This window comes from Lissotriton vulgaris, chromosome 5, assembly GCF_964263255.1.
Source record: "Lissotriton vulgaris chromosome 5, aLisVul1.2, whole genome shotgun sequence".
In the NCBI taxonomy this organism is placed as follows: domain Eukaryota; kingdom Metazoa; phylum Chordata; class Amphibia; order Caudata; family Salamandridae; genus Lissotriton; species Lissotriton vulgaris.
This window is the reverse complement of record NC_141693.1, coordinates 1,374,151,405-1,374,223,493: the sequence shown is the minus strand read 5'-3', so window position 1 is coordinate 1,374,223,493 and position 72,089 is coordinate 1,374,151,405.

Genomic DNA, 72,089 nt, shown 5'->3' with positions numbered 1-72,089 from the left:
GGGGGGAGAGGAGGGATGGGGGCGCTCATGCATTGATGCTCTGGCACAGATATCGCAGCGGTGTGTGGGTTTTCTTCTACATCAGAGAGATTAAAAAGTCAGAGAGTTCCATGGTATGGCATCGTTAAGGCCTTGGGTATGTGTGGATAAGCGATATATCCAGCGCTGTTCCTTCTGTAAGAGGAGTTTTTCATTGACAGTGGTGTCAAATTGTTCTATGACAGTCCAGGAGAAGTCATTGGTGGTGTGGTTATGGGTTAGGAAGTGGTCTGTGAGTTTACTAATGTTTTTACCACAACTTATGGTACTCCTGTGCTCTGTCATTCTTGTCCGGACTTTCCGGGTGGTCATACCAATGTATCTTAGACCACATCGGCAGGTTATTAGGTACACCAAGTTAGCAGAGTTGCAGTTCATGAATTGTTGTTGTGTCCAGGTTTTACCTGGTTCTAGGTTCAGTGTTTTTGAAGGGGATGTCAGGTGGCACACGCTGCAATTGTTGCAAGGTTGGTGGCCGGTGATCTTCGGCAGGCCCCATGCGTTAGGAATGGTGTTGTCAGAATTGCGTGGGATTGGCCGGGGCCTGGTGTTTACTAGTTGGTCTTTGAGGTTGGTTGCTCTTTTGTAAGCAAAACATGGTTTTTCACATTTTCTTGTTCCAGAGTTGATGATTTTCCAATTTCTTTGAATGATGTTGGCTACCTGGTTGGACGCCGTGTTGTAAGTAGTCACACAGGTCAGGGTAGGTTCTTCCTGCGGTCTTTCAAAAGTTTCCAAGAGTGCCTCTCTGTTCTGGTTCCTTGCTCTTTTGCAAGTGTTATTTATTATTCTCGATGGGTAGCCACGGTCCTTGAGTTTGTGGATCCGTTTGTTCGATTGCAGTTTGTAGTCCTGAATATTTCTGCAGTTACGTCTAATGTGTAAGAATTGCCCGTAAGGCAGATTTTCCCTCAGATGTCGGGGGTGAAAACTGTCAAATCTTAGCAGGGAGTTCCTTGCTGTGGGCTTGTAGAAAGTGGCAGTAGTGATACTTTCATTGTCTGGTTTGATATTCAGGTCAAGAAAAGTTAGTTCGGTGGAACTGCTAGTGCTTGTAAATCGTAAGTAGGAGTCTTGGTGGTTGATCCAGAGCATGAAGTTGTCCAGCTGTTCTTGATTTCCTTCCCATATGAGGAGGATATCGTCAATATATCGACGCCAGATTTTTATGTTGGTGGAGTATGGATTGGTGGGTTGTTGTATGTAGGTATGTTCTAAGTGGGTCCACATACAGGCCTGCCACGCTGGGGGCAAAAACGCTGCCCATGGATGTACCATTGGTCTGCAGATAGTAGATTCTTTCGTATTCGAAATAGTTCTCCTTGAGTGCCAAGGTAGCGCAGTCCAATATGAAACTGCGGGGGGTGTTGTATTCCCAAGGGCTTGCCATAAGGACATCGTGTAGTACCTTTAATGTCGCGTCCTGTGGTTAGCTGGTGTAAAGGCTCTCTATGTCTAGTCCTACTAGTAATTCAGAAGTTGGGTTGAAGTTGATGTCTTTGATTACACTCAAGAGATGTTTGGTATCCTTGATGTTGGAAGGTATTTTTTGGACCAAAGGATTGAGAAAGAAGTCACAGAAACGTGATAGGGGTTCTAATAGTGACTTTATTCAAGACACGATGGGTCTGCCAGGGGGAGGGGTGATACCCTTGTGTATCTTTGGGACTGTATAGAAGTACGGAGTCTTCGCATTCTTAGGACATAGGTAGTCCTCCTCTTGTTTGGAGATCTTTTCCGTGTCTTTGGCATTTTTAACCAGAAGACTAATGGTGTTTTGTAGTTGCTCAGTGGGGTCCCTGTTGAGGCGTTTGTAGTTCCTGGTATCACTTAAGAGTCTTTTGCACTCTTGGTCATAATCCGTTTTGTTCATGAGGACTATGCCGCCCCCTTTGTCCGCGGGTTTGATGATGAGGGATGGATCGTTTTGTAGACGTTGAATGGTAGTCCTATCTTTATTAGATAGGTTGTTGAATGTCTCCTTGTGTTGTAGTTGTTCTACTTCTGTATATACTGCCTGTTCAAATGTTAGAATTTCAACCGGGATACTTCCCGGTGGAGGAATGAAAGTGGATTTAGGTCTGAGGCCTGTTTCGTTCGGGGTGTCCTCACTGTCATTGTTGGTGTTATCTTTTTTCTCAAAGAAGGCTTTTAGTTTGAGTTTCCTGAAGAACTCAGCGAGTTCTACATGTAATCTGAAGGTGTCCAGTCTGGTGGTGGGGACGAACGAGAAGCCTTTATTGAGTACTTCTGTTTCCTCAGTAGTTAATTGTGTGTCGGACAAGTTGAATACAAGTGGGCATGGGGGTCTTACTTGCTTGTTCCCGGCTGTTACCTTCTTTTCTTCCTAGTGTTGGAGCTCACTGGTTCCTCTTCCGGTGCCCAATGTACATGCCCCGGGTTTCGTCTCTTTCCCCGTCCTCTCCTGCCCTGGGATAAAAAAGGATATTGTTGGTTCTGGTTTCCTTGGAAAAAGGGCATATTTCCTGGAGGGTACATTTGGGGGTAGCCAAAGTATGGAGGTGGTAGGTGACCAAAATGGGGTGGCAGTGGACCAAAATTATGGTTTTGGGGGGGACCTTGCCATGGTTGTTGCCAGTGTTGTCCTCGACGTCCTCTGCCCGTGGATTTGTTTAACCCCGAGCTGGAGTTGCTTGAGACAGAGCTATTATCAGAGCTCTCTGAAGATTTTTTTGGGGGAGTGTAATCATCGTCTGTGTAAGGGTAAGTCTTGGAGTAGCTAAATCTTTTCAGATCCTTCTCAAATTTTTTATTTTGGTCTGGGATAGGTAATCTTAGTATTCGGCTATTTCGCGATTTTGGTCATCAAGCTTTTTCTTAAAGCCCGTCAGGGTGGTTTTGAAGTGTGACTCTGTTGCTTGGATCTCTATCATGATGGCATATGATAGGCGTTTCATGTGTGTTTATAATGAGGACTAACCAGTCCCTGGTGCAGTGCCAGGCGATCTGGGCCCAATCTTTGCGGAATGCGGCATCGTCCAGGAAAATTCTTGGGGCATTCGTGACCAAGAGACCAGTAGGGGCTGTGTTGGTGCGTAGATATTGTGCCAGTATTACACCGTGCAGAACAGTCCGGATCCTGTTCCTCTTCGTCTCCGTTAGTGAATCCCAGTCTGTTGATTGGGCTACGGTGGCGGAGATGTTGAAATCCGCCAGGAGGGAGGGGTCAGATAGTATTTCGCTGACATCCTCAGCAGTGAAGGTGAGGCCAATATTTTCAGCCATATTTGGGCGTGGGTAGGGCTCTCACAGCTGCGCGCTGCTTAGTAATGCTTTAATCAACGAGAGAGAGAGGACTAGATAAGCTAGACCATATCCCCTGGGTTATATATATATATCAATGAGGACTAGCTAGGTTAAGGGAAGTAGGAGACTCAGAGCAGTACGTCAAATAAGGAGAAACGTTGTTTTCCTTATAAAGCCCTCACCCACCGACCTAGTCGCTGGCATGCTTCATCATCGGGCCCACCACAGTGGCACCGAATGTGCCCCGGGTGTGCTTCAACGCCAGGTGACTGCGAAGCTGGTATGTTGCTGAGTGTGCAGTGAATAGGGTGAGAAAGGTGAAGTTTAAAAGCTATACAGTAGGTCCCAGTACCCGAGGGTAAAATATTTTAATGAACTGGGCCTCTGTAAGCAGATGAAAGGCAGGTAGACGTTGATTGGAGTGCTAGTTATGACCTCCAGCGTCTAGTGTGGTCTACATGTTTCAGCCAGTGCCTTGTAGATTTTAAGCTGGCTTTCCTCAGGACCGTTATAATATGTGAAAAACGTGCAGATTAAATAATAAAATTAAATTTAAGTGGTTGTGTTGTCTTTTGGCTAAGTGAAGCGCACACTAAGGCGCTATAACTGTTAGAGGGGGATTCCCTCAAGCTTGACTACAGATAACACATAGGACAAAGACAAGATATACATGGTAGAGTCATGTTAGATTGGTATTTGATATACCACAACATATGCCGGCTTATAAGGTGGTGTGCGACCTATAATCGGCTATTGTGGGTTCATGCCATGGGCACGAAGCTGGTGAGGGTTTTTAAATGAAACCGTTAGTGGTGGTGGTGTGCTAGAGAGCGTATTTACAAGGTGAGGTACAGGTAAGTATAGTACTAAGTCCTCACTCTGTTTTGTCTTGTAAAAAGCTTCATGGGCCGCCTGGCAGAGAAAGAGACCCTGTTGGGATAATAACTTGGTCACAATATGTCCAACCTGTAGGGAGAAAAAATAGTGGCTTACCCCTTTTGTAGCTGTAGCGGTTCTATTGTACTCACGAGTATTGCTGTCTAGTTCCTCCTTGGACCTATTCGTCCTTCCGCGGCACCCGTTGTGAGAGAGGAGGGCCGCCCGGTCTCTATTTGTAGTTTTTAGTTAATTGGTTTCACCTGCATTTGGTGGAAAGAGAGGGAGGGGGTACGTGCGCGCTGTTCGCGTTGTCATGATTGGGCTTCAGCGCATGCGCCGGAGACTAGCGTGAGTTCTGCGCATGCATGACTGTCTTGCGCAAGCGTATTGCGCAAGGTGAAGTACACCATTGGCAAAGTATGGGCGGATTGGCTTATCAGCTCAAGTTGTGCTCAATATTGAGTATGGCCATGTAGTATGCCACATTCAAGGTCGGTGAGGTTTATGGCTTCGAGTCATAGTATTGTATGACTGAGACAAGAGTGGATATTACCATAATGGGTGATAGTCCCAGCATGAGTATGGCCAAACACGGGGGTAAGTGATGGCTGTTCATGAATGCACTGAGTGCCAGGGGGACATGCAATTTAGGGCACCCGTAAGGAGTACACATGGGAGGGAGGAGAGGAGGGATGGGGGCGCTCATGCAGTGATGCTCTGGCACAGATATCGCAGCGGTGTGTGGGTTTTCTTCTACATCAGAGAGATTACACAGTCAGAGAGTTCCATGGTATGGCATCGTTAAGGCCTTGGGTATGTGTGGATAAGCGATATATCCAGCGCTGTTCCTTCTGTAGGAGGAGTTTTTCATTGACAGTGGTCAATGAAAAACTAGCTAGTCCTCATTGATATATATATATATATATATACATATATATATATATAACCCAGGGGATATGGTCTAGCTTATCTAGTCCTCTCGCTCTCGTTGATTAAAGCATTACTAAGCAGTGCGCAGCTGCGAGAGCCCTACCCACGCCCAAATATGGCTGAAAATATTGGCCTCACCTTCACTGCTGAGGATGTCAGCGAAATACTATCTGACCCCTACCTCCTGGCAGATTTCAACATCTCCGCCACCGTAGCCCAATCAACAGACTGGGATTCACTAACGGAGAAGAAGAGGAACAGGATCCGGACTGTTCTGCACGGTGTAATACTGGCACAATATCTACGCACCAACTCAGCCCCTACTGGTCTCTTGGTTACGAATGCCCCAAGAATTTTCCTGGACGATGCCGCATTCCGCAAAAATTGGGCCCAGATCGCCTGGCACTGCACCAGGGACTGGTTAGTCCTCATTATAAAAACAGCGAAATGCCTATCAGATGCAATCATGATAGAGATCCAAGCAACAGAGTCACACTTCAAAACCACCCTGACGGGCTTTAAGAAAAAGCTTGATGACCAAAATTGCAAAGTAGCCGAATACAAAGATTACCTATCCCAGACCAAAATTAAAAAATTTGAGAAGGATCTGAAAAGATTTAGCTACTCCAAGACTTACCCTTACGCAGGCGATGATTACACTCCCCCCCAAAAATCTTCAGAGAGCTCTGATAATAGCCCTGTCTCAAGCAACTCCAGCTCGGGGTCAAACAAATCCAGAGGCAGAGGACGACGAGGACAACACTGGCAACAACCATGGCAAGGTCCCCCCCAAAACCATAATTTTGGTCCACTGCCACCCCATTTCAGTCACCTACCACCTCCATACTTTGCCTACCCCCAAATGTACCCTCCAGGAAATATGCCCTTTTTCCAAGGAAACCAGAACCAACAATATCCTTTTTTATCCCTGGGCAGGAGAGGACGGGGAAAGAGACGAAACCCGTGGCAGGTACAATGGGCACCGGAAGAGGAACCAGTGAGCTGCAACACCAGGAACAAAACAAGGGAACAGCCGGGAACAAGCAAGTAAGACCGCCATGCCCATTTGTATTCAACTTGTCCGACACACAATTAAGCACTGAGGAAACAAAAGTACTCAATAAAGGCCTCTCGTTCATCTCCACCACCAGACTGGACACCTTCAGATTACATGTAGAATTCGCTGAGTTCTTCAGGAAACTCAAACTAAAACCCTTCTATGAGAAAAAAGATAGCACCAACAATGACAGTGAGGACATCCCGAACGAAACAGGCCTCAGACCTAAATCCACTTTCATTCCTCCACCGGAAGTATCCTGGTTGAAATTCTCACATTTGAACAGGCAGTATATACAGAGGTAGAACAACTACAACACAAGGAGACATTCAAAAACCTATCTAATAAAGATAGGTCTACCATTCAACGTCTACAAAACGATCCATCCCTCATCATCAAACCCGCGGACAAAGGGGGCGGCATAGTCCTCATGAACAAAACGGATTATGACCAAGAGTGCAAAAGACTCTTAAGTGATACCAGGAACTACAAAGCCTCAACAGGGACCCCACTGAGCAACTACAAAACACCATTAATCTTCTGGTTAAAAATGCCAAAGACACAGAAAAGATCTCCAAACAAGAGGCGGACTACCTATGTCCTAAGAATGCGAAGACTCCGTACTTCTATACAGTCCCAAAGATACACAAGGGTATCACCCCTCCCCCTGGCAGACCCATCGTGTCTGGAATAAAGTCCCTATTAGAACCCCTATCACGTTTCTGTGACTTCTTTCTCAATCCTTTGGTCCAAAAAACACCTTACTACATCAACGATACTAAACATCTCTTGAGTGTAATCAAAGACATCAACTTCAACCCAACTTCTGATTTACTAGTAGGACTAGACATAGAGAGCCTTTACACCTGCTTACCACAGGACGCGACATAAAAGGTACTACACGATGTCCTTATGGCAAGCCCCTGGGAATATAACACCCCCGTAGTTTCATATTGGACTGCCCTACCTTGGCACTCAAGGAGAACTATTTCGAATACGAAGGAACCTACTATCTGCAGACCAATGGTACATCCATGGGCAGCGTTTTTGCCCCCAGCATGGCAGGCCTGTATGTGGCCCACTTCGAACATACCTACATACAACAACCCACCAATCCATACTCCACCAACATAAAAATGTGGCGTCGATATATTGACGATATCCTCCTCATATGGGAAGGAAATCCAGAACAGCTGGACAACTTCATCCTCTGGATCAACCACCAAGACTCCTACTTACGATTTACAAGCACTAGCAGTTCCACCGAACTAGCTTTTCTTGACCTGAATATCAAACCAGACAATGGAAGTCTCACTACTACCACTTTCTACAAGCCCACAGCAAGGAACTCCCTGCTAAGATTTGACAGTTTTCTCCCCCGACACCTGAGGGAAAATCTGCCTTACGGGCAATTCTTACGCATTAGACGTAATTGCAGCAATATTCAGGACTACAAACTGCAATTGAACAATCTGATCCACAAACTCAAGGACCGTGGCTACCCATCGAGAATAATAAATAACACTTGCAAAAGAGCAAGGAACCAGAACAGAGAGGCACTCTTGGAAACTTTGGAAAGACCGCAGGAAGAACCTACCCTGACCTGTGTGACTACTTACAACACGGCGTCCAACCAGGTAGCCAACATCATACAAAGGAATTGGAAAATCATCAACTCCGGAACAAGGAAATGGGAAAAAACACGTTTTGCTTACAAAACAGCAACCAACCTCAAAGACCAACTAGTAAACACCAGGCCCCGGCCAACCCCACAGAGTACTGACAACACCATTCTTAACGCATGGGGCCTGCCGAAGATCACCGGCCACCAACCTTGCAACAATTGCAGCGTGTGCCACCTGACATCACCTACAAAAACACTGAACCTAGAACCAGGTAAAACCTGGACACAACAACAATTCACGAACTGCAACTCTGCTAACTTGGTGTACCTAATAACCTGCCGATGTGGTCTAAGATACATTGGTATGACCACCCGGAAAGTCCGGACAAGAATGACAGAACACAGGAGTACCATAAGGTGTGGTAAAAACATTAGTAAACTCACAGACCACTTCCTAACCCATAACCACACCCCCAATGACTTCTCCTGGACTGTCATAGAACAATTTGACACCACTGTCAAAGAAAAACTCCTCCTACAGAAGGAACAGCGCTGGATATATCGCTTATCCACACATACCCAAGGCCTTACCGATGCCATACCATGGAACTCTCTGACTTTTTAATCTCTCTGATGTAGAATAAAACCCACACACCTCTTGGATATCTGTGCCAGAGCATCACTGCATGAGTGCCCCCATCCCTCCTCTCCCCCCTCCCTAGAGTACCCCTTACGGGTGCCCTAAATTGCATGTCCCCCTGGCACTCAGTGCATTCATGAACAGCCATCACTTACCCCCGTGTTTGGCCATGCTCATGCTGGGACTATCACCCATTATGGTAATATCCACTCTTGTCTCAGTCATACAATACTATGACTCGAAGCCATAAACCTCACCGACCTTGAATGTGGCATACTACATGGCCATACTCAATATTGAGCACAACGTGAGCGGATAAGCCAATCCGCCCATACTTTGCCAACGGTGTACTTCACCTTGCGCAATACACATGCGCAAGACAGTCGCTCATGCGCAGAACTCACGCTAGTCTCTGGCGCATGCGCTGAAGCCTAATCATGACAATGCGAACAGCCCGCACATACCCCCTCCCTCTCTTTCCACCAAATGCAGGTGAAACCAATTAACTAAAAACTACAAATAGAGACCGGGCGGCCCTCCTCTCTCACAACGGGCGCCGCGGAAGGACGAATAGGTCCAAGGAGGAACTAGACTGCAATACTCGTGAGTACAATAGAACCGCTACAGCTACAAAAGGGGTAAGCCACTATTTTTTCTCCCTACAGGTTGGACATATTGTGACCAAGTTATTATCCCAACAGGGTCTCTTTCTCTGCCAGGCGACCCATGAAGCTTTTTACAAGACAAAACAGAGTGAGGACTTAGTACTATACTTACCTGTACCTCACCTTGTAAATACGCTCTCTAGCCCACCACCACCACTAACGGTTTCATTTAAAAACCCTCACCAGCTTCGTGCCCATGGCATGAACCCACAATAGCCGATTATAGGTCGCACACCACCTTATAAGCCGGCATATGTTGTGGTATATCAAATACCAATCTAACATGACTCTACCATAAACGTCTTGTCTTTGTCCTATGTGTTATCTGTAGTCAAGCTTGAGGGAATCCCCCCCTAACAGTTATAGCGCCTTAGTGTGCGCTTCACTTAGCCAAAAGTCAACACAACCACTAAAATTTAATTTTATTATTTAATCTGCACGTTTTTCACATAATATAACAGTCCTGAGGAAAGCCAGCTTAAAATCTACAAGGCACTGGCTGAAACATGTAGACCACACTAGACACTAGAGGTCATAACTAGCACTCCAATCAACGTCTACCTGCCTTTTATCTGCTAACAGAGGCCCAGTTCATTAAAATATTTTACCCTCGGGTACTGGGACTTACTGTATAGCTTTTAAACTTCACCTTTCTCACCCTATTCACTGCACACTCAGCAACATACCAGCTCCGCAGTCACCTGGCGTTGAAGCACACCCGGGGCACATTTGGTGCCACTGTGGTGGGCCCGATGATGAAGCATGCCACCGACTAGGTCGGTGGGTGAGGGCTTTATAAGGAAAACAACGTTTCTCCTTATTTGACGTACTGCTCTGAGTCTCCTACTTCCCTTAACCTAGCTAGTCCTCATTGATATATATATATATAACCCAGGGGATATGGTCTAGCTTATCTAGTCCTCTCTCTCTCGTTGATTAAAGCATTACAAATAAAATGGCCTGGAGCCGATACGGTTATACTCTTATTTGAGCGTTTTTGTGACGTGTTGGGCATATTCTTGAAGTACAGCCAGTTATTAAGCAGGACCGCTAAATTCAAAATGTATTATTTATGCAAAAAATCCCCCTGATGCACAGGACGACAGTCTGTTGGAATACCCCTGCCCCCCTGTGATGCAGACTGTATTGTGGCACATTAGGTAAAACACACCTTACAAACATTACATCACGCAGGGTTTTAAATGGGCTGGGTCTTGCCGGTGCTCACCATCAGCAGTTGTTAAAAGCAGGAGCCGAGACAGGTGGTTATTATGCTATATACTTTGTCCTTAGTCTGACAATAGAATTTTTCTTTTTTAACTGTGCAGCAGTTAACTATTGTTGGTGTAACTTTCATTTTTTGGGCAGTTTGATGAGCCGAGACAGGTGTGTATCTGCCTTTCCATGTCAGTCCTTAGTCTGAGAATAGACAAAAAAACCTTAACTGTGCAGCAGTTCAGTATTTTTTATGTAAGTTTTATTTTTTTTGCAGTTTTGTATTGCTAAACTGGAAGTGTTTTGCATAAGCACCAACAAGGACATTCCCATTTAATTTTTGGTAGGCACAGAAGATTAACTAATTTGCCCAGAAACTTCCTTTATTGAATTTTTAGTAGGTATGGAGGATTATGTGATTTGCCCAGAAATACAGGATATTAAGCAAATGCTAAAACTAAAACCTGCTTCTTAAGCTCCAAATTTGGCAGTCACAGTTATTACGCCACAACCTGGAGGTGGGGGGTACTTTTATAAAAATCAAGCATGCCTGTGTTTATGCCCCTTGCCATACAGGACAGAAGCTGGCCGTTTTATCTATCCAACTGTTTTTCTGTACTAACTGCTCCGGGCTCAGGCAATTATTATTTCTGGCACAAATCAACCTGATGCACAGCTTAACAGTGTTCCGGAATACCCGTGTCCTCCCTGCGATGCACACAATGTTAATATGTACATGTTTTAAATTAACACAATTATGCGCTATTAAAAAACAAGGCGATCTATTTCAAAATGGGCAAACTATATTTGGGAAACACCTTTTATTGCACTAGATGGCACAACTGAAGAAAAAAAATATGCATAATGCTAAAAGTATTATGTAGCATTTAAAGCAACATATTAAAGTATTGGTGCACTTGTATATGCGCTTGTGAAACTGCGTGACCTAGTATTTAAAAAGCATGGCAAAAGGGATGAAAGGAGAGGGAAAGAGTGCCTACATTAATAATTTGCCCAGAAACACAGGATGTGTAGACCACGCTAAGACTCAAATGTGCTTCTTTAACTCCAAATTTGGAAGCTCTGACTATTACGCCACAACTTTTCTTTTATTAGAAACAGAAATATAAGCCACACAATACGTTTTTAGAAAGCTCCTGTGTATAAACACGCCAGGGTTATACCCTCTGTTATACAGGACAGGACAGGAGCTGGCTATTTTGTTTTTCCAACTGTTTATGTGTGCTAAGTGCTCCGGTAGCACACGCACAATAACATGCATACTACCACTGTAATCCTAAAAAAAAATAAAAAAATAGACCACAGGCACGGAGAAATTTTTCAGGAGAGGCTGGTGGGGCTGGGTCAGCTTTTCAGTTCTGGCTGGCTGATTTACAAAAGTCACAAAGTCCTCAGTGAAGCCCTTTTCTTCTTTCCCAGGTGGCGTCCAGTCTGCGTGACACCAAAGTATCCTGGTGTGCTCATTGTATTGGTCACAGTGGGGGAAGGCAGGCAGAGTCCTCACAAAATGAGGTGTGAGTCACAGGCTTACGGCAGCAGCAGGGCCATCAGAGGTAGCCATTTTTGCGCTATCCTAAGACGGATGGCCCTTTCAGTGTCACTCTGCAGGCCCCTAGACACAGAGGAGAAGGGGAGGAAGTCCGGTGCACTGCAGAGGCCTTCCTCAATGTGCATGTTGCACCTCACAGGCAGAAAAAAAAGTTGTCATTTTAAAGTCGGGGTATATACGCTTTTTTAAAATCAAGAAGTAGAGGAACGGACTAGCGTAATTTTTTTAAGTAGGGGCACGCCGTGCCCTTCCGATCCCATCAACTTCTAACACTGACCTGGGCCCATAAACATTCACACCTTGCACCGGTAATCCCGCTTAACTTCCTGCCTATCAACATTTTATTCACTTTTAGGACATATACCTGTACTCCATGGCTTACCAAATCCTTGTCACCTGTGCTCTAAGTCCTAAGGATCAAAGAGAGTTAGCATAGTAGGTAGATAATAACATTTACCTTCATAAATAACCACAGACTCAGGAAAGTTTTTTAAAACTTTATCTATGCAATATTTTATGAGTCAACAGCCAAACCAAAATAGTGAAATTAAAGACTTTTCAAGTAAGAAAATAATTATTAAAGCAATAATTTTGCAAGACTTCAGATATATTTTTAGACATTGGTACCTGGGAAGGGTGAAAGAGGGAAACGGTACAAGGACATACCGCACAGATTATATTTACCTAGAATTGTGCAAGGACCAACCCTGGCCATGGGCTGGGCAAGGAAAAAAGGCTCCCGGCTAATCAGGTGCCAACAGGACAGGTATCGTCAGATAAGTGCAACACCAGCGTCAAACCCCTCTCTGCGGCTACACTCGGACCCCGACCGGGTGTTCAATCCTCCTCCCTCAGTGAAACCCTGATTCTTCTGACAGAGTGTTCGACCAGCCCTCTGCTCTAAATTCTCCTTCAGCATAACCTTTTGTATCGATAAACTCTCCTTCAGCATACTTTGGGTCACTGACATGTCTGTGACAAGTCGGGCAGTCTAACTGACTAAGCCTACCTTAGTTATACCATTTTCCAGAGCATGTACCACCGCCCAGTGTTGCAAATTCGTGTATTCCCTTGATTTTATTGGTCAGAAAGGCGAGAAGAGGTAAGCACACCATGCCAGTACGAGATCATTTCCATTCAATAAAGTTGATCAATGTTCTGGTCCATAATTTATTTTCCCATGATTTTATTCCACCCAGCAATATTTGTTTCAAATTTATATACAAAGTATTTGATTGGTTCATGTTTCCTCATCTTGTGGGGTTAAACAGTCAGTTTCCCAGGAACATCACAGGTAAGACGGTCCTTGGCATGGTTTCAATGCCACCGCTCGAGGTCTCTCAGTGCTCTCAGCACATGCGGAGAGGAAATTCTATATGGCGATTCAAGTCACCCTTCAGGCCCAAATACGAGCTCATAATAAAGTCAAAGAGAGACACATTAGAATGCGAAAATAAATGAATACACTGTATACCACTTTTTTCTACTCTAACCCCTTTACTTTAATTTAACTATAGCATTAATAGTTAAGCAGGACGAACAAAGTCTAGTTCAAGCAATAGAATGTGCATTAATATGTGAGACATGAAGCGGCCATCTTGAAATATCCCATTATTTCTCAAAAAATGTCTATATTGACACTGGTATATAAGATCTCCAAAGAATGCGCACGTAGAGTTTACTCTTCCCGTACTTTGGGAATACCAAACGCCGACATTAGGCACCTTGATGCGAGCGAACTGACTTAATTCCGACACATCCGCCCGCCCTGATTAGGTCTGGGCTTTCTCATTCTTCATAAATACGCTACGACTTTTGTGATCTACCTTCAGAATCGAATGAATTAACAAGTGGATTTCCTCAACTTATCGTATGAAAATATCTCTACGTACCATGAATTGATAGTGCACCCCGTTTACACTCTTGTCCTGATGAAGACTCCGTTGTAAGGCCACAAGTACGCCTACTGTTGTAGCGTGGGGTCGAAACGTCGACGGCTACCTCCTCTCTTCCTCAGTTGACACCGCCCGCATTCTTTGGATATCTTATATACCAGTGTCAATATAGACATTTTTTGAGAAATAATGGGATATTTCAAGAATCCTGCTTTTGGCTCAGGGACCTGAAGCCGATTTATTGTGTATAAATTTCAAGTATTTGACATATTTACTTGTCACGATTACTATCATTCTTTCTCTTTCTCTTCTCACAGCATCACGCTACCTCACTTTCTTTCCTTTGGGGCACTGTTATTACAACTTATAAATTGTAGCTTTTACTCATTGTGATTAATTTACAGTGTGTCCATTATTTTGTTTTTGTAATTATTGCTTTAAATAAATGCAAGTAATGTTTATACAATTCACAGGGACCCTTATTCTGTATACTATATAGCACCCAGGTCCCGTGTGGATTTTCTTGGGTAAAACCCCCCTCTTTATCAATTCTTCCCAAACTCAGCAGACTTCTGCAAAAGGAAAACCTCAGTCTTAGTGTCACGAAATGTATGACTACATTTAAAAGTGCAGGTAATTCTCAGTTTATCCCCAATTTACTAATTCTAAGATCCTTAGGACCTGCCTAAAATGCAAGCATTTCATTTTGAAGAATACATTGTCATACACCACCATTATGGCCCACATTACAAGGGAAGTGATAATGCAGATTAAGGCATACATAGAACTTTCCACCCTGTGAGAATTTGGGTTACCAATTGCGGGGATGAAACCCTACTCAAGCAGGAAACACAATCCTTGTCAGGGTGAGACATAAGCAAACCTAAATTAACCTGTGCTCAATACTTTGGTTGCTTGGCACGGAGCAGTCAGGCTATGTTTGAAGTATTTATGCAGCACTTCAAACAGCAATGAAGTGAAAACACAACACCAATTAAAAAAATAGAGTACATTTTAATAAACAACACAACAAAACTTCAATCTGTATATCTGTAATTTTAAAGATATAAGTGCAAATAGCGACTAAGAGCAGAAAGCGCAAATTGTAGATACCTCATTGAGATAGACCGTGACAAAGTCACAAGTTCAGGTCTACCGTGTTGGAGCATGGGCTGGCTACAAGGACCCGGTTAGGCCCGCAAGAGGACTTTAAATCCTAGTTGCCGTGTTTTACAGAGCCCTGCATCAAGGATGCTTCATACAGTGGCAATTCCTAGGAGCTGGAAAGCTGTGATGCAATGTCCTGCATCCTTGTCAAGGATGTCTTGTACAAGGGGCTTGTGATGCAAAGTCCCGCATTGGGGTGCGTCGCACATCGGCTGGTTCCAAAGAAGCTGTGGGGCTTGCACGCAGCAGAGGTGATGCATCGGTTCTGATCGGGGTTGCATCGCACAGCAGAGGAGATGAGTTGGTTCTGCCGATACTGCAGATGGGCTGGCAGAGAACTTTCAAGGGTTCAGGACTGGATGGGACCACCTAGCAAAGTAGGACTCACAGATGACAGAGTCCAGGTGCCAGGATCAAAGTTTTTGGAAGCCTGTTATTTCCCTGAGGCGTCTGATTGGGAGGACTTTTCACTAGTCCTTGGAGTCACTCTGTGGTCCTGGGGTTAGAGGTGCAGATTAAGTCCTCAGTCAGGCAGGAGGGAAGCATGTCAGCACATCAGGGCAGCAGTCCTTCAGAGCAGCAGTCCAGCAGAGTGACAGTACTTCTTCCTGGCAGAAGGGCAGTAGGTCAGCAGAGCAGCAGTCCTACAGAGCATGAGTTCAGCAGAGCAGCAGTCCTTTCAGCAGCACAGCAGTCCTTCCTGGCAGTGTATACAGGTCTAGAAGTTTCCTGATGTGTTGGGATCTGAGGCCCACCATTTATACCTGGTGCCAACTTTTAAGTGGAGGAAATTTCTAGACGTTTCCAGGCCCCTGCAGTGTCAGGCATCTCCTTCCTCATTGTGATGGTTCCAGCTTTTCTGGGATGACAATAAACTAGTGTCAAGCGCTTTGTGAGAGTGCTCAGGCAGAGCTTTTGTGCTGCGCAAGTGTGGTAAGTAACAGCTCCCCCTCACGTTAACTCAGAGTGGCCAATCCTGCCAACACAGAGCTTCCTTTTGTTTCATGTCTGGGAGCATTACACTAGGACCAACTATCAGCCACACCTAGTCATGTGACCAAGGAACAGGATCAAGGGGAAACATGCTTAGGTCAAATAAATACAAACTTTCTAAAAGTGGCATTTTCAGAATTGTGACTAAAAATCCAATTTTACCCTAAAGATGGATTTTGTAGGCACCAATCTCAACCCATCTACCTGCTCCCAGTTGAAAGTTACAGCTTATTAAATGTAATAAAGTAACTTCAACGCTATACCATGGGAGAGGCATGCTTTGAAGTTGTGTCTTACTTTTTAAATACACTTCACCCTGCTCACTGAGCTGTAAAAGGCGTACCCTAATAGTGACATATGAGCATTAAAAAGGAAGGTTTGGGCCTGGCAAAAGGCATATTTTGTCAGATTGAAATTCAGTCCTAAACTGCACACACAGGCTGCGATGGTAGGGTTGAGACGTGTTTGCATGGCTACTAAAGTGGGAGGCACAATAGGTGCTTCAGACCCACTGGTAGCTTTCAATTTACAGGCCTTGGATGTGTGTTGTACTATTTTACTAGGGACTTACAAGTACATTAAATAGGTCAATTGGGTGTAAACCAATTTTACCATGTTTAAAGGAGAGAGCACAATAACTTTAGCCCTAGCTAGCAGCGGTACAGTGCGCAGAGTCCAAAATGTGAACAAAAATAAATTCATAAAATAGGAAGGTGAAGGTAAAAAGTTTGGGGATAACCCTGTAAAAAAGGCCACGTCCAGCACAACTCAATTTGTGTTATGACCTATGTGGTAAGACCGCATGCATAGGTATTAAAAAAGCCACTGAGTTAAACCTGGCAGTATTTGTAAATACAAAAAGGATGTAATTCATGAATATCATGCAGAATTGAAGGTTTACTTTCAACTGATTAACTTTAAACAGGAGTATTTTCTGGCAGTAGAAAACACCATTGTGCTAAATGATTATCTGTGCTTTGGACGAAAAACCTCCTTAAAGAAAGTGGTTTTGAGGAAATACTTTTGTCAAGTCAATGCTGACGATTTTTTAAATCAGGAATGGTTTTCACCAGGTTGACAAAACCAAACTGATGAAAGCCGTTCTAGAAAAAATCCTTTCGTCAAACTGTTTTTGTGCTCCTTTAAATGGGGAGGGGTCTTTCCTTAACCTCTACTCGTTTTGTTTGACTTTTTTTCAAAGAACCTCTTCCCTGCCGTCAATGCTGCATGTGATACTCCTCCTCCTCCTTTACTCCACCTTCTTATCCCACATCCACGTTACACCATTTTCTTTTTACAAACCTCTTACTCCCCCTCCCTAGTTTAATTTTACGTTTATTTGGACCATTGGTCCTCAAACATTACATATAATAAAATACATCTAAAGTTACATAATCTTTAATACACTACACACATCTTAAAATACAATACAATTAATACACCCTCCATTCATTAATTATATCTGGGTGGGTTAAAAACTCATTTAAAACCGTTAAGAAGAAGTGCCTTCACTCTTTCCATGAACTTCCCAAAAGCAACATCAATATCTAAGGGGCTCATTTCCGTCACCAAAATTACAGCCTGGGCCCTAGACTTAATCTCATATTTACTAAAATCAGTCTTAAAAACATGATTTGAATATCACGAAACTTCTGGCAATCTATTAAAATATGTAACAAATCACATGAAGAGCCCAAGGTGCAAATACATCTTCCCATTTTATCAATCATTAAGCTTGTTACCACATTATTTACATAACACCGGTTTACCCCAATTCTTGTCCTTAGAATCTCTCGTCTCAACCAACAAACAGGTAATCTGTCAACATAGGGGAAGTATTTGTTCATTTCTCCATGCCACAGTCATAAAGTGTACTGAGGTTTTATTCGCAAGGTACTTTTGATCCTGTGCCTGCGATATTTCATTCCCCAATGCCCTTAGAACCTTCTTATCACAATTAATAATGTAAGTAATGGGACATATTATAACCTTCATCGTGCTACACAACTTCGTCATGATAGCTCTAGTCTCTTTTGTCCATTCTAATTCACTATTCCAAATACATTTTTACACCATTGTGTTATTTTGGTGTTCTCACCTACTCCTAGGCGTTGCCAAAAACAAAGAAGGGCCAGACTGGCTAAGATGCGCCAAGCAGTCAGTCCTAGTTCAAGTCTTATGGCCTGAACCATTGCCGACGAGGGGAGTGAGAATAGATTTTTTTAGATTTTTACCTTCCTGGACATCCCAACCCTTTTTGCCACACAAGCATAAAAGTTCCGCACCATACAGAAACTGCGGAGGTACCATGGCAGAGTAGGCTTTTAACACTGGTCTTTCTGACATTGCACCATAGGTTTTGTTAAACAATTTCAGTCCACTAATCGATGCTGATGTTCTTAATTTTAATGCATCTAGATAGGTAGGCCATTTCAAATTTCTTTCAATCCACATTCCTAAATACCTGTATTCTGTGATGGTTTCTACATTCTCAGACCCCAAATACCATGCAAACCCAACTTTCCTCCGACCAAAGTTCAGGGCTTTAGTCTTATCCATGTTGACCTCCAGTTTTTCTTTGTAGCAATAATCATGAAATATATTTAGTTTCCTTTGTAGACCGATTTCGGTCTGATCCATGATCACCAGATCGTCCGCATAGTGCAAACATGCAATATGCTTACCATCTTGTTTTGGGCTTGCCCCATTGGAGTTCTCTAAGGTCCATGGCAGGTCTGCCAAGAACAAGGAGAACTGATCAGAATAGGGGTTGAGTAGTGCACTCCTTTATCTGTTGTTGTCTTTAAATTTTCAAATTTTACTGCACAGTTTTTGAACGGGTGTGCTGAGAGGGAAGGAGGAGCCACCCTCCACAAACATGAGATAGGAAAGATCACTAGTGACACAAGTCATTAGACCCTGCTCGCACTACCTGTGGCAGATATCCATCTGCCTGTATAAACACAAAGTTATTAATGTTTAGTGTACTCTAAATTTTAATCTTGAATGAATTATTTCATTGTTGACAATTTATCTGAACATATACATTTTACATGAACAATCAGTATTGTTCAGTTCTGTTCTAGACAATGCAATTACTATCTAAACAAAAAATGAAAAATAAGTTCAAACAAATACATAATCAAATCCCAATGCATTTCGGGAGTATTTCCCTTCATCAGGGGAGCGTGAATTTACTGAAACAGACTGGACGGTAAGCTTGCTGGCGAATACGACGCTTAAATTCTTCGTTTTTAAAAAAATGAGTATTCTGGTAATAACCAAAGATTGCCGATGACTGCTAACCCATTTCATCAACGTCGTTTTCCTTCAAACTATGCTCATTTATCTGGGACTATGAACAAATGGTTAAACATGAGTTGCTTCCAAAGGTCACGGTTATATCTGTATGAGGGGGAATCATGAAAATTCACGTGCTGGTAACACGCTGCGCGGTGACGGTTTGTAGAACTGCTTGATGCAGAAAAACCCAACGTTTTCTTCCAGTGAAGTTGCGCTGAAGCGAAGTATGTTCCAAGGGACAGAAGGTTACTGAGCAAAGCTTTAGAAGAAGGTTGTAAAACCTTGATGCTGGAGCCTGGTTTCGTCAGGTCTTAATATCGAGGTCTGTTAGACAACCCGCGTAGGAACGCGAGTGAATGTTAACAAACGAAGAATTTAAGCATCGTATTCGCCAGCAAGCTTACCGTCCAGTCTCTTTCAGTAAATTCACGCTCCCCTGATGAAGGGAAATACTCCCGAAATGCATTGGGATTTGATTATGTATTTATTTGAACTTATTTTTCATTTTTTGTTTAGATAGTAATTGCATTGTCTAGAACAGAACTGAACAATACTGATTGTTCATGTAAAATGTATATGTTCAGATAAATTGTCAACAATGAAATAATTCATTCAAGATTAAAATTTAGAGAAGTACACTAAACATTAATAACTTTGTGTTTATACAGGCAGAGAACAGCAGGTAGCCAATACACATCCCTGCCACAACCCATTTCCAATCTCAATCTTCCTGCTTAAACTTCCATCTACATCTAAAATTATCTGAGCCCAATTCTTTATGTTGAGTGTTTGGATCAGACTTAGCAAATCTTTTGGGATACCATAACTGATTAGGGCCTCCCACATAGCTCCCGGTCCATCAGATCGAAAGCTGCGCGGAAGTCTACAAAACAACAAAATAATTTCCCCCTCCTGATTTACTCCTGTTTTCCAAACCCTTAACTCCAACTCCAACTTTACTCCCTTTTGTACAGTCCCCTACTCCCCTTCCACTGTACTTTTGTTCACTTTACAACCCCTTACTTCCTATTCATATTATTTCCCACATTCTTCCCTTTTTAAATCTCTTACACCTTCTTGTTCTTTACCATTGTTTTTATTATCCCTTTTCTCTCATTCCTGCTATGCTCCCATTTTTTAGAAACCCCATAATCTTCCTTCACTTTACTCCCATTTTATTTTTACAAACCCCTTATTATCTCTTCTCACTCTCCAGTCCTGTATACCCATCATCCCCTATTCCCTTCTTAACTCTTAGTCATGCTGTCTTTTAACTCAAACAGTCATTGTTTCCATGAAAACATTATATTTTTGTGAACAAGGTATTTCATCACTTTCTTTTTTCTTTAAAATAAGGTTATAGCAGCCTGTTTTTGTTAAGCTGTCTTTCTTCGTTTTAGAAGTTTCTCAAAATAACAGATTACTATTTGAAAGTGATTTTTTAAATGTACCTTAACTGTTTTCACTATGGAGAAGCCACTTCTCCTGAAGACCGTAAAATATATGGGTTTTGGAGGTCTTTAACATCCATTGCGTATGTGCACGAAGTGGGTATGAAAATTCATTATAATTGTTTGTGAATATGCCCAACCCCTCTCAAGATGCTCTCACCCCCTTTACTCCTTCCACAGGAACAACCGTATTCCAAACCTCTGCGACTAGAAACCCTGTAGTCGGGAAAGAAAAATGTGGATATAAAAATGCCAAATTTTTGTGAACCAGAATGTGCAATTTGTGTCAACACATTCAAGCTTCTGGACATTGCTGTGCAAATTGTTTGTCAATAAAAACCCTCTGTATTCTTTTTTTATCTTTGTGATTTTATTTGGTGACTTTAGTGGAAGGAAAGGATGCACCCATTCACTCTGTGCATGTGCTGTTGTGCAGATTGTTAACTACATAACATGCAAATAGTGCAATGATGCCATCACATTTCTACAGTACTGTAACACAGAACACATTTGCACTATGATTCTAAAGCATCCTATTGTAAAAAAAGAATGTTGATAGTATGATTGTAGGTAAGCGAGCAAGACATGTGTTAGACCTGTCATCCTAAGGGTGGTCTCCTCCCAAACATTTTGCCTGCTTACCTCCTCTTTTTGCTGCATCTTTTTGTTGGCCTTATGACTTTGAGCACTTTACCATTGCTGACCAGTTCAAAAGTGCATTCGCTTCTCCTCTAAACATGGTGACATTGGCATATATCCATTTGACATATTTATGTTACTTGTAAGTACCATGTACCGTGGTATTACTATATACCCAGTGCCGATAACCGAAATGCTTTAAATGTAAATGTAAAACCCACACCAGTTGCCTTTCAAACCTGTCTCAGACCAGCCATTGCAAGGCCTGTGAGTGCAGTTTACCGTCACTTGAACTTGGCATTTAAAACTCCCTGCCAAGTCTTAAACTACCCTTTCATTACACCTCAGTCATCCCTAAGGGAAACCCTAGGTAGCACTAAGGGCAAGGTGCTATGTAAGAAAAAGGTTGGAGATGTATTCTTATGTTTGCATGTCCTGGTTGTGACAAGCACCCACATTAATTTTTCAATACTAGGAGGCCTACTACTCTCATAGGCTATCATTGGGAATTCTTTAATAAACGTTTAAGCTGTAATTCTTGATTAGAAAGAAGTAGTTGCATCATGTTTCATATCTTTGAAATTGTAATGATAACACCTCTCTACTGGTTAAGTTAGATTTAGCATTTCAATTTCAGAAAAGCCACTTTTCAAAAGTGAACATTTCTCTGCTCTTACTGCTTTGTGTGCCTTGCAGCCTGTCTCCAATACATGTTTAGGGTAATTGGCAGCTACACTTTGTGCATTCCCTCTGGGCAGCCACAAACACAGGAAGGGTGGTTGTGACAGAGAACTCATCTGCATTCTGATAGCTCAGCATGTGCCGAAAGAGAGGGAGGGGGGAGCTGGCACTTACATCTGAATAGGCAGTGTCCTGTTTCCCACACAAAGGGCTGATTACCCCTACTGATAGTCTGGAGCCTGAGCTTGGAAGAAAGAGGGGCCCGTGCACATGAAGGGGCTGCTTAAAAGTCAGCCCCACTTCTAAGGCTCAACTGGGTGTATGTATTGGACCTCTGACCCTACCAAGACAGTGCACTACTGGACCTGTGAAGAACTCTGCCGGGAGTAAAGACTGCTGCGCTACATGGATTGCCACTCTGCTTGACTGCTGCTCTGGAGGAACTGCTTTACTGCTTTGCTGTGCTGCCCTGCTGCCTGCTGATCTCTACCCTGCTGAGGACAAGGACTGGTTCCATTTCACTTGAAGGGCTTACTGGCTTGCCACCCGTTCTAAAGTCTTAGGTCCATCAAAGACTTCCTTCAGCTCTGCAAAATCACCTGGAACATGCGATCTATGAGTCCTGCCCTGCCAAGTGGTGCCAATCTAGTCCTTGGCACTTGAAAGGTGACATACTGTATAGCACCATCAAATCAACGTAGTGATAATTTGAGGGATTCTAAACTGACACATTGCCCTTCGACGCTGAAGCAGGAGCTGAATGATGACATTGCTTCGACTGACTGCACAGCTTGACAACAATGAACAGCACAGCTTGATGACAACACAGCACCTGCATTGTAAAGGGGTTCATGGATGAAAACTTTGTTGCCTGAGCAGCTCGGATCAACTCATTAAGTCTTCGACGTGGATGCTTGCTCCGTCCAAGGAACTTTTCCAACTTTTCCTGCAAGACCGGCATGAGTCCTGGGAACGGCCTGCCATCCATCATGGTAGGCTTGAACTTTGGATTTACCACAGTCCAGCAGGACCTCAAGTAACCCCTAACCGCTATTGGCTCCAAAGCTCTACCTTTTGATTTAATCTTTAAAAATTCATACTTCTGGTTCTACTTATTGGATTTTTGTCGTGTTGGTCTTGTTTTACTCATGAAAATAAAATCTATATTTCTGTACCTTTGTGGAGTATTTTTGTGGTGTTTTCATTGTGTTACTGTGTGTGTGTGTGTGTGTGTGTGTGTGCGCGTGTGTGTGGTTGTGTGTGTGTGTGTGTGTGTGTGTGTGTGTGTGTGTGTGTGTGCGTGTGTGTGTGTGTGTGTGTGTGTGTGAATACTTTACATATAGCCTCTTTAGAATCAATAATTTTTATTATTATGCGGAAATCAGGATCAATGTACACAGCTTCTCTAGGCCGGCAGAGCGAAAGATGAGCACCAGCACATAGCTTTCAATCATACCGCTTGGAGGTCTATCACATAAAAGGCCGACGTGTAGGACTTCTGTACTTACTTCCAGTTTAAGGACATCTGCTTATAACAGAAATAAACAAACTAAGGAACAACCTAAACAAACAACCCCGTCCCTCCCCCCACCCATCTCCGCACCAGTTCCATCAATGGTTAGAGACCCTCCACCCAAGGCAACACCTCATCACTCATACTGGGTATCTGCGCAGCCCTTCTGCGTTTGAATGGAACCCAAGGGCTCCAGAGGCAAAAGCATGAGAATCTGTAATTATTTCGGGCATGTTACTTCTCTCATGTCTTTTGTGAGGAGATGTAAAAAGAGGGCCCGCAGTTTTGCAAAATCTATAACTTTCCCATCCACACTTAGCCACATGCGCTCCATAACTAGGAGATGCCACAGGCGATGTATCCATGCAAGTACTTCAGGTGTCGCTGTGGTCACCCACAAAGCCAGGATAACCTGGCGGGCCACCAGCCGCACCAGGGCAATCTGTCTTCCCTGAGGGATCTCAAGGGGAAGGCCTTGGGTTGGGAGAGGCCTAGCAGAGTGTATTCTGGAGAGCGAGGTAGTGTAATCTGAAACGCAGCATCAATAATGTCTAAGACCATTGTCCAGTAGCGTTCCAGTTTCGGGCAGTGCCACTGTAGGTGTGCTAAGGTTCCAGTTAATCCACATCCTCTCCAGCAGAGATTGGTTTTGGTTTTATCCCAGCCGTTCAGGCGTGCAAGAGTGTAATACCAATACGTGGTTACTTTGAAAGCGGACTCCGCCCCAGCAGTGGTATGTGCTGTATGATGTGCCCTGTATAGGACGTGTTCCCATTCTTTAAGTGTTAAGGGCCTACCCAGTTCAGTTTCCCAGCGTACCTGCACTCTCGTTCGCTGCCCTAATGGATGCGCCATAAGCATGGAATATACTTCATAAATAAGCCAGCGGTCATCTGCCTTGGGCACTAGCCACTTTTCAAAAGAGGTCAGGGGCTGTGACATGGGGGCATAGTTAGCGGGGCTAGTCACCCAGTTACAGACCTGACTATAAGGAAATGCATCTGTTCCTAAAAGATTGTAGACCTTTCGAAGTTGCCCAAAAGGTATCAGCCCTTCCGTATCAAAGAGGGACCCCAACCTCTTACAGCCCTCCTCTCTCCACCACTGAAACACTGCCAACGCCTGTCCGGTGGAAAATCAGGGTTGTCTACAATGGGGGTCATGGGGGATGGGAACGTTGTCCAACCTTTCTGCAACGCTAACCTATCCCAGACCTTGAGGGTAGGGGCAGTGACAGGAGATGAATATAGGCCCAATGCTCTATGTATACGGGGTAACCATAGTTCCCTCCAGATAATCACCCCGCGACTGCCTGATCCATAAAATTCCAGTGCTTACTGGATAGCGGCCTATTCCATTCCACAAAGTAACGTAGGCACGTTGCTTGGTAATATCCGCCAATAAGCAGGAGACCCAGTCCACCCTGAGCTTTCATGCGTGTCATTTGAGCAAGAGAGAGTCGTGGCTTTTTCCCCTCCCATACGAACCTGTTAATAGGGGACTGCAGTTTCTTGAGCGTTCCAGGTGGTTGGGTCATTGGTAACAGCTGAAAGATGTAGAGAATACGCGGGAGAACAGACATTTTTACCGCCGCTATCCTCCTAAACCAAGCCAAGCGAATACACAACAAGGTATCCTTCGCATTGTTTGTATGTTCCAGCAGCCTGGCATAGTTTAGCGAGACCATCCGCTCGATGGTCGGCATCAACTGAACCCTCAGGTATGGTATATCCGTGTGGGTCCAATAGAACATGAAATCCCTTTGTAGGGCCTTCAGATCGCCAGAAGGAATGGAAAGGTTCCGGATCAAAGATTTCTCTAGGTTAACTTTATAGCCCGAGACTTCCCCGAAGGCAGCAATTTCATTGAGTAAAGCTGGAAGAGTTGCCCGAGGCTGCGTGAGCGCTAGGATCACATCATCTGCGTACAGACTAATTTTATGAATGCCTGCCCCAAAATTCCAGCAAAGAGCTTCGCATCAATGTTAAGAAGCAAAATGGGCCTGTAGGACCCGCATGCCTGGTAATCTTTACCAGGTTTCAAAATAACCAAAATCCCAGCGTCCGACATGGAGGGCGTCACCATCCCTGTCTCAAGGAAAGAATTAAACAGTTGAGTTAAAAAGGGAGCCAGCACTACACAGAACGCTTTGTAAAGGGACCCCGGGAATCCATCCATCCCCAGTGCCTTGGCCGGCTTCAATCTAGAGATAGCTGATATCACTTCTTTGATACCAATTGCCAAATCAAGTTCCTCTGCTACAGCTCTAGGAAGAGGTGTTATGCCACAGGAGTTTAGATATGCACTGGGGACTGTCGGTGATGGGACATGCTCAGAGTAAAGAAGTTGATAAAAACTGAGGAAGGCGGCAACAATCTGCCCATCTGTTGTCTCGACTACTCCCACGTGATCCCCCACCACCTGGATCAAGGACGACTGCGTCTTGGCACGCAGCCTCTGGGTCAACATCTTCTCGCACCTATCACTGCTAAGATAAAATGTGTGTCGCAAACTTAGGAGGGTATGCTCTTCTCTATCCAGGTGTAAGTGCTTCAGCACGCGCCTGCAATTTCCTAGCTTACGCCACACCCTTGGGCCCCCCGTTTGCTTACCGATCGTCTCAAGCTCCCCTACCTATCTCTCTAACTCAGCGCTATTTTCCCTACAGATGGAGTTGTAGGTTTCCGCAATGGTGATAAATTCCCCTGGCGCCACCAGCTTCAGGGCCTCCCACACCAATGATAATGACTTGGTCCCCACATCGTTCACCTGGAGGTAGTGTGCTATAGTGTCTCGCATGCACTTTACCACATCCTCAGAATGCAACAGATTCTCCCTAACCCACCAACCCGGAAGACGTATTTGTGTTCGCTGCGCAAGCAAAAGGACAGAAATGAGGGCGTGATCAGAGAGAGAATGGGGAGTAATGGCAGAGGAATGGGGGCTAGGCATAAACGAGGTAGAGGCTAAAAAAAGGTCAAGGCGTGCATAGGTTTTATGTGCAACAGAGTAATATGTATAGTCGCGCTCGGCGGGATACTGAGCCTGCCACACATCGTGGAGACCACTATAAACCAGCCAGTCCCTGCCCGCCAGTGAAAGAGCCCCAGCTTGGTGCATGCGCATCCCTGATCTGTCCATCCCTCCATCTATCAGTAGGTTCAAATCCCCCTCCCAGTAGATCTGGAGAAGCGACAACCTCCGATAGGGCGGAGAGAAGGAAGGGTTTTTGTTTCTCTTTTGGTGCATATAGAGACCCGGGGGTCAGCAACACTCTCCGCAGCTGTGGAGTTGATCAGGAGCAGTCCCCACACTCTGCTTGGGCCCTGGCACTCCTACATCGCAGCCCGCCCAGAACGCAGGGCCAGACAGCAGCAGGAGAGCCCCAGGATGGCGTTGGCGCGGTTCTCCTCACCACAGCGGCAACAACGGCCGCGTCATCGTCTCCCCTCTTCTAGACCGCTTTGTAGGAGGGCACTCCACTGGTCCGTGACCCACATTGCACCCACAGGGCAGCACTTCCAGGTGTCTGCTAAGAGAGCTCCGACGGGGCCGCGCACATCCACCGGCCTGATAGGCCGCTGCAACACTTCACCGCAGAGGACAGCAAATAGAAGATTGCATCTGGAAAGAATCAGCCCGATGACGCTGGACCAGCTGCCGGGTTCACCCCATCTCAGCAGATCGTCCGATGGCACCAGAGGGGGGTGATATGCCAAAGCTAAAACTTGGCGGCACTGGAGAGACAGAGTTTCACGTCCTATCTCATTGCCATCTTAGCCACGCCCCCACATAGCCTCTTTAGATAAGCCTGACTGTACTTTACCAAGCAACCAGAGGGTGAGCACAGGTTATTTTTTTAGTATGTATCTAGCTTTCTCTGACTAGAGTTTGGTTCCTGTTGAACAGGGTGCATACCTCTGCCAAACAGAAATCCCAGTTCTAACACAACATGTAAAGAAACTCTGATGTTAGTTCATCAAAATAGAAGTTCATCCCTTATGTTTTGATCACTAAATGTACTGCTGAAAACACTGTTTTTAACCACTGGGAGTTTTTGAGATTTGAAACTAGGGCGTAAGACCATATCCCGGCTTATTGCGAGGAAGTGAGCGTGACTGTCTTGCTCAGCCCCCAGAAAATATTTCCAGAAAAAAAGGGGGAGGGTGAATGGTACGTTTTCCAGAACAATGTCTTTAAGGAATTGGGACAAAAAGCCATAGTTGGTAAAAGGTATTTCCAAAAGAAGACTTATTTAATATTTCAGAGAATTTTTGGTTTCAGAGGGAACCTGATACATCCCTGGAATGCGGACACAGGCAAGAGGTTTACAGTTCTTCCCTATGAAACCTTTTAAATGTATTTGTATGCTATATAGAGATAACTGTTCCTACTGGACATACCAGATGTTCTTATGCTCATTGTGCGAGATTGTCAGGCTGAGAGGCTTCTAATTTTCCTTGCTTCTCATTTCTCAGTCTGTCATCCTTCTTGCAAACCAATAAATACATATACATTTTATTTTATTTTTGTACCGAAGCAGAATATATTGAAAGCAGAGCATCACATGAAAGCAAAAGCAAATTTCATCTCTATAATTGTGCCAAATAACATTTCAGGCTTAGCAGCTAGAGGAAATAGAAGAGGCACAAGAGAAGTAAGGCGAGGGGATCTTATCACAAATTAAGGTAATCAGTCGATTGATTCAAGCATCATTGGAATTTAATTAAAGTGCCTATAGTGTCTTGATTTTTGCATGCCTTGTCAAAGCCACACCACTATTGAAGAAAAGATGGAGAAGTGTAATTTAGCAGTTTCTGGCAATGAGTGAATATGCTGTTATTTTTCAGACAAAATATTGAGTAAAAAATATCGAGTTGCAGCAATTTCGAAATGTTAATATCATGATCCACAAATATCGTGATGCAGGAATATTGTTGACAAGAATGTCAGTTTTCAGAGGTAAGGAATATCAATGTCAAAAATATCTATTTTGTTAATATTGTTTACAAAAATATTGTTTTTAATTTTGTTTTCTAATTATCCTTATGTCTTTTACTATGTAATGAATTGTTTGTATAACTATTTAATGTTTTTTAGTATAGTTTGTACAGTTTTAGTTTTTTTTTTATTTTAATGTCATTGCTAGTGACATTTTTAGTGTTGTAGTAGGTTGTGGGGTTTGTAGGGGTACAGGGTGGAAAGTAAATTAATTATAATTAGTGAATAATTATTTTTAATTATTATTAATTTTCAATTGATAATTGTTGGACTTGGCCCTTTTGGCAGGTTCACCCCTAACCTTTTTGCCTTTTAATGTGACCTGATATTAGTAGTTTTTGGCCTCTGCACACTTTAGCACTGTGTCCCAGTGTAAAGTGTGTGCACACACTGAGTGTGTGTGGTGAGATTGGCTTGCCCTCCCATAGGAATGCATGGGGGATATGTGTGCCCATGGTAATTCCTGGTATGTGAGGAGTGCAGGGGCGAGTTTAGTATGTGAGAATTCATGAGAATAAATTCTGCGCAATGGTGTGCACAGATTTATTGTGACTGGTGGAGAAGTGCCACTTTTAGAAGTTGGCATTTCTGTGTGCTGTTGGTCTGCCTGTCTGATGTGGAGTGCATGTCTGACTTGTGATTGACAGGGGCTGGATGGTGTGCTTGGCTCCAGGAGCTAGGATGAATCTGCCCAGTCGTGAATAGGGAGATCTGCATGTAGCTGGGAGGGAGACCTGAATAGGGCTGTGCCTTCCCTCCACAACACTGGCTCCACCCCTGTGGTGCTTCTGAGCACCTAGCCCCCACCTAACAAAGCAGAGAGGAGCTGAGCACAACAAAGTGCTCCAAATCTCCCCCAAACCAGTTGCATCTGGTTTTTCCCCAGCTCTGTAATGTGTGAACAAAGGAAAAATGTGTATAAAAGAGGGGGCTGTGACCTCATGAAAATGTTCTGCTGTGTCTGTCCTGACGCTGGGGCCTGCTGCTGCTGGGCTCTAGGAGGAACCGCCACAAGGGACTGCCTCTCTGCTGGAGGGCCTTGTGTGCTGGCCTGCCTGAGCCCAGCCTTGTGCCCCGTGAACTTTGCCTTTCTTTGGAAGAGCACTTTGCTTTTTGTTGCTGGCCAAAGCGCTCCATTCTTTTCCCCTAGATTTTGGGACTTCAAGTGCCTGGTAAGCGCTATATCTTTATTTCCTGGTGAGCCCTCTATTTTCTGCCCAAGAAGCGCAGCGCTTCTGTTTTTTACTGCAGCACGGAGCTGTGATCATTTTAAAGAGGGAATCCCCGGCGTGGGGATCCCCCTGCATTTGTTCCCTTCTCAAGCGGGAGCCCACCCCGCATCGGTACCTCCTGAGCGGGAGCCTACCCCGTATTGCCAGCGAAGAGGAATTATTGCTGCAACCCGGGTGTGGAGCGTGAGACAGGAAGTCAGGCAAACTTCACCGAGACGGGGGGTGGGACCTGACCAGGAAAAGCAGGAAGCGGGCGGGAGCCTACCTCGCGCTCCTGGGAATGGAAAAACAGGAAGCGGACGGGAGCCCACCCCGCGCTCCTGTGCTGAGAAGAGGAGGCTGGGAGCAGACGGGAGCCCAACCCGCGCTCCGGTGCCAAGAAACAGGAAGCACACGGGAGCCCACCCCGTGCTCCTGTACAGAGAAGAGGAGACTGGGAGCAGACGGGAGCCCACCCATGCCCCGGTGCAAAGGAGCAGGAAGCAGACAGGAGCCCACCCCACACTCCTGTAAACTGAATGAGACCGCCTGAAGAGGAGGATGTCCGGTGATGCAGGGCTCCCATGTGCAAGGGAGAGCCCCGCGGTGTGGTGCCTACCCTCACTGCCTTGCAGATGAGAGAGAGCCCCCGAGGAGTGGGTGCTCTCCTGTGACTGCCGTTCTGCCCCGGATGTGGAGGGACCGGGCTGGCAGGAGCCAGGAGGAGAGGAGACCAGCAAAAGGACTGGAGACCTCCCCCTGGAGCCCCGGTGAATGGGACTACATTTGAGAAATGTTGGTGGCACCCCTGGCTGATTGGGCTACAGTGCCCCGGGGACCATTTGTTTTGTAATGTCCCGGAGAGGGGACTTGGGGGGCAGATTGTGTTGAGAAGCCCCAATGGGGGCACAAGATGCACCAGGAGTTCCAGACAGTAACTGCACATTTTTTGCAGCTGCTCTGCGAGAGTGCAGTTCGCTGCAACCTTGGGGGCATGTCCTTCTGAGGGCAGTTGGCACAGGGAGTGCCAGTGCCCAAATGTATGCCTTCACAGCTGCCCAGCAATTAGTGGGCATCTGCCATGTTTAGGCCTGAACTTTTGTGCACTCTACTTTTACTGCATGCGCAGCCAGCCCTGACACTTTTGGACATAGGGTGTTGGAGCCCAGTGAGAGTTCAGTTTGCCTGAGGACAGTTTTCATGTGTTGTGCCCTCGCTTGGGGCACACTGTGTTTATGCCTAAATGTGATGTCTATTGCGCAATACCTTTATGCCCTGATCTATACCTCTAATGATGTTTATGGTTATAAGGTTAGTGCGTAATATGGTTATGCTAAGGGTTTTTAAGCCTAATATGTTTTATTCCTAATGTGATTATTATTGAATAATGTGATGTAGTGCTTATGAGGTTGGTGCATCATGTATTTTATGCCTAATAGTATTAATATTGCCTGGAGTGTTTTACATTGCAGAACCTCATGCTACGTTCCTAACTTTTGCCAGTAGTTACTGGTTGTGCTCTACATTTATTATGTGTGCTACAGTAACAATTGGTGATTTGTGATGGTTATGACAGTGGCCCCAGTGGCCCTTTCGTGTGTATATAATTCCCTGTAGATACTGCCCAGTGCCAGTTGGCACCGTGTACATGGTGTGATTAGGATCTAATGTATTTATGGTAAATCAAAGGCTATTTTTATATATAACCTTGTGTGGAGTTACTTTTGTGGTATGCCTAGTGGGTTGCTGCTGTGTGTGTTTGTGTTGCGCAAACGCTGTACACATTGCCTCCGGGATAGGGCTGACTGCTCGTACCAAGCGACCAGGGGAGTGAGCAGGGGTTATCTTTGGCGTGTAACTCCCAAGCCCTGACTAGAGTGGTGGTCTCACCTGGCTTTGGCACAATCCTTAGCCAACCAGAGATCTCATTTCTCACAATAATCCTGTAATTTGTGCAATTAATTTACGTTTTAAGTTATGTTTTAGGTGTGGGGTGTGGGGTTCTAGGAATACAAGGTGGGAAGTAAATTAATTACAATAAATTATATATTTAATGTTATTTATTCATTTTTTAATTGATAATTAATTATGTAAATTATGTAATTAAGTTCATTTTTAAATTATATTGCATGTATGGGTTCTTGGGGTAAAGTGTGGGGAATTAAATAATTATAATTCATCAATCGTTAACTATTTATTATTAATTGTTTAATTGGTAAATATTTATGTAAATTGTATAATTATTATAATATTTAATATATATTTTAGGTGTCGGTTTTTGTGTTTTCAGGGTGGGAAGTTAATTATTATTTAATGTATTGATAATTAATTATTAATTTGATATTAATTATTTATTTGATAATTACGTTAGTTGTAAATTTATCATATTTGTTCTGTAATATTTTAGGTGTGTGTTGTTTACTTGGTAGATAAATAGGGTGGGATGTTATTTAAGTAATCATAAATGTAAAAAATATTTATTAATTTATTAAAAATTACATTTTTATTATTTAAATATTATTTGTGGTATTCTTTGTTGATTCTCATCACATTTTAATTGTAGGATCTTATGTTTGTGGGAATTTAGGCCCAGATGTATCAAGCTATTTTTTTGTCACAAACGGTGCGAATCGCTAAAATTTCCTGTTTGCGACAAGAAAATAGAAATTCATGTCTGCTATTTCAACAAATATGCAAATTATTTTTGCGATTCTTTAATTTGCACGTTTCCTAGTTTGCAATTATCGCAAATAAGAAATCGCAACTTAAGAATTTGCATAAAGATGTATGAAAAAATCGCAATTTGCGAATTCTTAAAAATCGCAAAATAAGAAATCGATAATAACACTAACATCAAGCAGGTGGTAATTAATTTGAAAGTATAAAAGAAAGTTCCAACTGCATCTTTTCAAAGCACAATGGCTGGACTTTACCTGATAGCTAGGAGGCTGCGCATTCAAGCTCTTGCACACAGGAGACAGAGGCAAGAGAGGATTTTCAGACTGAGGATAACTTTGTTTCAGCAAACTGAAGAAGACATTTTTGAAAAATATAGACTTCATCCACACACCATTTTGGACCTAATTGATGAATTAAAGACTTTTTTGGAGCATAAAACGGACAGAACCAATTAATACCTACACATGTACAGGTACTGTGCTCCCTGCATCTTCTTGGTTCTGGATCATTTCAAAGGGTCATTGCAGAGGTGGGTGGAGTGTCTCAGAGTGCTTTTTCACGTTTCTTCAGAGTATTTCTTGATGCAATGATGAGTAGGCTGAACCATCATATTTACCTCTCCAGCAATCCACAAGATATCCAAATTTCAAAATTGGATTTTTATCAAACTGCACATTTTCCACATGTGATTGGATGCATAGATGGAACACATATTGCCATCACCCCTCCTGCTGCTACAGAATATGTTTATAGAAATAGGAAAAGCTACCATTCTATGAATATTCAAATGGTGTGTAATGCCAAATACATAATCACTGATATAGTGGCAAAGTACCCTGGAAGCACTCATGACTCTTACATCTTCAGGCACAGTGGATTGCATGGACGTTTGAGTGCTGGGCAATTTGGTGAAGCTTTTTTACTTGGTAAGTGCATATTTCATTTAAAATGTCCTCATTCTCTAAGGTCACCATTAATGTTCCTAAAAGTAACCCTTCTTTCATATTTTTATGTAGGTGATAGTGCATATGCTGTACGTGATTTCATTTTGCCCCTTACCTAAATCCTACAAATGTACATGACAGGAGATATAATAAGGCACACCGTTCTACACGTGGAGTCATAGAAAGGACTTTTGGAATTTTAAAAAGCAGGTTTCGTAGGATTAACAAAAGTGGAGGTTCTTCACAGTACAAACCATCATTGTGCTGCAAAATTATAACAAGCTGTGCAATGTTACATAACATGGCCATGAGAAAAGGAACACAATGTGATGTAAGTGACCCTGAATCTTCAGACGATGATGATTTACCAGCACCAAGAAGAGGTGCTGCAGGAGTAGGAGCTGCAGCAGGACGTGAAAGACGTGCAGAAATCACACACAATTACTTTTAGGTATGAATGGAAGCATGACAACTCTTTTTAATGTTCCCATGTTTTACTTTATGTAATGAAACACTGAAAAGACATTGTAATTTGCATAGTAGAAGATGTTACTGCGCATGAAATTACAAGTATATAACTGTTAGACAAAACATTGAAATTAAGTTTTGAGAAGCATTTTCTAAAGTTTAACAATTTACTTCCGCCGCTGTCTAATGCTGGAGCGCTGCCCCACCTCACTGCTCCTACCAGCTGTATGTGCGGTGGCATGTCTCCCACTCCTGTGTTCACTGCTCCTACTAGTAGTGTCCTCCGTTTCCAAAGGTTCAAAAAATGCACGTGCCCCAGAGTTAGAGGTCTGCATCAAATCAACAGCTGTTGTTACTTTATCAAGCCCTTTTGCCACATTCCAGGTGCATTCACTAACCATGCGCTGCATGGAAATACTACGCCTACTGAACTGTGCAGTGACACTACACAGTCTATTTATTGCAGTGCAGTACCCAAGCATTCTGGTGTTTTGCCTACGTGCTGCCCTGACCCTGTTTTCCTCTGACTTCTCCATTGCCAAACAAAGTCTATCCACAGAGGCTGCTATTTGCCTCATCCCATCCCCCATGCCAGCATTGCTTTTGTTTAGCTGGACGAGCTGTCTATTAATGGACCTCAATGCTTTATGTTGTTTCTGCTGCACTTCCAACATGTTTTGCTCTAAACCTTCAAAAACAGTAGGATTGTCTGATACAACACCCCTGTTAGGCCTGGCACAATCTAAGGTATAGGCTCTTCTTCTGGCAGCATTTCTTTGCTCAACATGTTCAGCATTATTCAATGTCTCATTGGCTCTTTCTGTTGCCCCTTCAGGTTCTTCATCATCATCCACAAATGGTGACAAAGGGCCCACATGTCTTCTTTTGGACCTGATGATTGGATTTAAATCCACTTCCTCATTTGAATTATCTTCACCCTGTGTAAAGTCATGTGCATGTGAAGAGTGGCCTTGAAATTCCTCACTTGGATGTTCAACATGTGCTGTGAATGTAGAAAGAAAAATATCATATTGTTCTGTGCCTATCTGTAAATTTACAATAAATGCTCCCTGATTTTGGACCAAAACTGCCCTCCTTTTTGGTGTATATTATAGTCACAATTTTAAAAATTTGAAAAAAAGCAATCAATTGTTAAGTAAAACTAGAAAGCCTAATGTTGTAGAGGATGATTTCAAAATAAAAAGTGTCAAAAATCCTCACTACATTGAATAAAGTAAGTAAACCCTTTCCTAACATACAATACATGCATGACCCTGAAACGAGCAAACAAACATGCATCCTTCTTACCTTCTTCTCCATGTCTAGGCTCCTAACTGTCAATGTCTGTGACTCCACTGACACTCTCATACAAGAGTGTTGCCTCAACCAGCGTTTCATGTGGAGTAGGCTGATCCGCAGTTGAAGTTCCCCCACCAGTCTTACTTGCTTCTTTGATTCTCTCAGCAAGCTTTTCTTTGGACCTCAGGCGCATGTCATACCATCGCTTTTTCAGTTCTTCTATGGATCTTGGGGTCACTCCTACAGAATTAATTTTTTTCTTGTATTTCAAGCCAAATGTTTCTCTTTCTGGCTTCTGGAACTTTCAAGGCTTGCTTACCAAACAGCAAATCATGGTTGCAAGCCATTTCTTCTATCAGTGTTTCAAGCTCCTTCTCTGAAAATATTTGCTTTCTCTTCTTTTTTTCATGAGATGCACCTTCTTGTGAATTCTTAGGCTCCATGGTGCAGGGAAACAGGTCTGCTAAGCTGCCTAACAAGCTTCCAACTACCACTAGGTGTGGCTCAGGCAAGCAGGTGCTGTTAATCAAGTGCACTCCCTGACTATGATTCAATCATTTTCTTCCAGGCATTGGCAGATTCACGCATTTTTGCAATTTCTTATTTAGCAAAATAAGAAATTGCAAAAAAATCGCAGAAAATTCTGCGATATTTAAGAAATCGCAGAATTTTCTAAAAAACCTAGATACATCGCATTTTGCGATTTCTTAATAGCGACTCGCAAAAAATCGCTATGAAGAAATTGCAAATACAAATGTTGATACATCTACCCCATAGTGTGGTATTTTATACATGTTAATAACATTAGGTTTAATTGATATTAATTATAAAAAAAATATTTATTTATATTTTGTTGTTGAAATTTAGAGATTTAATTATTAAATATAGAATTTTATATTTTGGGGCATTTCATACAGTTGTTAAAATATGTGTTTTGTTTCTCTGTACTGTAGCAGTAAATGGAGTGGGATTAGTAAATTTTACTCCTCCTCACCATTTCAGTAGTACTTTTTCTGCAGCTGATAGTCCACATTAGGGTTGGAGACGCGGCCCTGAATGGTGGTGGTGCCAAGCCAGGCACTGCTTTCAGGATTTTCATATCTTATTCCGACAGCCTTTTCATGGCTGGAACCCCGCCAAGAAAAGGTTGTCAGAGAGTAATATGGGGGCCCCAAACTGGTCCCCCGGGCATTGCAGGTCACTGAGATGTAGCCATGGGGGCACATGTAGTGCCCCACTTACCTTCCTGCACCATGTGCCATGCACTGCATGGTACATGGCACACAGTGCAGGTGGTGCTGCGAGGTGGCGGAATGTGCTGCAACATTTACATTGCCCACAGTATGCTGCGGTTCCGATAGCTTTGCGACTGCCAGCACGGTGGTTGCTTCAATATGTGGATGTCAGACCACTGCATGCTTGTAGGGAGACCTCCCTCCTGACCACTGCAATAGCAGCTGGCGGTCTGACTGACCGCAATCGTAATCAGGCCCTTAGTGTCCATCATTGAAAATCCTCTCTACAAACAACATAAAACAAGTGGGATTTGTCTCTAATAGCTCGGGTAGAGAAGTCACTAAAATTATACTACTGACAGAGGAAGAGATTTTGTAACAAAGTATTACTTTATTCCAGAAATACTAATTGTTAAATCTGAGACAATTGCAAACCAATACCTGCAAAATTATGCAGGATTCGGTATAAACCATGTCCAAATATTTCCCCCAGAGAATCCAAAGAAACAGATAATATATATGGTTGATTTTGTAAATAAAGGTACACCATGGTGATTATTCACTTACTCAACAATGATACGTCCACAACTTCAATATGGAGCAGAGTTGCTATGCTTAAGTGGAAAATATAAATAGTATTGTTTGTAAGGGAAATGTTTAAAGGCTCTGCTAAGCCTACCAACATCATCAATGATACAGGCATAAAGAATGGAATCATCCCTAACAGTATGGACATATGTAACATTTTCTAATGTAACATGATTTTGGCGAAGAATAAAAAAATTGTGCAAGCCAAAAAATTGCGCAAGCCAAAAAATTGCTACTCTCTGTGCAGCTGAGATTCTAAAGAGCAAATTAAAGTGGTCTCAAGAAGTAACAAAATGCTAAATGATATATCTAGCAGGTTGTCTTTAAATTTGGGTACTATCCACCCACAAGTAAAATTAGCAAGAGCAGAGCTGTGCTTTTTTACTGAAACATGCTCTACAGATAATTAAATGATATATCTGTGTTCCAAAATTTCAATCCAGGGTATGAGGAATTTGTGGCCGAGCTGCTGTTTTTCCTTATACTGATGCTTTATCTAATGTAGGACTAAGACAAGTATGGCCTCATTATGATGTCGGTTGGATAGCATTAAAACCGACTCCTTCTCTGAATGGTTTCCCGCCGACTCGGGTTCGGGGAGCCCGACCAAACAATTATGATGGTTCTAAACACCGTTTGGTCGAACTCCTATTGACTTCAATGAGAGTCTGTGTTCACCGGCTCCCACTGCAAAAAGGGGTGGTTGCGGAAAACCCTGCGCCCTGTGCTGGGCACCCCAAGGTGCGTTCACCTCTGTACATGGTTTGAAAGTGGGGTCCCAAGGGTACCCCCATGGGCCCCAACCATGGTCCTCTGGGTGAAGGGGGCCTGCTATGGGCCCGCAAGTCAGTTTCTAACAACCTTTTTGTGTCTGACAGACACAGGGCCTGATTACTATGCGATCCGCATCGTTATCAGGCGGTTGGATTCCTTTCCGACCGACCCATTATGATGGGGTCGGTTGGAAAGGAATGCAACCAGACATTCGAACTGGCTTCTGACGGGCTGTCCGGCAGTCAGAATGCTTTCAATAATCCCAAAGGTGGCTTTTTCCACCCGAGGGATTAAAATGTTGGATTCCGAAAGCCTTTCTGTGCCGGCCTTCCGGACAAAGAATGGCTGATGGAAGTCAACTTTGGGGGACCCCAGCAGGGCTCCCATGGGTGCAAGGCCTCCTGATGGAGGCCGAGGGGGCACCTATGGTGCTCCCCTATTGATCCCTGCACCCCATGGCAGGCACCTTGAGGTGTTTGCCACGGTGTGCAGGGCTGAACTGCACCTCTTTGTTTTACAATGAGAGCATGCATTCCGGTCGGATTGCATGCTTCCATTGTAAAGAATGCATCGTAATTGGTCGGTCGGGACCACTGACAGGAGGTCACTTGGTCCCAGTACTGAGGCGATAACTCTGTCCAACATTGTAATCGACCCTCGAGTCGGAAAGGCTGTCGGAATATGACATCGTAATTGGTCGGTCGGAAAAGCTGTCCATTGTAAAGGATTCTCTTAATACCGGTCAGGACAGAGTCGGGATGACCAAACGGTTTCCTTCTATCATAATCGGTCGATTGGAAATGTTTCAGAGTCGGCAAGAAACATGGCTTCCAACACGGCTTAGGAAAATCTAAATACCATTCAGAGCCTTTCCGACCAACATCCTAATGAGGCCTGTAGTGTTAAAATTCAGAGTTGAGCTGAATCCATTCTTTTCATTTTCAAAAGTAAAGAGCACAATTGCAAGAAATACCAGTATATGTATATGTGGTTTGAATTACATATGTTGTTAGACTGCCTCTGGTTATTGCCAAATCAAAAAAGATTTTTAAGACCAATTTTAAAGAAGTATGGCGTATAAGATCGAGGACAAGCTGCTAAATTGCTAATAGATATGAAGTCTCTCGATGTAACTTGTGCAATAGGAAGGTTTCCACTGGCAGTGAATAGCTTTTTAATGCCATTTTTAATTGGTTTAAAAGAATACTAGGTTTGTATGACTATTTTAATACTATATCCCTGTTTATGAACTTTGTTGTTTGAAAGACAGTGGTCTAAATAAACATGTTTTTGACTGCCAGACTGACTTAGTTCCTATGAAGTTTTCAACTAAACTAGGGCAGGGTGCAGACATGTGGATTATGCTTTACCTGGCCCAACATGGACGACACTGTTTGTTCCATTTAGAGAGTTTTGAGGGTCAAAAGAAAGTCAAACACTGCATAAGCCAGGGCTTGTAGTCTTGTTGAGTTCATAAATAATCATTCATGATTTAATTACTATAGATTCAATGTATTTGTTGTCTATTACTTCCAACAGCCTGGAGCTACAGGTCATCAACCTTGGACTGAGTGACCAAAAATAAAAAAAATCAGATATTGATTAAGAAATTGATGAAGAGGCTGGACCCTAAATTAAGTTTATAAACAGCGTTGTTGTAGAGGCATGTTTATATAACTCAAATTATGTTTACACAGGATAAAAACATAGAAGTAGGGGGAGCTGCCAAACATTACTTAACTTAGTATTTTAAAGATAATGCCATTTGAATAAATATTGATCATGAAATATAGCACCAAATCAGGATTTTCCTACATTGTAGTGTGAGAATCAGAGACAGGGATTTGTAGAAGTCGATGTCTGTCATGCTAAATCTCAAAGTTTGCTTAGTTCTTGAGTCCAACTTGCTTGAAGAATTTTCCAAGTTCACATTTATTTTTTGGATGTTTCACTGCTGTTGCCTTTAACTAAAACATTTAACCCTCTGGCTGATGCAGGATCACTTGTACGAAGGAATCCCAGTTATGATCCCACACAGAAGTTGAGACATCTCTGCTTACAAGGAGCGTTTGGAATTTAAGCAATCTGTGTAAAGTTTTAAGCTGCCATATAAACTGTAAGATCCCAGTGTCTAACTTCTTAAAGAATATGGTTTCAATGCCAAATAGAAAAAGAAAAATCATTGGTAAAACATTATTTTTAATCATATTAATACAACCTAATAAGATCAATATGTGTCTCCATTTGTCTAATTGGGCTTTAGTGTGACAAAAAGTTGACGAAGAATTAGATTTGAAACATCATTCAAGATTAGAGATTAGATTGATGCTCAAATATTGAGCTGACTGAGTTTATTTTGGATCCTCAAAGAGATCCCCCAAAGATAATCTGATTTTTAGTTGTGGTCAGTTTGTACCTTGAAATTGATCCAAACTCATTAGACATGTTCTCATTAATGTTAATGGCTGAGTTAAGATTAAATGAAAAAAACGTAAACATCATCAGCTTAAATGGCTTTTTGAGCTACCTCTTCTAGTTTCAATATTGTTGGGACAAATCTCTACAGTCTTCTAATATAGGGTTTCATATAAACTGCATTAAAAGGTAGTGAGAGAACAATTTCTAGGGTGCGTTTGATGGGAATTGTTGTTGTGTATCTACTATTAATATGAACAGAGACTTTAGGAGAATGATATAAAGTCTAAATATATTTGATGTGTTCCGAATGTGAGCTCATTGTTCATAGCACCTCCCACAGAAACTTCCAGAACACTCAATCAGATGCCTTTTCTGCAACAAGCAATATGGTAGCTAAAGGTTCTTGCAGAGGTCCAGCTTTATTGATGAGATCTTCTGTGAAATTCATGTGGCATGTGACATCCTTGCAGGAATTAGGCCATGCTGTATGTCAGATGCTAAGTAGATAATAACTGCGTTTAACGAGTATCTAAAACACTAGCAAAAATGTTTGTTAATATTTACAATCACAAGGATCCTTACCTTTTTTCAAGAGGACTGCAATTGTGCTACACAACTAAGGGCCCAATTCCGATCTTGGTCTGAAGGCCTTCAAATTGGATTTGGTTTCATATAAATTGATTCGATACCCTTGTTTCTGACCGACTTGTTCTCAATTCCGAACGACCAAGTACGAGGAACCCTTAGCACTGACCAAATCGTTACCAGAAGACATACGGCGACATAGAGCCCTCTGGAGCCGAATGTACAGCTCTATTGAGTAGGTTTTCCAAGCGAGCACGTTTCTATGAACGATTCGGTCAGCCTTTAAGATTCCTTTTGCCTGCATTTCTGAGTATTGATTATGATGTTTGGAATATAACTTGTAATATAGCCTTTTAATAGTCCACCATAGTGGGCTATACCAGCTATTAAAGGCCCGATCCAGCGCTTGGCTCGGGCCTTTAACAAGGAAGCGGAACTTTGATAGCCGGTTTAGCCCAGCTACGAAGGTCTATAACGCTATTAAAACATTCTGTCACTAGATGGCCGAATGTTCAAATAAATAAAACAAAGGCCTCTCTGAACCCGAGGGGGTTAAAATCCCCTTGGGCTCCAAGAGGCCTTTGTGAAAACAACATTGGAATGTTGCTTTGCAGGCCTTTACCTGCCCGTAGAAGCATGGAACACTCCATTGTCTTCAATGGAGTGCTCAACGTTCCAATGTTCTAATATATTTTAGTATAGTTCAAGTTCAAGTTCAGAAATTTGTATAGCGCACTACTCACCCAAAGGGTCTCAAGGCGCTTGTGGGAGGGGGTGCATTATTTATCGAATAGCCAGGTTTTAAGTTCCTTTCTGAAGGAAATGTGGTTCTGTGTGAGGCGGAGGTGAGAGGGGAGAGAGTTCCAGGTCTTGGTGCCAGGTAGGAGAAGGATCTTCCTCCCATGATGGATCTGTGGATGCGTGGAACTGCGGCAAACGCTTGGTTGGAGGATCTTAGTTGGCGGGTGGGTGTGTAGAAGGACAGATGTGTGTTGAGGCATTGAGGTCCTAGTTTGTAGAGGGCCTTGTGAGCGTGGGTGAGGAGACGGAACGTTATTCTCTTGTTGACGGGAAGCCAGTGGAGGTCTTTCAGGTGGCCGGTAATGTGAGCTTGGCGAGGGATGTCCAATATGAGTCTGGCCAATGCATTTTGGATGCGTTGGAGTTTTGTCTGTAATTTGGCTGTGGTTCCGGCGTAGAGGGTGTTTCTATAGTCCAGTCGGCTAGTGACCAGTGCGTGGATGGACCGTCTTTCTTGTTTCGGTGGGGATCCAACTGAAGATTTTTTTGAGCATGCGTAGTACGTTGAAGCAAGAGGATGAAATGGCGTTAACTTGTCTGGTCATCAAGAGGGAGGAGTCTAGGATGAATCCCAGGTTGCGTGCGTGGTCTGTGGGTATGGGTTCTGGGCCCAGGGCCGATGGCCACCAAGAGTCGTCCCAGGCAGAGGGTGAAGATCCTAGGATGAGAACTTCCATTTTGTCTGAGTTAAGTTTTAGGCGGCTGTTTTCATGCATTCGGCTACTTCTTTCATGCCTTCATGAAGATTGGTTTTGGCGGTGTTAGGGTCTTTGGTGAGGGAAAGGATCAGCTGGGTGTCGTCGGCGTAGGAGATGATGTTGAGGTTGTGTTGTCGCGCGATGGAAGCGAGGGGACTCATGTAAACGTTGAAGAGGGTGGGACTGAGTGATGATCCTTGTGGGACTCCGCAGATGACTTCGGTGGCCTCTGATTTGAATGGGGGGAGTCGGACTCTCTGGGTTCTCCCAGCGAGGAACGAGATGATCCAGTCCAAGGCTTTTCCTTGTATTCCAACGTTGCTGAGGCGTTGTATGAGGGTGCTATGACAGACTGTGCCGAAGGCGGCGGAGAGGTCGAGTAGGATGAGGGCAGCTGTTTCTCCGTTGTCCAGTAGCGTTCGGATGTCATCTGTCGCTGCAATGAGGGCGGTTTCGGTGCTGTGTTTGGCTCGAAAGCCGGACTGTGAGGGGTCGAGGGAGTTGTTGGATTAAAGGAAGGCAGCGAGCTGGCTATTGACGGCTTTCTCAATGACTTTGGCAGGGAAGGGGAGGAGGGAAATGGGGCGGTAGTGCTTAAGTTCAGAGGGGTCAGCTGTGGGTTTTGTCAGGAGGGCAGTGAGTTCGGCGTGTTTCCAGCTTTCCGGGAAGGTAGCGGAGTTGAAGGAGCAGTTGATGACATCACGGAGATGGGGTGCGATGATGGAGTCTGCTTTGTTGAAGATGTGGTGGGGACAGGGGTCGGTTGGCGAACCTGAATGGATGGAGTTCATTAGGCGGATGGTGTCTTCAGTGGTGATTGGGTTCCAGGCGTTAAGGTTGTTAGGGAGTGGTTCGGGTTTGGAAGTGGGTGAGGTGGGCTGTTTTTTCGAAATGTTCTTAAAGCTGTTATGTATGTCGGCAATTTTGTTGTAGAAGAAAGAGGATAACGAGTCGCAGAGGTCTTGGGAGGGAGTAATGTCGTTTGAGGCTGCGGTGGGGTTGGTAAATTCTTTGACGATGTTGAATAGTTCCTTGCTGTTGTGGGCGTTGTTGTCGAGTCGATCCTTGAAAGCTGATTTCTTGGTGGATCGGATCAATTGGTGGTGATTGCGGGTGGCTGCCTTGAGGGTGGTCAGGTTGTCAGTGGTTGGGTTTTTTCTCCATGTTTTTTCGAGAGTACAGCATAGTTTCTTGGAATTATTAAGGTCTTCGTTGAACATGGGGACCTTTTTGCTATCTTGTTTGATCTGGTGGTTTTTTAGGGGTGCTAATTCGTCAGCGCTGTGAGTGATCCATTGTTTGAGTTTGGTGGCAGCTTCGTTTGGGTCAAATGAGAGGGCTGGAGGGTTTTGGTTGAGCGATGTGATGAGTTGGTCGGTGGTGATTTTTTTCCAGTTTCTTCGAGGAATAGGTCGTGGGGGGTTGTGAGTCGTGGTAGTTTTGTAGCTGAAGTGAACACAGCTGTGGTCCGGCCAGTGGAGAGCTGTGGTATGGAAGGAGATGTGTTTGCTGGAGGTGAAGATAGGGTCAAGCGTGTGTACGGCTAAGTGGGTGGGGGTGTCAACAAGTTGTTTGAGTCCGAGATTGGCCAGGTTGTCCAGAAGGTGGTGGTGTTGCAGTCATTTTTCTTTTCTAGGTGGAAATTGAAGTCTCCCAGTAGAATGTAGTTTTCAGAGGGGAGGGCATTTGGGCTGATGAAGTCAGTGATGTCTTCGCTGAATTGTTTACGGGTTCCGGGTGGTCTGTAGATGAGGGTGCCTCTAAGTGTGGTCCTGGGGTCGGTGTGGATCTGGAAGTGGAGGTGTTCATCGGTTGCAAGGTAGTCGTCGAAGCTGGTCGTGATTCTGATGGTGTTCTTATGGACGATGGCGATGCCTCCACCTGTTTGGTTGGTACGGTCTTTTCGGATGATCTTGTATGCGTCCGGGATGGCTATGGCGATGTCGGGTGCTGAAGATACGTTCATCCAGGTTTCTGTAAGGAAGGCGATGTCCGGTGACGCATTGTCGAGTAGGTCCAGGGTTCTGTGTCGTGTTTGTGGATCGAGTGGGTGTTTAGCAGAATGCATTTCAGGTGGTTAGAGTCGGAGCTGTCTTTGGAGGTTGTGGATTTGGTGTGGGTCTAGATGCAGGCGAAGTTGCAGGAGTGGCAGGCGAAGGGACCGTGGGTACGTCCTGGGGCAACTTCGTAGCATTGTGGTGTACATCCTGAGTTAAGGGCTAAGAGGGTGGTGGCGTCATACGGAGGAGTGCGGTTTGCGGGGGACAGAGGGTCTGGCGCTGGGCGCGGTCCAGGCGCGGACGGCGTAGACAAGCTTACCTTTGGCGCACCTTCGGCGCACATGGGGCACGACCGCTGCGCGTGAACGCTGCGCGGAAAGGCATCTGTCATATATGGGTAGTGGAAGGGGAGGGGCGAGGGAGGGTCAGCTGGGAGGCGGGAGCGGGGTGGAGCTACGGGCTAGGGAGCACAACAAACAACAAAATGGCTGCACAGGTCTAAATCGAAACTGGGCAAAACTGGGGCTCAATCGAGCATAAAGTAATTTACACAAAACAATGCCAACATACAATGCGCTGATTGAAATATGCGGCGCTATAGAAGTCAAATGCACAATGCAGGCAGCGTCAGCAATGCGGGGGTCAAATATTGCTAATTGGAGGCAGCAGAACGAGCGGAGCGCGGACGCGGTGGTATGAGTCAGCTACGATACCGGATACCGCTATCTGCTTCAGGGCGCTCTGGAGTCACCAGGTCAGCAAGCCTTGGGAGAGTGGGGGAGCGACCTCTTCTGATCGGGTCAGGAGAGTCACAGCGCAGGGAAGGGGGTGCCGGTGTATTACTATTTGTGGGAGGGAGGGTCATCTGGGAGGTGGGAACGGGGTGGAGCTACGGGCTAGGGAGCACAACAAACAACAAAATGGCTGCACAGGTCTAAATCGAAACTGGGCAAGACTGGGGCTCAATCGAGCATAAAGTAATTTACACAAAACAATGCCAACATACAATGCGCTGATTGAAATATGCGGGGCTATAGAAGTCAAATGCACAATGCAGGCAGCGTCAGCAATGCGGGGGTCAAATATCGCTAATTGGAGGCGGCAGAACGAGCGGAGCGCGGACGCGGTGGTATGAGTCAGCTACGATACCGGATAGCGCTATCTGCTACAGGGCGCTCTGGAGTCACCAGGTCAGCAAGCCTTGGGAGCGTGTGGGAGCGACCTCTTCTGATCTATATTATATTGTCAAATATGGATAGTCCATAGGGTATCTAAAAGGGTATCAATGGGGTTCCTACCATTTTTCATACAATGCATATGTGTGGTATTGGAACATTGAGTGCTCCTTTGAAGACATTGGTGTGCTCCAGAATTCTAATGTCTGGTAGAAACCCGGAGAGCAACATTCCAATGCTTTTTTTCATTTATCAACTGTTGCTGTGAACAAACACCTCTCGGAGCTCGAGGGGATTTAAACTCTTTTGGGCTTCGAGAGGTCTTTGTTTTTACAGATTAGAACATTCTGTCCTCTAGGAATGGAATGTTCTAATAGCCTTAGATCCCTCTGTGGCAGGATCTACCAGCCATTAAAGGCCTGCTCCCTTGTTGAAGGCCCTCGCTCTTCTTCCAGTACTCATTCAGGTAGTAGATTCACAACAAATTATATCATAGAGTTTAGGGTTTGTACTGCAGCCTGAAAATGTTCTTTTCCTTCTAGAATGCTGACAATCCGAGTATTTGAAAGGGGTACCCATGCACTACATCGTCATATTTTTGTTTATGCATTTTCCCTTTGACAAATTGATTCTGAGTGGACAGTTTCTTTGCGCCATGTAATTCTTAAACAAGTTCACATTTCTGTTTTTGTGGCGGTTTGTTGGACAGATCATAGACTTTCATAATTCACAATTTTCAAAGTGGGTAACATGCACTGCTTGTAATAATCTCAAAATAACATTATGAATGCACTCGCATGTTGCCCCACCATGAAACACTGTAAGATATATATATATATATATATATTAGAGTTTTATATAGCGCAAACTAGACCCGAGACATCGGGTTTTAGATCGCTTTACAAGAGCACCAGTTTCGTTACAGATGAACACAGTCATTCTTTTTTCTTGTTAGGCACAGGGAGATTAAGTGATTTGCCCAGAATCACAGGATGTTGAGCGTCATTACCGAGACTCGTACCTGATTCCCCAGGTCCGAGATTGACTGCTCTAGCCACAAGGCTACATCCTCTCCCCATTATTCCTTGTTAGAAATGGAATTTCTGGTTGGCCAGGGCTTGCGCCTAAGCCAGGCAGACACCACCCCTCTAGTCAGGGCAAGGGAGCTACACGCTGAAGATAACCCCAGCTCATCCCCTTGGTAGCTTGGCACGAGCTGTCAGGCTTATCCCAGAGGCAATGTGTAAAGCGTTTGCGCAACACACACACACAGCAGCAACACACTAGGCACACCACAAAAGAAACTCCACACAAGGTTATATAAAAAATAGCCTTTGTGTTATCCAAAACACATTAGAATCATTATCACACATATACGCTGTGCCAACTGGCACCAGGTAATAATATTATTCCTGGGAGGAATGTTTCTGGCTTCCCTCAGTGCAAAAGCCTGTCCAATCTTCCGGCATTCACTTAGTTCCTTCATCTGGGTGGTCTTCTCCAATTCTCAGGCATATCTGACCATGATGGCCATCACAGTAGCTGCATATGGAGTCCGGTGGGGTAATTCCCTTGGTGATCGGGATACTAGGTACTTCCTCTGACATTGTTTTGTGGAATGGCTACCCCATCTCATTCTGGTGATTCAATGCACCTTCGGGCCAGCTTCCACCTACACCTCCTTTGCAATTATGTCACATTGTTCACAAATTAGATTGGTTAGTGATGTCTTCTGGCAGCTTACATGCATCTCCAGGTATGTTCTGGGCTTCTCAGTCCAGCTCTGAGGCTCCAGCTGATCTGTCTATAGCTGCTGAGCTTAGGTGGGACTCTCTTCCTCCTCCAAAAGGCCGGCACTCCTGAGACACCCACTGCTACCAACTGCTGCCCACGGCAAACCTGCCACACTCACTGTGTTCAAGCTGCTCGTGGGATATAAGATGTGCATTATACATATTATGCCTCCATTTTATCATTGTGGTCGTAGATTAAGACTTTATGACATTTTTGGACACCCTGTTTGTTTACATTAGGTCTCAGAAATGTTAGAAACATTCCAGTTTGTTGATGTTTGGCATTCCCATGTATGGTTTCAGCATGCTGTGGTTTGGCATTTTTCTGTTTGCAATATGCTGATGTGTAGATTTCCAACATTTCTTGCATGCAGATGATTGGCATTCTCTGGCTTGCAGTTTTGTTATGCATTCAGTGTGGCAGTTTCATATTTGTATGCTGATGTAAAGCATTCCAATGCATGAAGAATGCTGACATTTGCACATGTGCAGTGATTCTTTGTTTAGTATTTTAAATCCGTCTAGTCAGTTTCGACATATGCAGAAGTTCCACTTGTGCAATAGGATCAAGCCATGTTAAAAGTCTACAGATGTGCAGCACCCCAATGTATTCTCATATATGACATTTGAGCATTTGAAAAACACTGATTTGTGGCATGCCCACATTTGTGCTTATATTGATGCTTGGTCTTTCCACATTTGCAGCACGAAGTTGTGACGAATCTACTTGTTTATTGCATGGTGATACTTTGCATTTCCATATTAACAGCGGACTGGCGTGTAATTCTCAATTCTGCACTCTGCTGATGTGTGACAACCTCCTCGTTACTTGCCTGCTGAAGTGAAGCACTGACATATTTGCAGTGTGGTTATGTGCCTAATTCCGACAATTGCGGATTGCTGGTTTACAGCATTTGCATGTTTGCAGTATGCTTATGTGGGATACTCCAACATGTGAAGAACAGTAATGTACAACATTCACTCGTATGCTGAGGTGTTTACCATGTTTGTAACTCCTAAACATTTACCTTTACTTCTTCACCCTGGCTATGACTGGGGGAAGTGTTCTACTACTATAATGAGTTTTTTCATATGGACTTGCAAAAACATTGACTCCAGAATACTGATTATCCCAATGTATTGGTAAGGTAGGTATATTTTAAAATTGTATTAAATAGCACTTGCTACACCGGGAGAGGCGTTGAAGTGCTTTACACTTGGCAGCACACTGCTTCGGAACCCATTGTTAGTGGTATTGATAATTCACTCCAGTTTCTTTGCTAAAGGGTAAAGTAATAGAATTAAGGTGTGATTATTAGTGGGAAAGGGGAGATATGCAAGTCCATGCAGACGATTGGTGTGGTTAATAACGAGCCAGAGGAGATTAGGTAGTGTTAGCCTTAGGTCACAGGGGTATGACTTTCCAAAAAAGAAAGGTTGTGATCTTTAAAATACATTATGAGCAATTTGCAGAAACACATTAATAGAGATTAGACAAACAGTTGGGTGTCTTAGAGATATTTTTCTGAGAGGTATGAGGTGAACAGAGAATGGAAACGAAGAAGGGAGTCATTTAAAAGAAAAAAAGGTGACAATTAGATATTCTAAAATCAGTTTTCGTTTTTTGTGCCCGGTTTTAGGTGTATAGGGTGCATTTTTCGAAATAGCATGCCTTTTGAGTAGGCAAAGTATATAAACGCTAAAGTGAATGTACAACGGTGTCTCAGACACTGTTTGCAATTCCCAATGGGGTCCCAAATTGCATGCCTCATCAATATTCATGAGACAAGCGCAATTTGAGACCCCATTGGGAATGGTTAGCACTCAAAAGGGATGGTGGGCATTTTTTAAATGCTGTCCGTTTTCCTTAAAGGAAAACGGGGTACATTTAAAAAAGAAAACTTAAACTTTTTAGTTTCATTTTTTAAGGGCAAGCAGTGGTCCCTGGGACCACTGCCTGCTCTTAAAAAATATTTTCGCACACACTCACAAAGGGGAAGGGGTCCCCTTGGGACCCCTTCCTATTTGCGAATGGTTTAACACCTCCTTGAAGTAGGTGGTAAACTGCGAGTCTTTTGCGTCCGCAAATGCAGTCATAAATCAATAGTACCTGGCATTGTGGCTCGCTATTAGGAAGGGATGCCCCTTCCTAATAGCGAGAGTTGCAAACGCTATTTTGCGAGTCAGTGACTCGCAAAATAGCGTTTGTACATGCCTGCACCCTTTTTTTACCGACGCAAACAGGCCAATCTCCCGTTTGCGACCGCAGAAAAAGGTTGTACATCTTGCCCCAAGAGACTAGCGTTTTGGATAACCTCTTTCACTGAGTAAAATGTAAACTACTTTTCCTTTGGGGTGATTTTGTGAAATTTAGACACAATACATAAGTGTTGGTAAAATTAAAACTATATTTTGCGAGAAATCGGTTCGTTATTTTTAATGATGTTAGAAATGTCACATCTATTAGTCTAGTACAAAAAACAATTTGCTGGCCCTCCCACTTATTTCGTCTCGCTAAAAAAGCTCATGAGACTAACAAACAAAAGGCCGGGTCAATTTGTTTGTATCGGTAATATTATTTAACCCTTTTATTCATATATTTTTAATTGAAATGTGTCAATTTCATGGGCAAGAAGAACACTTCATAACCATTTGCAGAAAAATATTTACAAAAAAATACAAAAACATTTACACATATTTACACCAACTGGACATATATCACATATACTATACACAACAAACTTCTCATGTGAAAGGTATTTCTTGACTCTATGAAAAAATAGTTAATTTTTTGAGAGCTAGTCAGGCCGCTGTTAACCAGAAAAAGGGTAAACAAGAGATGTCTACGGCAGTAATCAGAAGACAAATCAAATTATTTCAAACCAAAGAATGATTAAACCCAACACAAAGGGGGCACTGATTCTGGAATTTGTCTGCCGTTTTGCCGACGCGTTTCGAATCTGCAGTTAGTTACAGATTCTCCTCAGGGCTCTCTCAGTGTTATGATTCTTTGTATCCGGAGCGGAGGGCTCTCGTGGATTAGATTGGGCACGTGGAACTGTGCATCGCAAATCAATGGAAGTGGAGTTTTAAATCTTTTATCGAGTCAGGCGTAGATTTCTACTTCAATTCCTCATTCGGCTCGTCCTACTTAGTTTGTGCGACCTAGAGTATCGGGTTTTGACACAGGGCGGCGGTCGCCATGCCGTGTGTTTGGTTTCCTCGTTGGACCCGGTCTCTGTTTGTAGCGGGAATAGGTTTTCCCAGTCCTTTTCAGCAGCGCTGCTTACTCGCGCTTCCTCTCGCACAGGCGAACCAGGGACTGCTTACGTTGGAGACTGCTTACGTTGGAGACCAACGTAAGCAGTCCCTGGTTCGCCTGTGCGAGAGGAAGCGCGAGTAAGCAGCGCTGCTGAAAAGGACTGGGAAAACCTATTCCCGCTACAAACAGAGACCGGGTCCAACGAGGAAACCAAACACACGGCATGGCGACCGCCGCCCTGTGTCAAAACCCGATACTCTAGGTCGCACAAACTAAGTAGGACGAGCCGAATGAGGAATTGAAGTAGAAATCTACGCCTGACTCGATAAAAGATTTAAAACTCCACTTCCATTGATTTGCGATGCACAGTTCCACGTGCCCAATCTAATCCACGAGAGCCCTCCGCTCCGGATACAAAGAATCATAACACTGAGAGAGCCCTGAGGAGAATCTGTAACTAACTGCAGATTCGAAACGCGTCGGCAAAACGGCAGACAAATTCCAGAATCAGTGCCCCCTTTGTGTTGGGTTTAATCATTCTTTGGTTTGAAATAATTTGATTTGTCTTCTGATTACTGCCGTAGACATCTCTTGTTTACCCTTTTTCTGGTTAACAGCGGCCTGACTAGCTCTCAAAAAATTAACTATTTTTTCATAGAGTCAAGAAATACCTTTCACATGAGAAGTTTGTTGTGTATAGTATATGTGATATATGTCCAGTTGGTGTAAATATGTGTAAATGTTTTTGTATTTTTTTGTAAATATTTTTCTGCAAATGGTTATGAAGTGTTCTTCTTGCCCATGAAATTGACACATTTCAATTAAAAATATATGAATAAAAGGGTTAAATAATATTACCCATACAAACAAATTGACCCGGCCTTTTGTTTGTTAGTCTCATGAGCTTTTTTAGCGAGACGAAATAAGTGGGAGGGCCAGCAAATTGTTTTTTGTACTGCTATATTGGGTCCAGCTGCCCCCCGTCCAAGGACCAAACTCCATTCTCTTACCACATCTATTAGTCTAGTCACTTCTGTCAATATATCTGTGTGTGTAAACAGTAGAACAATCGACTGGTAAATTATAGAATTCGGATAGGGTCCATACACACCAGTTCCTGTGACTGTTCTGGCTTTTACATATAGGCTGAATAGAGGTAATAGTGTGATGGTACCTGCATTTGGACACAGTAGGCCAGGGCAAAAGTTTATGCTCATAAAATGTATGAAATTCCAGAATTTCATGATACGCTAAACACATGAAATTATGTGAACTTATACATTATACTATGTGGCCTAATTTCATTTAACACTGATCGTGTATTTTGCGGTACAAAAAAAATGTGTGAGATGCCAACGGGAGACTGGTTCACACAGAAAATGTCTCACCACAAGACATTTTCTGTTCAAACTCCTGCTGGTATCTTGCAAGACATTTTTTACGCGAGATGCATGCTGAGTAAACAAGTATTGACATAGTCAATAGGTCTCGCCTTTGGGGACCTATAAGTGTTTAGTTATTGACTTTGCCAATGTCTTTAAGCTATGGTGTAGAGCATTGTGGCTGCTGTGCAGCATGTTAAAAAGTTATAATGAAAAAGTGTTACAAGCATTTTTATTACCTTATATATAATAAAGTAGACATTATGTGCAACTGAACGGCCCTATTAAAAAAAAATAACTAACATAAAAAATGGTTGTAGATTTTTTTTGTCCTTGCAATTCTGGCAACTTCTTACTTCCTGATTTAATGCTTTGTTTTTATAGGTTTTTTTGTTAATTGGGGGAACATAAACAACGGGAGGGTGGAGGTTGGGAAATTGTTCCTGAATTACAGCACAAGCTGTGGAGGGACGCCAGGGGAGAATCAACAGATGCTAGATTTAGAGGGCAGACTCAGGTAATGCTGAGGTGGTGGTGTGCTGGTGCGAATTTGATGCTTAGATAATGCTGAGTGACGCTGAGGTGGTGCTGAGGTGGTGGTGTGCTGGTGCGGAGGTAATGCTGAGCGATACTAGGGTGGTGCTGAGTGATGCCGAGGTGGTAGTGCTGATCTGGTGCTGGTGCATTCAGATCCCAGGAATTATAAGGTGGCAATGGCTTTGAAGTATTCAGAGGAGAGAAGCAGTATAGTAAAATATGAGGGGGCAGCTTGTATTCGACCTGCTCTTTTTGCAGGAATGGGGTACTTTTTAATGAGATTGTGAACAGGTGGTGTTCTGTGACGTGCTAAGGACTAACGAGGTGAATGAGGGAAAATGTGAGTTGAATGCTAAGAGTTTGTCACCAGATAACATAGCTGAACTGAGGTGCTGTGATGTGTATTTATGAACCAGGTTTGATGTAGGCTGGCCTTCCACATACAGTATATTTCATTTTTGTGATGTGGGTGCTAGTGGAAGTAATGCTTACAATGATGTGCATCTGGGCTTGAGCAGAAGAGGAAGGATTTAAAGTACAAGGTATGAAACACCTGGAAAGGCCACTCCAAGTACTGGGAACGTATTTGCTGGCATCTGATTTTGCTTTATTGAACACTGTAAGACACTATGTGGGAAGAGCACTAGTTGGCGGCATAAGCTGCTGGCACCGATGCATAAGGATAATAGGCCTTTGAGGCATATTATCAAGACAGGCGATAAAATTATCGCCGTTTTAGCGGCAAAAAACTGCTGAGTAAACGCAGATAATGGGCTTGATAATATGCTCTATGAAATTCTAATTGAAGCCCATGTTAGATGTCCTTCACATCTAATATGGGCTTCAATTGGAATTCCATAGAGCATATTATCAAACTCAATATCGCCGTTTTAGCGGCAGTTTTCTGCTGCTAAAACGGCGATAATTTTAACCCCTGTCTTGATAATATGGCCCTTTGTTTTTAATATAGTGTGAACTTGGCCCAAAGGCATGTTCATGCTTTCTAGGGAGGCAGCTTGCATTCAAATTGACACCTGTAGCAAAGGCTGGATATGAACATATAAGAATGCATTAATTCAATTCAGTACAGATTCTATCAGAAAGCCAGTTTTGTATAACAGTTTACACCGATCAACACATGCAAAAACACAACAAGTTGTGCATTAACTGTTTGGGACAAAAACACTTTTATCGCATCAATCCATCAGTGCAAATGTTAAAGCAAAATCGCGTTTCTCCCTGTTTGTTCACAGTGCCCACTGGAGTTCAAGAGCCAGGATTTACGCACAGTGCCAGCAGCGCCATGAAATCAGAACAAATAAACGGGCCGTGCTGGCAAGCCCTCCTGCTCTCGTAAGAGTCGTAAAAAGTTAGATTTACCACCCGTTTTTTTTAGAACATCTGCCGCCTTTGTTCTCATAACCTTGCGAATTGTCCGCCTTCAAGGAGCTTTCCACCACTGTAGCTGAATACATAGCAATGACGCGCAAACTTATGGTTGTGATGTTTATATCACAATACAAATCGTCTCTCTATAGAGCCCCTAACCACACCATCAAGCCAGATCTACAATAAATCAAGTGCCTTAAATTAAAAACAAGTGACCACAGCTGTTAAAACAAGCAAGCAAGAACGAGGAAGGGGGTATAGGCAAGCAAGTCAGGTTAGGGGGTGGGAAGAAAAATGGCAACAAACATGTACTTATTCCCAGGCCGGCAGACTGCCTCCCCTCCCCCTTGGATCAGACCACCCTCTCCCAGCTAAAACAAAATAAAATAGGCACTGGCATAGCCAATAGTTCTCGCCTTTGGCACCTTATGTGTTCAGACAGAACTTTTGGCTATTTTGTAAAGCATTGTCGCTGTTGTGCATCTTGCTGAAAAGTTATAATAAAAAGTGTTAAGCATTTTTGTTACTTTTATACAAACCAAGACAACATTATATACAACTGAACAACCTGATTAAAAAATGATTTTAACATAAAAAATGTCTTCTAGTTTTTTTCTAGTTGCACTGCTAGCAACGTCTTCCTGCCTGTTGTCATGCTTGTTTGTTATAATTTTTTTTGTTATGGGGCTGCGGGACATAAATAATGGGGGAGTGGAGGTTGGAAAACAGCACTTTAATGAGAATACGAGCAGTGGACGGACACTAAGGGAGATTCAAAAGATGCCAGATTCTGTGGGCCGACTGATGTGATGCTTAGGTGATGTTTAGGTGATGCTTATGTGTGTGTAATTATGTGGCACTGAGTGGTAATATGTGGAGTGTATTTATTAGGGGTGGGCGGACATTTCCGTTCCGCCCACGGAATGTGCAGTAATTTGCCCCTTCTGCCTTCCGCAAAGAAGGCCGAAAAATGGGGCAAATTTCCACACACTCAGGGGCGGAATGGGAGTTGGCTGCCCGCCGCCCGCCCGCCCGCCCGCAAAATTAAAAAGATTAAAGCCTTAAATAAGATTAAAGACACTTACCTTATAGCGGGGACATCTATTCCGGGTCTATCGCGCCTTCTTCTTGAAACTGCGCATGTGCGGGAGCCTGCGCATGTGCAGACCCGGAAGAGATGTCCCCGCTATAAGGCAGGTGTTTTTAATCTTATTTAAGGCTTTAATCTTTTTATTATTGTGGGCAAGAGGTGGGCGGGAGGCGAGCTGCCTGGGCGGGTGCCACGTCACGGAAATTTGCGGAGAGGCACAGAAATTGATTACATTTCCATTCCTCCCCGCGAAAGTCCATTACGCGACTTCTGCCCACCCCTAGTATTTATGTTGCATTGAATATAGTAATTGTGACATGTGATTATGTGGAGTGTATTTATGTTGCATAGAGTTGAGTGTAATTACGGGGTGTGTAATTATGTGGTACTAAGTGGTATTATGTGGCGTGTATTTATGTTGCAGTGAGTAGTGTGTAATTATGTGGCGTGTTATTACGTGGCACTGAGTGGTATGTGGAGTGTATTTATGTTGCATTGAGTTGAGTGCACTGAGTGATGCTATGGTGCGCGGAGTGATGCTGTGGTGACGCTGAGGGATGCTGTGGTAGCACTGAGTGATGCTGTGGTCGCTCTGAGTGATGCTGTGGTGGCGCTGAATGATGCTGTGGTGGCGCTGAGTGATGCTGTTGTGGTGCTGAAAGATGCAGTGGTGCGCTGATTGATGCTGTGGTATGCTGATTTATGCTGTGGTACGCTGAGTGATGATGCTGTGGTTGAGCTGAGTGATGCTGTTGTGTGCTGAGTGATGCTGTGGTTTAGCTGAGTGATGCTGTGGTTTAGCTGAGTGATGCTCTCGTTGCGCTGAGTGATGCTGTGGTTGCGCTGAGTGGTGCTGTAGTTTCACTAAGTGATGCTGTGGTTGCGCTGAGTGATGGTGTGGTTGCGCTGAGTGGATGCAGTGGTGTGCTGAGTAATCCCCGCCTTGTCGTTGCATACAGAGATGCAGTATAGCAGTATAAACAGCTAGAAGCTGAAGGAGGGCTGTTTGCATTTTATAGTACACTATGCTATCTGGACGCTATGCCCAGCCCACTGACATTTACATATATGAGTTAGCATCATGTGTCTAACTAATGACGTATTCATTTATGCCTTTGCGTTTCTACTCTTCATAGTATTATTCATTTATGTGTATGATGACATTCAGTTTTCTTAGCTTAGCTTGTGTGCCACCATTTTGGGTGCGTCTCTGTGTTTGCGAGTCGCACTCGCTCTTCCCCCCCCTACCGTAGGAATGTGAAAAAAACGCTAATGCAGCAGTTTTTCGTTTCTTAGCTAACTGCGGCCGAAACTAACAAGTTTCTAATCAGTAATGTTCTCATGCGCGCGAGACGCTGAGGCCTGGCTCCGCGGCCTTGGGCAGAGATAACCAAATGTTGCTCTTGCAGGTGCAGATGCCTCTTGTATGAGGCCATTGTTCACCCCCTCTGGGGTTCAGTACTTTTCCAGTATGGGCGTGTTTTATTTTGCTGTACCATGATATAATGTATTACCGTGATGAGATGAGTCAGTCCTCTCGGCGCACTCTTAAGGGTGAGGTCGGACAGGGCCCTCTCATATGGGAGTTTGTGGCCTAATAAAATTACCTTGTTTATTCTTCTCCACTGTCCGGCTGACTTCTTACTGAGTAACTATAGGTGAGTGTGGTAAGTCACTTGGGTGGATTTGAGCCACGCTTATCAATATAAGGAGATATCCCTGTTTGAATTTATCAACCTTTCAATCAAGCTCTCTACAATTAAGACACTTTACTTCAAACCATTTTTTATGGCTGGCTTCTAGTCAGGGTCTTAAATTTCTAGTCAGTGTTTCCGAGTCTGGACACGTTTATTATTAACTGACCTACTCTGAAAACAACAAACCCCCAAGAGAAATTGCTGTACTACTACTCTTACACGAACGAAAACTGAACAAAAACGTACTGAGATTAACAGAATTGCACTCCCTATTTTTCTGTTTGTATTGTTAAATAATATAAAACTGCAAAACAATTAGCATAAATGTAACTGGGCTTTCACTCAAAGCTCTCATGAAGGAGGCATGCAATGTGTGTGTCTGCGTATTAGGCTACACCCGGGCATTGACAAAAAGTGTTTGAAACCCAGACTTGCAAGACTTCATCGGAGAAAAGCTGGGAGGAGGGAGAGAGGCAGAGAGGGGAACAGGAGGAGAGACTGGGGAGAGAGGGTACTGTGTATACCAGGGGTGGACAGGTCCAGCGGAGGCTGCAGAGAGATTGGGGAGGGCAGGGGAAGAAGGGGGAGGGAGGGCAGTGAAAGTGAGAAAGAAGAGGCAGGGCTGTAAATAATTAGTATGTGGAGTAACATATACAGCTGTCGACTTTGAAACTGTGTTTGAGTCTTAGCGTTGGCTCTCCCCCTACTTACAAAAACACTCCACTGCTGGCACTGTTGGCTTTTCAATTAGTCCTTCACATATTGTATGCCCACCGTCCTGTGAGCACCAAATCCGCTGCAATTTTAACGGTGGAGTGTTTCATTATGTAGCCAAAACACGACAGCAGACGTGGGGACGTGAAGAGAGGAAGCTGGATCCGCAGAAAGTTCAAAAGTTTTGCTAGAGGCACTATGTCCACTCTACAACTAATTCCAAAGAGCAGGCCCCACTACAATGTCTCCATATTGAAACCAAGGTCTTGTTCAAAGTATACAGGAGAAAGGAGCAGAGGCAAGCCTCATTCAAAGAAGGACATAAGAGCTTTAAAAGGTTGCAGGAGAGCAAAGTCTTTATGAAGCCTTTTAAGAACCAGAAACAAGCACTGGCAATGCCAATAGGTCTGGCATTAAAGGACTGTTGTATGATCATGTGAAGCTTTCCAAGTAAACAACAAGGGAATAGATAGGCATTTGTTCAGAAGACTTAGAAAAATATTGTGCTGCTGATAGATAACTAGATAATGTATGTTGTTTTTCTCTAAGACATGTGGGTGGTGCCAAAAAGCCTCTTTAGTGCTGCTCGCATATTTGTCTGGCGGCAGCTGCACTATCATGCCAGACCATAAAGACTACTTCTATCTGTGATTAAATGCTTAAAAACCAGGGTGCGACTGTACTTGAACTCCGAGAGCGCTGTGAAGTCATAGTAATGAAAACAGTGCCATAGAATCTCTACAACATAAAGTGAGAGGCCGTGCCCATTATACGTGGTGGTGCAGAGAATAAAGCAGCCATCAGCAAGTGCAACACCTTATAAAACAAACACATTGTGGTGCGAAAACGTCATCTTAACCATGCAGAGCAAAGCTAATGTAAATGGAGAGAAATTGCAAAGTGCTTATTAAAAAAATGCTTGCCTCACTAGCATACTTACATCAACAGCCTGCTTCGCAGAAAGCCCAGGTAAAATTCCTCTTCAGTTAGCCACCTTGATGCACACTTTTCAGCCCCGCTTTAAGAGAAATAAAAGTTCTTTGTCGCCGAGAGTCCGCTCTGATGTCAAGCCGTTCGACCATTGGTGTAACTGCTTTACTTGCCGTTCAATTTGAAAAATTCTAGCTGTGCACTTATGCAGCAAAATCGTCGTAGTCATTCATCATTAGGGTGACCAAGAAAAGTGCACCAAAAAATGCAAGTGCAGGACGGCGGTAAAAGTTAACAATTTGCATTACTCTAACCTTTGATTAATGATACTTTGGCGTGCTACCGGTCAATGTAAACTTGCACTCACACCATACTTTAAACAAGCGAGTGGCAGCAGGGGAGGGGGCCTGCGCGATTCCCTTGCGGGAGCATGCAACCATATGGTGCCACTATATGGCGCCGCACACTCCCTCAAGAAAATCGGCAGATGTGCACGCGTTGCCATTGCAAGCAATGCAATGCGTTCATTTTTTTGCCCCCAAAGCTGTGCCGATGGCATTAGGTCTCTCTCCTATGCAGCGTATGCGCGCTGCGTCGGCGAGACATAAAAACAAGTGCCTTGATGCAACTGAACAGCACTATAACATTTCAGAACCATGCAAAGGAGGTTCTTGTTGTCAAAGTAGGCTTGATGTAAAAACTTCACAAGCCTGCTCAAGTAAGGGAAGTTGTACTGAGGAGACAGCACCCCGATAGCGGAGGGGTCGGCAGAACGTCTCCCCCGGGGGTTCAGGTAAAAAGGTTAATCACCCAGAGCTAAGCCAAGATGGCTTGACTGGTCAGTCCCAACCTACTAGTCACTTCAGGTTTTCAGTGATTTTTTGCAACAGAAAAACAAAGCAAACAATAAAGATCCTTTGAGGTTTTGAATCTAAAAGGAGACTTTTTTTAAGCAAGAAACTTTAAAAAGTCTTGGATTGTCTGGAGGTAAAAATACTCTTCGGAATTTAGAAGTTTCAGACAATTTCTGTTTAATCAGCTTATTAAATGGATTACTCATGAAAACATTACATGTTTATCCTGAGGGTCTATCTGTACATGTATTCTGACGGTGCCATGACACTCCATGTTAGATGTACCTTTAAGCATTATTTCTGGGCACTGTCTAACGTAAGCTGCTTGGCACAAAATGAGCTGCTTCACATGTGCGCGCCCCTGTAGTATTACAGCAGGCCTGTGCTAGAATTAATGACACAGCCCTGTGATCTATAACATGTGAACAATGGTGCTGGTATGATTTGCTGTACAACTCACAATACTGACCGCTCTATACACTCTGTTTAATTGTAACACAGGATCTGGGGTGGTGGCAAATTAGTCAGTAGAGGGTGTTGTGTCCTGCGAGACACGTTCTAGTGTCTCGACAGGCACTGATTTAGTATCCACTCCCCTATGGGAGTGAGCTCACTTGCACCCCACACGCATCCTACACAGGAGTCATGAGTGACGTGAGCCTGCTAATAAAAGGGCCCGAGTGCACATGCTCGAGGCCAGTTATTACACCACAATCCCCTGGTGTCAGTGTATATCATTTCAATAATGTAGGCCCAAGGTTCGACACCACATTGGCGACGAGTAACCCTGGGTGTAGTTTGCATAGCAGCACTGCACGTAGCTTCACGTAGTATACTTTGAACTACACGTAGTACACGTAGTACAAGTTAGCGTAGCTGATGGCACTGTGTACTTGTCGGCACTGTGAACTAATTGCAAATGGCTTCCTCCACAGTGCCAATTATGATAAAATAAGTACCTCTATCTTTATATGCTAAAGAGCATATAGTACTTTCACAAAAGTGAAACTGGAAAATTAACAAGCAGTGATCCTCCCTAACCTAGGGGGAGTACCAAGCAGATGCCTTGAAAACAAAAAGCACATCCTATTGAATGATTCGGTGGTAGTCCCATCCTCTTAGGACCACCCAAGCACAGTTACTGGCAAAACACAATACCAACCAAAGGCCCTGCAAAGCATTAGGGGATGAGATTAGCAGTGGGCAGTGAATATTATATAGTATCCTGTATCACTCTTGTTGACAATGAGATCGCTCTGCAGTTAGTGGAAAATTCCACTGTGCTCTGCCGACCCGTGTTTTGTCTCACCGGTTGCTGCCTCTGCTTTTGCTGCCATCTCGACCGGCCCCCGGGAGGGCTGCACCGCTGGTTCTGCACCTGTGACTGCACCGCAAACAGAGGGGCAGGGACTGCATTCCCCAGCGTGCCCCACTGGCCTTCTTTCGGCACCCTGCAGCACGTCATCGCTGGAGCGCCAGGAGGCGCTTTAAATTCACGAGAGCGCTCCCGCAGCGCGGGTACCCTGTGCTCTGCCGACCCGTGTTTTGTCTCACCGGTTGCTGTCTCTGCTTTTGCTGCCATCTCGACGGCCCCCGGGAGGGCTTCACCGCTGGTTCTGCACCCGTGACTGCGCCGCAAACAGAGGGGCAGGGACTGTATTTCCCAGAGTGCCCCACTGGCCTTCTTTCAGCGCCCTGCAGCACATCATCGCTAGAGCGCCAGGAAAGGCTTTAAATTCACGAGAGCACACCCGCAGCGCGTGACTCATTCAGGTGTGCCCTGGCGCTGCCCGTTTCAAGGGCGGCCCGTCCGCCCCCGTCTAAGCCCGAATAGGACTGGACTGGGCCACCCCCCTGAAAGTGAACTTTCCGGTCCCTTTCTGAAACTTTTGTCCGGTAAGGGAACTGATTGATTGAGACTGCGGACGCTGCACCTTGGGTCCTAGTTCATTGTATCAATTTTTTTTTTTTATGCATTCTGAGATCTATTATTGCAGGTTGTTTCGGCTATTTCCGGATAAGCTGAGACTATCATAGTCACTTAGCAGGGTCCTTAGTAGGAAGAAATGTGCTGAGAAGTTTTAACGTTTTTATATAGGTATTACTGCGCACTCGTTAAGTGTTATTTTTTGTGAAAGTTCTAGCTACTTGCGGTTAGGAGTCTTGGGTTATAGTATACACAATAGCTAACAGTGGTTGTGGTTCTTGCACGACTAGCATTTTTGTATTCCTACTATAGATTGGAGTACTCCCCTTGGGAGAACACTAGAGATGGGGAAAAGAAAAGCTCTAGAAATAATTACCGGCAGGGAAAAAATCCCAAGGACCCAGAAGCTACCAAAATCTGCAGCAGAGAACTGCACATTAGCAGACATTGACAACCTCATTGAAGAGGTTGAGAATATGCTGTTGGCAATGACCCCAACGCTAGAGGCAGAAATAAAATTTCATCTTATTACTCCAAGAAGAATAAACTCCAAGTAGGGAAGCAGATAGTGGTACAGTTATAGTCAATCAGACAACAGGAAAGGATTCTTTCCCTGTAGTACCAGCCACACCACCACAAAAAGTATTGACTCCAACCAGTAATCCCAATGTTATAAATAAAGAAACAGCGCATAAACAGGCTACTGATATCGTCACTTTAGACAAAATTATAACAATTGAATGCTCTAACAGATACTCGGTTCTTGCAGAAAGCCCAGAAACATGCCCAGGGCTCTGCAAGGGGGGCGGACAAATACCTAACGGGAGCATAACTAACCCTCTTGCATCACATTCCCCATTGCATTCATATCCTGCTGACACACACAGTTTAATAATTGCACTGACTCATAAATGAATTAGAGTTGAAGAATAGGTCAGTGTGATTAAAGGAATGATAGAAACGCTTACTAATAACATGCCCACAAGGGAGAAGGGTACTACCCCTATACCTATTGAGATTAACCACGGATAATCAAGATCGGAAAATAATGTCATTAAACTGGTTGAGTGTACTAACCAAACTACTACAGGTGTAGTTAATTCACAGACCTGTAGTACTTATGGGCTGTACAACGATGACTATAGCAGTAGTTGTCGACAAAACCCAGGATATCAAGCAATTGCCCGACAAGAACAGAGTAGTTTACATAGAGGAGACCAAATCCCTCTTCACATGAGAAGGCCCCCTGGTAGTTTACCACCTGCAAGTTTACGTGGCGGGGGGGGCACGTGAATGGGCGAATTATCAGAGAAAAAAGTATCCCAAGAATTGCCACAACGCTCTTCCAATTGGGGTCCACTGCATAAACCACAGGGGGTATTTATTCCCTCCCATGTTTTTCTCACGAATGCCCCTAGATTAAAGTCGGGAACTAAGGAGGACCTGGACTCCTTGGTTAATAAGGTCATACATTGGATTAGGACTAAACGGAATTGTCTTTCGATAATCAAATCTGACACCAAAAATGCTGAAAGGCAGCAGCAAGAAGGAGGGGATTTAGATGATATCAAGGTAACTTTTTATGCAAAGGTAATAGCTGAAAATTTGATAACCTTTAATTTAAGAACCCACGCACTCTTTGATTCAAAGATGGGGATTCCACAAAATAAAATAACTGCTCTCAACTCTGGCCCTTGAACGAACACCATGGTGACAAAGGGTACCCCAACTAGCTTAGCGATTAAATTGAATTTAAAAAGCGATCTCGAAGCAGTAGATTGACTAAGTACGCCGGTTAACCCGATACTGGTAAACTCTGGGTATCAGTATTATCCTGATGGTATTCAAGGGGAAGTAAGCCCCAATGAACAAAACGCTTACAAGGATTTAGTGGGGGGACTGATGGAGAACTTTAATTTAAAACCCAATACCCCCATGGAAAGTGAGAAGACTGTAGCAAGGGATAGTGCCCCTAAAATAAGCAGTATCAAAATGTTATCTTGGAATATAGCAGGCCTCACAAAAAAAACTTTTGGAACCTGATTGGCAAAGCTATATTGATAAGTTCGATATATGCCTTTTCCAAGAGACGTGGGCCTTGGATCCTCTATATAAGGTGGGTTATCGAACACTTAGCATTGAGGCAACTCACCTAAAAAAAGGCAGACCTTCAGGTGGGCTCTTAATTTGGATTAGGAACCAAGTAAATAATGAATTAGATGATATACTGACTGATTGAAGTTATATTCAGGGATTAAATTTAAAATTCCCTAACAAATCGACAATTTCATTCTTTAATATATATATTAGACCACGTGATCTTTCTAAAGAAGCACCGCTAAATACACAACTAACTGGGAGTATTGACTCAAATATCAATGATGGTCCTATTGTAATTTGCGGTCATTTTAACTGTTGTTACGAACCTCTAAGGGGTATGGAAAGCATAAGAAGAAGAAGATCAAGCATTAGGTATCCCACAGTTAACTATTGAGAAACTAGCAAGGTGTACTATTTCAGCCCTCCAGATTTTCAACTTCACTATAGAAAAAGGTTTACAGGAGTGTAATGATAGGTGCCCCTCCGATATTGAGCGATCAAATACCTTTATTAGGGGTCAGGCGTACTCACCAATAGACTACATTATGATAAGCGCTATATACTGGGGGTATGTGATCGATTTTAGAGTAGAGGAAAGGAGGGAAAGTAACCATTTCACCCTTTGCCTAATCTTAGAAGCTAAACACTTCCAGCTCCAGACTAGTCCAGGCCCGCAGGTACTACAGCCCTTGTTATGTAATAACAGGCGGGCCATTAGATGGCCAACAATTCTAGGGAAAATTGAACCGTTGACTTCTATTTATAATATTTCTAGTGATCTCTTATCCCTTTTTCTTTGCAATGATGATTTAAATCCCATTTTAATCACTCAAATCCACTCAATGCTGGTGGAAAAAATGGAACCCTTTCTCACTAGAGTAGCAACGGGAAAAACTTCTGTTAAGAATAAGTTAAAATTAGCTACTCCCTGGTTCAATGAAGCATGTAGAATAGCCAAAAAAGATCTAATCAAAACACTGCGATCTAAAGAACCAGTTTTAACCAGGCAAGCGAGGAAATATTATAGTCAGATCTTAATGTTAGAATGTAAACAATGGGAGGATGGAGGATGGGAAGATTTGTTAGCCGCAGCAAGGGTAAGAGATTACTCATTATTTTGGCAGATCATTGCGAACGGCAATAAGTCTAGTAAGCCTACCCAGGATTATCATCTGGCCCCTATTACCTGGTTTAATCATTTTGCAAATTTATATGCACTTATGGATTCTACATCAAACCAGAATTTAGGTATAATCAATGAGCTGCTAAAATCTGAAGAGATCGCTCCACTACATTTTTCTATTATAGAAACTAAGCAGGCTATAGTATCAATTAAGGCAGCGAAAGTGCCAGGGACCAATAATGTTCCGGGGGATCTTTTCAGACACGATCCAGATGTATGGGCACCGTACATGAATCTACTATGTAACGCCTTAAGTAGTGGTCAGCCCATCCCTGCTTCATGGAAGGAGGCGGTGATTGTCCCTATATACAAGAAGGGTTACAGGGACAATCCCGCCAATTACAGGCCTATCAGTCTGATAGACATTACCCCAAAAATATACTTAAAGCAGATCTTGGAAAGGTTAAACGACTGGTTAACAGATAATGAGATACTGTCCTGTTCCAGGCTGGGTTCAGAAAAAGAACAAGCACCATAGATCAGGTGTTTAGGCTGCTAACCATTGCCTGGAAATACACTAAATTAAGATCGGGTAATCTGTATGTGGCCTTCATTGATTTTAAGGCTGCTTTTGACTTAATTCCAAGAGATCTGCTGTGGATAAACCTGTTAAAACAAGGCGTCCCCCAAAACATCCTGGTGCAATCGATAAGACTTCATGAAAACAACTTTGCAAAAGTCCGCTGGGGATTAGGCAGGGAACTAACGGAGGAGATCCCGGTGAGAAGAGGTGTGCGCCAGGGGTGCGTCCTGGCACCTACCCTGTTCCTTCTTTACATCAATGACATGGTGGACTACTTACTAAATTCAAACCATGACTCGCCCAAGTTAGGAGGTTCCCACGTGTGTGCCCTGACTTTTGCGGATGATACTATCTTGCTTTCACAAACCCCCAGGGGATTGCAGAACGTCCTTAATAAACTGGATGAGTACTCTGCAAAAAAATGTCTAGAAATTAATCCTTTAAAAACTAAATACGTGTGTATCAGGCCCCATAAAAGTTTTAAAAATAATATTACACTAAATGGTAGTAATAGAGAGGCTTGATAATTTTGTCTATCTAGGAGTGACCCTAGATTCTAAGCTTTCATGGCGACCCCACATTAGAAACTCAGGGACGATTTTAATGCAAAATTCAGTGCCTATCCGAAAATAACTCCATGCCACTTATATCAAAGCCATTACTCCGGCATTGGAGGTATATAAAGCGAAGGCTCAAACCGCCATCCTCTATGGTTCTGAGTTGTGGGGTGGGGAGCAAACTTCCTTAATTACCACGGGAGAAAATAGGGTCTTATGATCAATGATCCCCCTGCCCCAAAATACCCCGGTGATCCCATATGTATATATTATCTGGGGTTAAAACGTATTGAGGACAGAGCAGTTTTGATGACCCTATTATACTGGATTAGGTTATGGGCTACTGATGAACTTTTTATTCATAGGCAGGCACTAAAAAAACGTATTGCACTAGGCATATATGTAACCTTCCCTTGGCTGGTCAATATACGCATATGGCTAATAGACCTTGGGCTTAGCGAGTTCTGGCTCCACTCAGAAAAACTGACTGTCATTTCAAGAAATGAACTCAAGAAGATTTACTGGAGCCAGGCTGTATTAAAAGTAGTGCGGAATTGCAGCGCTGGCCCACTCACGAATGATTACCTTATGGTTAAACCGATCCCTTGTTTTGAGGTTTTCCTCGATCAAATAGAACCTCAACTTGCAAAAATATTATATCTAAAATTTAGGTACGGGATTCTTCGTGTTAGATCTTTTACAGCCAAGGGAGGAATTCCTTGCAACAGGGAGGAAGATAACAAGTGTACTATGTGTCAGCTGTCTACAAATGAAAGTATAGCACATGTTCTTCTATTTTGCCCTACCTATACGAAAGCTAGACAGAAATGGATCGCACTGTTGGGAAGGAAAATGGGTGTGAAAAGATATATGGATATGCTACGTATTTTGAAAACAAATACCACTCAGCTTGTTGTTTTTGGAGTTTCGAGATTCTTATTGGCTTCTAATTATACTAGAATGAAGAAGGGTCTCAAATTTTAATCAGGATCTTGCAATAGAAGATTTGAGAATATTAGCCATGTACCTTTTTCCTAGTTGATTGTTTTTAGTGTACATAGTATTTATATTTTACTATGAAATGTATTCCCAATATTCCAGGGAAAATCATTTTGGTAAAAAGGCATTGCATTTTATATATTCAATTGTATTTTTGATTTTAATGGTGATTGCATTTCAGTCCGGATCCTGCGCATTTGCACAAATGTTATGTCCGACGAAGTGGTCATCTATAACTGTGAATATTATCATAATGGACTTAATGAACGTGTTCTTTTTTGCACTGATTTGACTGCACTTTACATTCGTATTTCTTATTTGCACAAATGTAGCGCTGTATACATTGGCAAACTATAATTATGAACATATTTTATGGTTTGGAAGTGTTTGATTACTGTATGAGTTGCTTTTTCTATTATGATTATTTGAATCGAATAAAGATACTTTGACTGACTATATAGTATCCAATATCAAAATAATTCTACAAAGAGCTTCAGTTTAACTGGGGTTACTAGATGTCCCTCACGTGTCAAATGCAAATGCTTGATGAAAGGGTTTCAATGGTTAGGCATTTGACTTGTGAGGGACACCTAGTAACGACTAGTGGAACTGCAGCTTGATGTAAGAATAATTTCAATGCTTTGCATTTGACTCGGAGGGACATCTATAACGACTAGTGGAACTGCAGCACTTTGTAGAATTATTTTGATATTGGATACTATAATATTTACTGCCCACTGCTAATCTCATCCCATAATGCTTTGCAGGGCCTTTGGTTGGGATTGTTTTTTTGCCAATAACTGTGCTTGGGGTGTTCCTAAGAGGATGGGACCACCACTGAAGTTCAACAAGATGTGCTTTTTGTTTATGCTCTTTGTGTTCAAGGCATCTGCTTGGTCCTCCCCCTAGGTTAGGGGGGACCCAAAAATCATCACCTCTCTTATTGCCTTATGGTTTCATTGAAAAAGTTCACTTTTGTGAATTGGTTATATGCTTTTTAGCATGTAAAATTGCTTTATCAAAGCATCTGAGAATATTTTTGATTTAGCTGCTACACTACGTGATTAAGCACAGTTTTTGTACTGTGCTACGTGCAATTTGCAAAGTTAGTACAAACTACGTATGCTCCATTAGATTACCGTAGTACTGTGCCAAGGGTTGCTACGAGGTGGGTAGCTAACCCCGCATGCCTCCTGCTCGGTGCTTCATTGTCCTTCGTGGGGAGAAAATGAGCCGATGTTGTCCGGTGTATGGAGGAGTAAACAAACACCCCCAACGCAGCTGCCTGTATGCAGATGAAAGCTTGAGTCTCCCCACCATGCTTGCGGTAGGGCTGCCTCCCCGCTCAGGCGCTCACTGCCGCAAGTAAGAGCCCGGCAAACCACCCTGCGCAGCAACCGAGAGTGACCCAGCCACTCCAGAGCAAGACACAGCTCCGACAACTGTGGCTCTGTGTTTGCCGTACGAAAGGGAGGCGGCGCAATGGAAACGGCCCTGCACGCCCTGCAGACCCTGATGAAGTGACCAGGGGGCAGACCGACGATCGCCTACGAGTTTGACCCGCCAAACAGGGTCCACTGGAGGCATACCTCACCTAAAGTGCTTAGAGAAGTCGCGGCACCACCACTGAGGTGGCCGCCGTACAAGACAGCGAGAGGCAGAGTGTTTCAGCCCTACAGAGGCTCCTGACCTTCCCGCACATAACCGGAGCACTGGCACAATGCGGAGCCATCCCTGTCCTGGCATCCCACAAGAGGCCAGCCACCACACGCCACAACCCCAGGACATCGAGGGACCCCATGCTCCAGCTTTCAGCCTTGTGTACTGCTGCAGTGCTCCCTCGGACTCACCCAGACAGTAGCACCCTGGGGGCCAAAAGAAGACACTTACCAATACAACCATGCCTCACATCGCACCGGCCTCTCTCTCTAAAACGCCGATGGGACAGCGAGGCCTGCATCGTGAGTGAGGCTGCTGTGGCCACACGAGAGGTTTCTGCCACGCCTGGTGGTCAGCTGGAAGGCCGCACTACAGCCTGTGAAGGAAAGTGGTGGGCGAGCGCATATTCCCTGGACACGCAGCACACGGGGCAAACTTAGGAAGGACATCAGCAGCATTGCCCCGCTCAGGCGCGCAACACCCATTGGGCTCCCCGGGCTTCAGCCCCCCCCGTCGTCTTCTCCAGCCTGGGCTAATTTGACACGCACTGAAATGATGAAAGAAGGCTGCACATCGGGAGCCGAGAAAGTCATTTTCATGATGCTTTCTGAGAGGCCCAGCAGCCGGAGCCAGCCAGCCAGCCTCTGAACAGTTTCAGTGAACCCCCTGCCCCCACCTCTTGTCATCTGATTAGAGTGTCCGAGTGGCGAGTTGTGCTTTACTCAGCTGCCTTCCTCTGCTGCTGGGGCCCAGGTTAGTGGATGCAATGGGGACAGACGTCTCATCCAAGAGTAATTTAAGCATAGCCCCAAGGCCAGGGGCAAAGAGTTGACGCTCCACTGAGGTGTGCTGCTTAAGCCGACACGACTAATGAGGTCTGTGGCTGAGCAGTAGTGATGTCATTGTTGTAATTACAGGCTGCGATGGCAGTGGAGTTATGTTTGCGTGCACATGTCGCAGTGCACACTGGTATCTGTACTGGAGCATCCACGTGGCTTCAATGCACTAAATCAATTTGATGCACGTCCAGGTATCTGGGAGGGAGGTGGGGGGGAGAGGGAGGGAAGTGAAAGAGAGAGAGAGAGAGAGAAAGAGAGTGAGAGAGAGAGAGAAGGACGAGAGGGGAGAAGAGAGAGAGAGAGAAACACCAGGTCTCTAAATAGGAGGAATGTTGGCAATTGGATTAGGGAACCAAATGGATTCATTCTCACACACACAAATTATCACTGGCTAATATTTCTCTCCAACATCACAAACCTGTATAGATACATTTCTGCTGCTCCTCTTTTTACTTTTCTCCTATTGCCCCCTTCATTCCAGTTGAGAAGCTAAAACAGTGGGGGCCGCAAACTCTACCATACTGGAGGTTAGGGCCACAATCACTATCCTTTCTAGCTTTTTCTTGTGGCTCTCACTTGCGCCTTGCAGACTCATGTTCTCTTTCAGCAATAAGCAAGTGCTGCACTAAAAGATAGAGCCAGTCCCTCCCAAGAGCACCTACCAGGCACACTGCACTGAGTTACTGACTCCATATCCCTAATTGAGTCCATCTCACTCCCTGAGTGTGTATTTGGGGTCACAGTGGTCTGGCGCTCCATGGTCTCAAGGTCGGGTAGTTGAGCCTCGCTCATCATAAATGCAGCCTCTCTTGCAATCCTAGTCTAGCATAATCCCTTCTCCTGACCCGCCTCTGCCCTGTGGTTTAACCCAACTTCTGTCCTGGGCAAATGATTGTTCAGAAGAGTTCATCCTAGGAAGCCAGCAATCAGTGCAGAAGGCAGGCCTCTCGCAGTGCTCAGACACACCCAGTACCCAACCAAGGTACAGAAGGCACAAAACGTAAGCACTTGGAGGCACTGCCATGTCTGAAAACTCAGTTGCAGTCCTGCTTAGAAGTTGCCCTGACACTAGAGGAGCAATGCACCAAAGTGTACGTGACCGCACAATCTACTTCATTGGTCCACTTCCTTGAGGAGCAGACACCAACACTGCACAATAATTTGCCTCTCAGGAGTCTGATCTGGAATTTTCAGCCTGTTGCATCAGGACACAGTCACCAGCAGCAATCCCTTCTTCAAGGGCAGTGGACTCCATGGCAGACCAACCAGATTCATCTTAACCCTCAGACAGCAAGTAGCTGCTGCTTCAACACTCCCTGTTTCTCCTTGATCCAGCTGCAGGATTTGGCTGTATGCTGTCATCCTTCACAGATTTCTTCCTGGATGCTTTGTATGCAAATTTGAAAGGCTGGGAAACACCCCTTGGCCCAATAAACTGTCACAGCACCTGGTAACTCCCACTTTCCTTGGTGCAACTCTCGCAGTCACCCATGCAGCCCCTGAGATCATCCTTTGGTCCCAGGGCAGCGGACTCAATTGGTATCACTGTCCTGATACAGGGTACCATCTCTGCCTTTGGTCCCAGATGCAGATGCCTCTGTGTGGACAGTTCTCCAGTATTGGATCTTTCATGGATTCACATGTGTGAACCTTCCCCATCGTCGAGCTTGGACTCCCACAGTATCATTACAATAAAGTCTAATGTTAAACATAGCCCATAGGCTGTAAACGTTTCCACTTATGTTACCTGTTCCCATCATTTGAAAAGAACCAAACTCTAACTCTGTGGCAGTTTTGGACTTCCTCCGTCTATTGGAAGTCCTGCAAATACGACTAAGCTTATCAATGCATTCTGCTGATTAGTTGGAGTTTGGTTCTTTTTAACCCCTTCAGTGCTCATGACAAGGTCAACTCGTCATGGGTTTTACCTGCCCTGTGCTTATGACAAGTTGACCTTGTCATGAACAATGGGTATCAAGAATCCTCCGCACCCAGCGGGAAAACGCCTAGCAGCCAAGGTGTTAAATGAATAAAGGGGTCTGCCCCTTAGTCCATAGGCTTGTTCCCATTATTAACGACATCCCGCCGTCCCCTGTTCCATCTGTCAGAAACACTGATTGGCTCTTTTTTAAATTAAAGGAAAGTGGCAAGCATATGGCTAGGGATGTGGCTTGGGCTCAAACGACATATGCACATTTATGCATGTAACACACTACTGACGTGCAAACGCTCTGCATTACACAACTATGGGAAAGAGCCTACCAAGTAATGAAGTCCCCACAAGCTCCCATAGAGAAATGGGAGTATGTGGCCGCACCATGTGTGGTCGCATCGTAATTATGCGGTTGGGACTGCCAACTGGAGGTCTGTCAGTCCCAAATCTGCGATGTTGTGCGTTGGAGGTAACTCCGACCAACATCATAATTGGGCCCAAAGTGTGTCATTCTGCCAGGGGAGAACCACATACTTGCAAAAGGAACTGTGCCATGTTACATAACAAGACATACTTTTTTCTTACAGCATTCATCCTCGGGCTTGTGAAGCTGTTTGACTACATGCTCATTGTAGTCAAACAACATCCTTTGCATGAAGTAGAGCTCACAGCAATTCCCCCAATAGTTTTTCATCACTGTATATGATATGTTATACTTTGATGCCTTTTTAAAGCAAGCATTTGTAATGCAATAGGTTTTGCATTACTGTAAGTGTGAGCTATTGGAGCTAGAGGAGGTTACCTGCAAAACATAAAGAATAATATAGAGCATCCCATGCCACTTGTTTGACTAGCAAATGTGTGCTCTAATTGTTGTCCGGTTTCAAATGCAGAATTCATCACATGTTTTCTCCGCTTGACCTGAGCATTAATCGATCCTGATTATCTGCCATTTTAGCCCCGCCCCATTGATTAACATTAGCCACGCCCCTTCATTTGCCATGTTAGCCCCCCCCCCCCCCCCCGAAATTAAGACCTAGTTGCGCCCCTGGCCCCGCTAGTGTTCCCCTGCGAGAACTCCCAGTTCTAGGAGTAATAAACGGTCCATGGTGAAGCGCCTGCAGTGCCACCCAGCTTACTACATCGCAACCGGGCCAGCAACCCCTGCTGGTCCCTGCAACAAACAGAGAACAGGGTCGGTAGTGCCCCCAACCAGTCACAGGTGTGCCCACAATCAAGCCAGGGAGCCATGCAGTCGGGCCAAGGGAACACTCCACCTGCCTCCACAGAAGGCTTGCAGCACACAGGGTAAACCCC